Here is a 72,089-nt window from a genome sequence, read left to right on the forward strand (position 1 = left end):
CTACGTCGTCAAGCTCAGTTTGAGTCTGCGCAGTTCGCCTGGCGATCAGGAAGTGAGTGCTTCTAATTGACTTCACTTTTCTCCGTTGAAACCTATGGGGTCGATGTGTCCAGTTTATATACTGTCAGGAGAGTTAGTAGATCAACATGGGAGGATTTGAACTTGAGAAGCGGAGCGTACGTGAGAGCGGCGTAGCTTGTCGGACATAGCGACAGTAACTAAGGGGGGCGGGTCTTTGCGAACGGTCAATTGACCAGTCTCTGTTGTCCCGTTTCCACCGTAACGGCGCTGGATTCTTTCATTTTATGCAAGGCATCAGGCGTTTCCATCACGCGAAAATCGACTCGATACTCGTTTAGGTGAAGTACATCGCACCCCTGTATGTTGCTTTGTATAAAATTAAACAATATACAGCACAACAACGAATGTATATGAAATAAAATGTACACAAACCTGTATTTTACCGAAGACAATTTGACGGAGCTGCACTGCTCTCTCCTGAAGAGGTGGCAAAAAATAAATAACTCAATAACTCATCTGGGTGACACAAGAAAACTACCCAAACACTGGGTTGTTACGTCTGACCCAGGAGCTGGGCAACACAAAAACTACCCAATATACTGAAAAATAACCCCCCAAAAATAGTCAAAAATAACAGAGATGTGCTTGAATCAGAAAGGATTTAAAATAACAAAGTAAAGTCTGAGAAACACAAATTTACCAAAACTCCTCAGAGATAATAAGACTAGAGTTGATAATCAAGTTGACCTTTTAATATGACCTCTCTGGCAATCTGTTTCCCCACAGTGTTTAGCACATCAACGGTCTACACAAAAAGTGAAAAAAGCCCAACAGCCCTGCTGATTTTAGATGAGCCAGACCCAATTCAGTGCATTAACCAGCGGATTAGAGAGTCACATACTGTGAAAGACCTTCACACATCCCAGGACCCGGCAGTTAAGCGTTCCTGAATGGGATGAAGAGAATCTCACACAAAGCTTCGGCGTCACTTTTGGATCGGCGCAGGCGTTGTCTGACGTAACTGACCACAAATCTGTAAATAACTATAATGAACCATATCAAATCTTTACAATAGCCATTCAAGTCTTTCATGTAGCTGTAAATTATTGGATGTCATAGGTTCTGCTAAAATTGTACGTTTTTTTTTTTTTGCGCATTTTTTACTTCATCGGAATGGTACAAAACTTGGTAAAGATTTTGCCACTTTTTAAGTGAACACACACACACACACACACACACACACACACACACACACACACACACGTTAGGTCAAACTAAATCTGACTGAAAGTTGAAATGTATGACTTTGATTTTCTTGCAGTTTTATAGTAATTAAAAAAATATATATATATTTCATAAAAAAAGTAAATAAACAATAAATCTAAAATTCTGTAACTTTTTTAAGTTCACTTTTTTTTATACTTTTTTCACTTCAGCAATTATCTTTTAAGCGTTGTCTTTGAAAAGAGATCAAACTCAAGTCTTTGCTTTAAAGCATTCAAGATTTATGACAGTTTAAGTTGGAAATAAAATTTTCAGGTCTATACTCAAAAAGTAAATAAATGGATTATAAATACAGCGTAAATATAATTCAGTACCATAAAAATAAAAATAAAATATATATATATTTTTTTTTTATCAAACTATAACTACATTTATTTCATAAAAAAAAGAAAGAAAAGATTTCGGTAATTTTTGACCAACCGGCGAAGAGCACCAGAGGGTTAAAACTATTCTTGCGCAGTAACACTGTTTTAAAGTGACACGAACCAATCAATACACCAAAACATCACATAATTCATCAAATGCATCGTTAATGCGTACTGATGTTTTCCAACCATAAATGTGATGTCACTTTCTGGAAGATGATGTCATTAAGGAAGGGGACTTTACAAAAGACTAAAGTGAAAAACTGATTATTTTTAAACAAAACCGAGATAAACATTTCAAACAGACCCATACTTTATTACGGAAAGATTAGACTTTAAAAGAATATACTAAACTGAATTTAATGTTTTCAGACACAAATATCTGCGTGGTAATTGCCATTAAATGAAAATGGATTATAGTTTCAAATTTATAAGTCAATTAGTTGAACTTAAGAGTGCTTATTAGACCCACTTAAGTGCATCATTACATGTGTTTTCATAATTACTTGTCTTTGAAATATGGTTGAGTTATTGCTGAATGACAAGCATTTATAAACCAAAACATAACACTGTAAAAAAATATTTTCATGATTTGTTATCACAACTTTTTATCTTTTGTCAAATCAACTTCGATAATGTGTGAAGAAGATAACATGCTATTTAGAGTTTCTGTTTATTAAACCATTCTTCTTCATTGTATTAACTCAAAATTTTAATTACAACAAACTCAAAATTTGAAAGCAACAAGGTAACTTGCTTTTTTAAGTTAAACCAACATTTTTTTATAGTGTACTTTAATGCAATATCTGTTGAAACGTGTAAGTCATGTCACTGCACGACACATTTAAAATATATTAACTTTAAATGTAAATAACACTAGCATTAAAATCATACATGTGCTTTATATATGTTAGCCGAGACATCAAAATAAGTGCACTTCTTTACTAAAACACAACAACAGATTATTAAAACATAATGATTTAAAAATGCACTGAATTGTGAAGCGTTTAATTTGAAATGTTTCAAAAGTGTGTTAAGAAACAGCGTCTCTCTCTTTAAGTGCACTCCTTTTATTTCATTAACAGCCTATTATATAAACCGCAGGTTTAAAAATATACTTTTAAGATTTGAAGTACACGTCGAAATGCTTCTTTTTCACAAGAGGAGACCAGGAAAAATGAAGAAGCAACTTGAATAATTATGTGTTGGGAAAAAATAGCAATATGGTCATAATTGAAAACGCAAACACAAGAACAGAATGTGATGCATCAGAAACTCTCAGAGTATATGTGTGTGTATATATACGTACAGAAGGTGTCATGCTGAGCCATGCATTTCTCTGCATGGGTGGCCTCGTTTGGTCAAGAGAGACACCACTGTCAGCTCGAGGCGTTTGTTTCCATGGCAAGGCTAGGACTTGGGAAGCTATCTGGCTTACTGGAAGCGTGGTTTATTGTTGACTTTCAGGAAGGGGGTGGAGGAGCGGTGGTGGTGTTTTGGTTTGTGAGGTGTCTGTCTCAGGTGCCTGAGCTGTGTGTGCCATTCAGGTCAAACAAAAGACAGCTGGATGTGTGATACGGACAAACACACGTCACCCCTCACACACCTTTCACCTGATACCCCTGACAGCGCTTCAGAGACCAGCCTATAGTGCGCTTCATCTAAGAGTCAGGCACTATGAACAACAGGCCAACACAAATCAAGTGATGTAATAGTTGTTCAGCTAAAAAATGTGTTCACCCTCATGCTATCCTTTTGGCTGTGGACCATAGAAAGATAACTTTTTCTTAGAAAAAGAGCTCTTTTCAACAAAAGTTTACCTGTAAAGATCCAAAAAGCTTCCGTTTTTTTTATTTTTATATATTATAATTTAAAGGGGTGTTTTTTTGGGGGGACTTTTCTAACTGTAGTTAGTGTGTAATGTTGCTGTTTGAGCATAAACAACATCTGCAAAGTCACAACGCTTAAAGTTTAAAGCAAAGGGAGATATTTGCTTTTAAAGAAATTGCTTTTTAAGGACTACAACAAACGACTGGTAGGAACTACACGACATTCCTCCCGGGTTAGGGATGTCACCAACCCTAAAATTTACATAAACCCCGCCCCCTGAACACGATTTATAGATGATCAAGACAGAATATGCTAATCAATGACTAGAAGATAACTACATAAGCTACATAAATTCACCAACTAACCATTCAGAAATGTTGTCTACATGTTGTCACTTCTTCTTGAGTCTCTCCATCTTTGTCTGACTCCAGTTTGAACATAAAAGGCTAAAAGTTTTTGAAATTTTCAGTGCATGTCTGTGTGAGTGTAAGCTGTTGTGGCTCCGCCCTCTCTCTGTGCCGGGAGCAGCAGCTCATTTGCATTTAAAGGGACAGACACAAAAACTGTGCGTTTTTGCTCACCCTTAAAGGAGAACTCCGGTGCAAAATGAACCTTTGGTCTAATTACACATTGTTACCTAGTCAACCGTTATCTGAGATTTGTTTTCATGATTATCGAATGTAAATAGTTTTATCTCTAAAAACAGTTTAGCCTATAACGCTAGTATAACGCTAGTATATGGGGCGTAGAGTAATGACAAATAAAAATCGCTTGTTAATACCACTAACAAGGCTCAAAATAGCCCCACACTAACACGGTAGCATAATGAAGGTCCCTACCTTCAAACCGAAGCATTGAGAACTTTGACAGTGTCCAGACAGTTTAATAAGAAGATATTTTATACATACAGTCAACTTCACGTATACAAGCAGAATCCATCTTGGAAAAACAGACTCTATCAATCGATCTACGAACCACCGATCCAAATGCGCTGAACTGTGTGGTCCAGCCCATTTGGATCGGTGGTTCGTAGATCGATTGATAGAGTCTGTTTTTCCAAGATGGATTCTGCTTGTATACGTGAAGTTGACTGTATGTATAAAATATCTTCTTATTAAACTGTCTGGACACTGTCAAAGTTCTCAATGCTTCGGTTTGCATGTAGGGACCCTCATTATGCTACCGTGTTAGTGTGGGGCTATTTTGAGCCTTGTTAGTGGTATTAACAAGCGATTTTTATTTGTCATTACTCCATGCCCCATATACTAGCGTTATACTAGCGTTATAGGCTAAACTGTTTTTAGAGATAAAACTATTTACATTCGATAATCATGAAAACAAATCTCAGATAACGGTTGACTAGGTAACAATGTGTAATTAGACCAAAGGTCCATTTTGCACCGGAGTTCTCCTTTAAAAAGTGACGAATTTAACATGCTATATAAAAATATCTGTGGGGTGTTTTGAGCTAAAACTTCACATACACACTCTGGGACATCAAAGACTTATTGTACATCTTGTGAAAAGGGCATTTTACCAGCCCTTTAAAGGAATAGGCCTATACTTAAGTATAATCTGAATGTAAGGTTTTCTTAAACGTAGCTGCATGTTAATTGCAATTAAATGAAAATGGGTTATAGCTTAAATTTACATTAAAGTCAATCAGATGAACTTTAGTGCTTGCCCAGCTAACAGGGAACGCTCTCCAGTTCTTCCAGTAACGTCAACAGAACATTGTTCAAAGTTAGGCTATCTGGTTTTTAATAATGTTCTCTTAGCACTATTTATACATTGTTCATGTAACGTTTTTTTTCTGAAAACATTTTATTTCGTGGATGTTCATGTAACGTTTTTTTTTTTTTTTTAATGTTAGTTCTTTTAACGTTAGTTCTTGTTTCAGAAGAACAATGTTTTAGAGAACATGGAAAAGTAATGTTCCTATGATATTTGCGAAATGCAATGTTCCCTTAACGTTCGCATAATCAAGAAAAAAACGTTTTTAGAACATTAAAAAAACTGGATGTTTTGAATGTTCAGAAAACATTCAGAAACAACGTTTTTATAACCTTAATGGGAACGTTAGCAAAACATACTTAGAACATTTTTTTGTTAGCTGGGTTTTTGAACTGTAGGACTTCAGTGGCCTACTTCTTTATATGTCATTTCATAATTACTTATATTGTCTGTTGAAATATGGTGAAAGTGTTTTGCCGAATGTATTGACAAGCATTTATGATAAACTAAAACCCAATAGGATTTTTTTTTCCATTGGCTTTGCAAAACTTTTCTGATTCTGACATGTTTTGTTCATCGTGGGAATCTTCACAAACGAACACAACTTATGAATTTTGAAGCCTTAAAGTAAAATAAACGAGCCTACATGGTCACATGACTTCAATGTCAGACAACTATTTCACTTTTTAGTCTATATATATAAAAAAAAAAAAACCCTGAGAGTTGAATTAAAATAGTTTGACTATAATCACGAGTCCGTGAAAGTGAATTGTGAGTAGATGAGTTTACCTGTTCAACCTGATGACATTTAACGTCTCTGCAACCTGTAGCCATAGACACTTGTTACCGCCATTTTTAAGACAAGTAAAGAAAATCACAAGAGGGCATTACTGATGTATATAATGTAGTAAAATAAAACATGAACATATCTTGGGCTTGTGTTCACCACAGACCTTAATAGGGCTTGGGCGTCGTGACGTCATACTTGGCGTGGCGGCCATGTTGATGGCCTCGCGAATGTAAACATAACGTTACAGCAAGTGGAACGAGTAGAAGAAGCAGAGATGGAAGAAAGAAAAAAGATGTTAAAATCCCGAAAAGGATGCGGAATTTACCGTGATACACTAAATAAGGAAGCCAGGGACCGGTATGTGGACAAAATCGGTACTATTAACGGTTTGGATCTATATGAAATTGGAAAAAAAGAGTGGAGCACCGACAACGACTTGCTGCCGCCGGTTTGCATAACCGATATCTTCGCCTAACGTTACCTAGTTTGTTTTGTACAAATTTTAACACTCATCTTTCTGTTGCTATCCCTCTGCTGACAAAAAAAAATTTGTACTACAAAACTGTAACGTTATTAAAATACGGGATATTTTACAGGAAAATACTAAAACGGGAAGACAGCGGGAAAAAAGCTCAAATAACGTTCCGTGTATATACTTTTGAAACACATAGTTAAAAGTAGCAGCTACATGTGTGAATGGTTGTTACTAAACTAACATTAGCAGTTAGGTGAAGCACAGCTTACCTTTGTCCGGATTAACGTTACTGTGTTTCCACTGTTTTGCCGGCTTTATGATCTGCAGCTCCTGAACCCACCCATTGGTGAACTGTAAGTTACATGCGACTCCAATGATTTGTAGCTTCGGAACTGTTCTGAGGTGTAGGCGCTCACAAAACAAACTAGGTAGCCGAAGATATCGGTTATGCAAACCGGCGGCAGCAAGTCGTTGTCGGTGCTCCACTCTTTTTTTTCCAATTTCATATGGATTCAAACCGTTAATAGCACCGATTTTGTCCACATACCGGTCCCTGTCTTCCTTATTTAGTGTATCACGGTAAATTCCGCATCCTTTTCGGGATTTTAACATCTTTTTTCTTTCTTCCAACTCTGCTTCTTCTACTCGTTCCACTTGCTGTAACGTTATGTTTACATTCGCGAGGCCATCAACATGGCCGCCACGCCAAGTATGACGTCACGACGCCCAAGCCCTATTCAGGCATTTAACCATCCTTTAAAAAAAAAAACACACACACACACTTAAAATGCAACTCGTTTCCAGATTTTGATCTACGATTATAGCTCTCTAATATGTAATTTAATATGTTAATACTGTACTTTAACCGTCTGTAACTTTCATCTGATTCCTTAACAAAACAAAACAAAACACCACGAACAAAGATGTAGTAGCCTAGTAGGCTATATGTATGTGCTGTGCTGCCATCTATTGGTAAAGGCGCACAATCGCATGTGTAATCTACATTGTAGCCTTTACGCACTAGGACCCCGAAACAACACAGGCAGCAGTAAATATGGCAGACAGAGACACATCCACAGATGCTCACAAACTCAATGTTTATCAGGAGCTGCTCAGGTAACTGTCATCGTTTATTCATTGTAAAAGCCGTTGTTTATTGTTTGTGCCGATATAGTTCATTTATTTGTTCGTGATCTGCAATAACACAAAGTATTGGTTGCCCTCGCGTCAATGTGCTGAAAGCGAAGCACAGAACATGCGCTAGACAGCAGCAAACACAAGCGGAGGGCGCTTTCAACACACACACACACACACACACACACACACACACACACACACACACACACACACACACACACACACACACACACACACACACACACACACACACTTATTCATTTATTTCGAATCAGTGATTCGTAGCACCTGAGTCACGTGATTTCAGTAAACTTAATCATAATAAATGTTTCGAAATGTGTTAAAGTTTCAATTGGCTCTCCATAAAACAAACAAAACAAGCCATACAGTTTAATAAAATGACACAGGCCTAAAATGCCTTTATAATTAATGGTATTTCACGATGAATTGATCATTCATTGTATAGATAACACCTTCAATAAAACATGTTAGTTTGTAAATGTGTTTTTATGCATGTTTGGCCTGAGTTTTCGTTGCATTCACACTGTACTGACCAGCAGGCTCCACCGTGTGGCATTCAGACTTAGGTAAAGTTGGTTTTATATTCGCACATTCGCGGACTTCCGCGTTCAATAACTCGTGAACTAAACGTTGTTGCTACACAAAACACCTATCACATATAACACCAGAAGCTACAACCTATTTTTCCTCAAAACGATCTTTCCTTCGCAGTGGACAAAATACATTGATCTCTATGCGCAGGCTGCTAAGAAGGGACCATCTGCAAAGTGCAAACCTGAAGGAAAGCTCGTTTTGAGGAAGATTAAAATATTGAAACAATGTTATTTGTGCAGGAACAATATTCAGCTCACGAGATATTGAATATCTCGGTGAATATCTGAATATAAAACCAAATTTACCCAAGGTTCAGACTGGATCATGACCTTCAGTGCCACATACGTGGACAGCGCCACGAACATAGTCAAGTTTTCAAAAAAATAGTTGCCAAACAGGGTAAACATAGTTTTAGGTTTGATATTTGATGCGTATTCACCTAGACTGCTTTAGTTTACTTTTGTGTATTCTACATACAGTACGCAAATATTTTTATGTAAAACTTACAGTAATTCACCAAATGGATTTTTTCGTGTTTCAAAGGTTGTAGTACTTTCATAGTGACCAGATTGACTTACTACAGGTCAAATTGTGACAACAACTCCCTTACTGTACGTACAATTGTCAAAATGTCACCTGTAGTAAGTCAGTCGGGTCACTAGGAAAGTACTACAACCTTTGGAACATGAAAAAATACTTACGGTGAATTACAGTAATTCTTTCATAAACATATTTGATAATTGTACGTACAGTAAGCGAGGTATTGTCACAATTTCACCTGTAGTAAGTCAGTCCTTTCACTAGAAAAGTACTACAACCTTTGGAATATTAAAATAAAATCACTATAGGTGAATTACAGTTTATTTCACAAACATATGCAATAAAAATATGTAATAATAATATGTTTATTACATAAACATATTTGATAATTGTACAGTAAGGGAGGTATTGTCAAAATTTCACCTGTAGTAAGTCAGTCTGGTCCGTAGGAAAGCACTACAGCCTTTTGAACACGAAAAAAAACTTACTGTGAGTGTGAATTACTGTAATTTTTAAAAAAACATATTTGTCAACTGTACGTACAGTAAGGGAGTTTTTGTATCTCACCTGTAGTAAGTCAGACTGGTCACTGGGAACATGCTACAACCTTCGGATAGTAAAAAATCCCTTTGGTGAATTAATGTAATTTTATTCTAAAAAGTACTTATGTAAATTATGTACAGTGAGGCAGGTTTCCTAAATACAATCATTATAATGCACTTTTTATTGTTGCTAAAGTACAATCAATAGCATTAGAACACATAATGTGAGAGATATTTGCTGGTACATCTGTAGTTTGCAAAAATGTAGTTGTCGGTTTGCACACAATGAAAAAAAAAGACAACTTTTTAGACGGTCCCTATCTTGTTCACCGCACTACATTGGACATTCAGTGAACATTCGCAAGTTTGTATGCCATTAAAACAATACTTGCCCATTTTGATCGATTGTGGAAAATGTTGTAGTTCACCATCCTTGTCCTAAAGATCATGTAGCTGCTTTTATTTTGCAAAAATATGCTTTATTCTATATGTTATTGAGACACTTTTTAAGCAAAAAAGTGTGAATGTGCGAATATAAAACCAACTTTACCTAAGTGTGGAAATGACATTGCTCACATTTAGGAATGAAGGGAATACAAGTTATCACTCTAGTCAATTAAAAATATTCTGATTGGAAATATTAACCTTATTTGTCTCATATTTCATTTTAAGCATGTTCTGGTGGAAATAAGGGACATGGACATAAATCATGTTCAGATATGAGTATCAAGTATGATCCCTCAGGCTTTTGAGGAACGAATACCTGTTCATCTCTCAATCATCGTTGTATTGCATTGCATTATATGTTTTCAAACTACAGAGCTTTGCCTTTAATCAAATTAAACATTACAATTATAATCTTACTAAGATTAAGAAATATAGAGTGAGTGACAACTGATATTTATATCCATTTTATGTAAGTAGTCACTATACTGTTATAAAAATCTCATTCATTTACATTAAAAGCTATTAGAATTTCATCGTACTTTTTGACCCTATAAATACATTTCAGCAACTGCACCAAACTGCATATTTTTGCTCAGTTTGGGCCTCTGAATAAAAGTGAGTTGTTTTGTCCTTCTTTAAATTTTTTTTGCATTTCTTTATATTTGTGTTGGCTTCGCATGCAGTCCATCAGAGCTGTTTGAGGCGAGGTCCCGGAGCCATAAGATACCAGTGAAGGGTCAGAAAGACTTCCTGCCCGATGGGTCCGAGAAGCAGACGGCCCGTCTGCAGCAGAGTCTGGACGAGCACTGGACGCTCCTGGCCGAGGAGAGGGTGGAGAGACTGTGAGTGATGCCATAAAAACACACGCTCACTTACTGCACAGCAAAGCTAAGCTAAAGCTGATGCGTTTGTGTTTCCGCACAGAGGGAATCTAGTGAAAGCTGTCTGGACCCCTGAGGAAAGACTAGTGGAATTGCAGTCACCAGCAGTGAGTCCATGAACATCAAATTAAACGTCATCTCCATCTGTTCATTGTCAACTGTCAGGCCCCGTGTACGCCTGGTATTAAGATGCGTTTTGGTTGATCGGATCACAAGTGGACGACGCTAAATACATGTGTAAACGGGGTCTAAAACGTTTTGAGCTTGTCCACTTTTGACACTTACAGAGGTAGTCGAAAACGCTTTCGACCGGATTGCTTTCGTAGTGTAGACGCTCATGTGTTCAAACAGCCACAAAAGACGTCTCCGCCTACTGATCTAATGAGTAAACAATATGGGAAGATATTCATGTGTTCCAGCTCAAGCACACCTGGTGCAGTTAATGAAGCCCTTGATTAGTTGCATCAGGTGTGCTTGAGACAACACCAGTTTTGCAGATTTGTGCTTTAGTGAGGGATTATGTTCAGGGGGTTGAATAATTTTTGGACTGCGGAAGTCGTTAAAAAGTTGCATTTTCAGTCGAATTCGGTGAAACCACTTGAAACATTTGTTGTGTTGAGCTACTTCAATTACATTTGTTCTTTGCAAACAGCTAAAAATCTGTACATTTTGCCATTAGGCATTTTGTCCATTAGATCTAAAGATCTGACCCCCCCATATTAACCTGCTCATAGACCCTCACCTCGAAGAAATCAGGACAGAAGTGTTTGAAAGTGGACAAAAGAGACGATTAAAACACTGTGTAAATGGGAATGCGTCTCCCTCGTCTACTTGTGATCCGATCGACCAAAGCGCATCTTAACACCAGCTGTAAACAGGGCCTTAGAAATTATCATGTGTTTTTGCAGGGGAAATTTTGGCAGACGATGGGTTTTTCAGAGAGAGGGAAGCAGTACCTGCGTCCTGAAGAGGCTCTCTACCTCATGGAATGTGTGAGTGGACATTTCCATCCTCAAATTTATATCACGCTATAATCTTTTATTATGGGAACTGTATATTGATGCAGTGAGGCAGTCTTCAGTGTCACATGATCCTTCAGAAATCATTCTAATTTGCTGCCAAAGAAACATTTCAAAAAAACATTTGAGTTTTTTGTGTAAACTGTATCTTTGCAATGTTTTCTTCCTAATTCAGGGCAATGTGCAGGTGTTTTACCGGGACCTTCCGCTGTCCATTCAGGAGGGCTATGAGCGCTTTCTCTCTAGTGAGACTGTGACTCTTCATCAGTATCAGGTTTGTCTCCGGTGTCACCTGATGAGAAAACGCTCTTCTTAAAGCTGCACTCAGTATGTTTTGCTGTTAAAAATATTTTGCACTTTTGACAAATGTTTAAAATAATATATACATAGTCACCGTCAGAAGAAAATTCCAACCCACTGGAACACAGAAGAGCGAAACACACAGTAAACATACACTGATTCATCATAAGTGTAATTTGTCTTCCTTCATTTAGGTTTTTGGACATTTGAAAAGGCTTGGGTATGTCGTGAACAGATTTGACCCCAGGTAACAATCACGCACTTCTCCTCAGTACAATCAATTGCGTTGGCGTGTACCGAAATGATATTCTCAGATATTTCACTACAGTGTCCAATAAAAGTCGTCTTTCACACAGTTTAGTCCCGTCCACGTATGAGAGACAGCTCAATCTGCCGGCATCATCACGCGACAAGCAGAGAAAACAGCTCAAGAGGAAACGCTCTCAAAGTCCTGTATCCAGGTACACGTCATGTCTTCTTCAGCTCCTGGATGCTCGTGTTCATTAACTATTACTTAGTTACAATTTTGGATTATGATTGTTATTTTTAGGTGTGTATAGTAGGAGCGGTAATACAAACTCTATAGGTACTGAAGATCAACATGAGATTGGCAGAAAATGTGTGTTATATGTGGCCTTTAAAGTGAAATCGAACGAATTGGTGTGACGTCAGTTAGAATAAAATCAGGAGTTTGAAACGGCTTTGCCAACACCAAACTACCGATGGTCCGTGGCGATGATGTAATAGGTGGGTGTGGCTCTGAGGGTGTATTCACACCAGGAAAGTCCGATAGTTCACTTGCTTTGGTCCGGACCAAATAATTTTGTTGTTGTTGTTGTTTGGTACGGTTCGCTTTCACACTGCTCTTTTTGCAAGTGAACCAAAATTTGTAAACAAAACCACACGTGTGCTAAGGTCGTCCATTCATTGGACAAGGATTCTCAAGTAGGAAAATTAGGAAGTGCAAAAAAAAGCTATTGTATACTGCTAACAAGTGCTGTCAACGTTAACGCTTGCGATTAAATTTGACCAGTTTAACGTAAATTAACGCAGCAGCCCCCCCCCCCCCCACACACCCACACAACCACCCACCCACCATCCTTGTATTGTAACTATCGTTACATTATATGAACTCGCTCGTATTCATGCAAATGCTTTTAAAGCATTCATGCTCGATTAGACTAAAGAGAACGCTCTGTATGTGAATGTCCTGATGCGCACACACTCATTCATTCATTCCATTCCAATGATGCACTCACGACGCGCAGAAAGACGCGCAACAGTATCGTGTGGCCAGACAGCGCGCCGGAATGAAATTCTCTTTCACACTTGAACGAACAATAACACAAACCATTATGCCAAAATGTAGTAAATCAACAACAGATCTCTTTCCCATAACCCAACTCCGACTACGGAGGCCTGTTAACTCAAAGGCGCAGAGCTTTCTTGCAATTGGGTCGGTTCATGTTCACATCGTAAACGAACCGTACCAGAGTTCGTTTGGAACTGTACCGAGACCACCTCTTCAGCTGGGTCTCGGTTCGATTGTTTGGTCCGCACCCGAGTTCGATTGCTGTATTCACACCTGCCCAAAAGGTCCGCACCAAGGGGGGAAACGAACTAGAGTTCGATTCAATCGAACCAAACAAGGCAGGTGTGAATACACCCTGAGACTCCAATTAGAATTATATTGTGACGTTTAACCCGCGGGGAAAACAATCAAACCTCGGCAACAATTTAAAAGCAGCCCGACTTGGCAACGCTGGCCGCAATCAACACTTTTCATTCATGGTCACGGTTTGCTTTAATCGTGACGGTCGTTATAGATTCTGTTTAATTGTGCAGGAGCATTTTTGTTTATTTTGGTGGCATTTTAATTGCCTCAAGCCCCATGTTAATTTCCCAGCTACTCTACTTAACCTTCTGGTGCTCTTCGCATGTCGGTCAAAAATTGACAGAATTCTTTTTATTTCAAAGAAATGTTTGTACTATATTTTAGTCTGATAATGTTTTTTATTTAATATTTTGTATTTTTAGGGGATTTTATAGTACTAAATTATACTTACGATATATTTATAATCTATTTATTGACTTTTTGAGCATAGACCTGAAAATAAAATGTCCAAACACAAAATGCACAAAAATACTATTTTCAATTTTGATATGAAATATATATTTTCAAAAACACATTTTAGTCTAAAACTGCAAGAAAACCAAAGCCATAAATCTAAACGATTTGTGTTTCAAATTTGAGGTTGATATCTCAATAAATGAGCTTTCAGTCAGATTTTGTTTAGGCCGCAGTACCTAACGTCTCCACTAGTTTATATTCGTCTCCCATTTATTTCCATTGATCATTTCCATTGCCAAGTGTGACAATTTTTTTAAGGACAATTTAACCTTTTCGAATCATGTCTATGATTTTTTGTGTTCACATAGCAGGGGCCAAAACCTTTACCAAGTTTCGTACCATTCCGATAAAGTAAAATATTAAGAAAAAAAAAACAATACGTAAAATTTTTCGGTCAAAGATGACCGAAGAGCATTAAGTTCTAACCATAGACTGTAAAAGAATATGGACGTAGTGTCCTTGACGTCACCCGTATGTTTCTGAAGAGCATTTTTAATGCCTTAAGTGGGCGGAGCCGGCCGTCGCCATCTTGGCAGCGCGTCACCATACGTCACTCCTGGATAAACGAAAATGGGCAAAGAGGCGGATTATCTGAGGTGACGTGACGGCTAACAGACAACAGACAAACGGCTAATGACAGGAGCGGCAATCCACCTGTCACTCAAGTGGCCACGCCCCCTCAATTATACAGAACTTTAAGGCTTAATATAATTTAAACGGATGAGTTATAAAATAATTCACTGCCATCGCAGTCGTCATGAAGGGCAAAACTAGCTATATAGACCAAAACCACTTTTTGTACCAGGCTGTAAACATATTTTTTTATGCTGTAAATTTGGACATTTTAACATGGGGGTCTATGGGATTGACTCTCTTTTGCAGCCTGCCTCTAGTGGCCAGTCGATGAATTGCAGTTTAACTTGCAGCGGAAGGTTGCCGCTTGGTTCTTACTCAATATTCTCATCTCTGTGTTGATCGGCCTCAGAGACAAACAGAACACGTCACCAGTGGAGAAGACGACAGCCGAAGACCAAAGTGACGAGCTAGTTAAGAGCAGCGAATCGCCCCTGGAGTCCGCCGATGCCTCGGACAGGACGTGGTGGATGGAGAGGGATGTCCAGTCTCCACCTCCTCAAGCCCAAAGCGCAGCTCCTCGCTGGGACTTCAGCAGCATCTCTTTCCCAGACCTGGGCTCTCGTAGGAGCCGCTCCGTGTGCCTGGCGTCCCCAGACCGCAGCCTATTACCCGGCGCTCTGGAGCTGGGCGACTGTGACGTGGCTCCATGGCTCAGCAGACTCAACATGAAGCAGGAGAAGCTGTCGCGCCGGGACAGGGAGCGCCAGAGAGAGCGCGATCGCTACCGCAGGGACGTGAACAGCGACCGAGAGGTGCGCCGCTGCAGGAACTGGGCGGAGTATTTCCAGCTGCTGGAGGACCGGAGGAGACGGGGACAGAGAGACAGACCCGCGCATCTGTGGGAGAGGGAGGTGACGCCGCTCACTCAGCCCGGCCAGTGCGCCTCGCACCGTAAGAAAACACTCGTTCAGCAGACATTCAATGAGTCGATTCCTAAACCACGGTGTCAGAACAAACCTTGTCCTCCAATGTTTGGTCAAACAGATATCCTGTCTCAAACTCGCGATTTAATTGCATCCAAAATAAAAGTTTGTGTTTACATATTTATGTGTGTGTACTGTGTATAATTATTTTGTATATATAAATACACACACAATCATGTATTTAAAAAATATTTGCATGCATTTACTGTGTGTATATATATATATATATATGTAATTTCTATGATATATAAATAAATATTGTATATATAAATAAATACAAATCTTAAATATATACATACATGCATGTGTGTGCATTTATATATACAAAATAATTATACACAATACACACACATATATTATTGTAAACACAAATTTTTATTTTGGATGCGATTAATCACGATTAATCGTTCACAGCTCTACTGTTTGGTGCAGAAACTACACGTCACTTTAATTTTTCCGTGACTAACAGCAGTCTGTGCATAATATCTGGTGAAGCTAACATAAGAATAAAGAAGCATTTCGTTATTCTTTCTAATAAGGTTTATTACATGACTGTATAAAAAAAATCTATTTCTTAATATTAGTTAGTCAATATCATGATTTCACAATAAACAGTAATTGTTTTTAGTATTTATTAATCTAGTTTAATAATAAATGTATTATTTTTCTAAATGAAAAAAAGAATAAAGAAATGTAAATATATTTAGCAATAAAATAATAAAATAAATTGGTATTAACAGTTATTTTTGTATTGCTTATACACTATCATATTATTTAATAATACTTTGAATTAGCTTTTATTTTGTTTTTAATTTGTTTCATTTAAGTATTTTAATTATATGCTTTGATTAAAATTATTTATTTTTTAGCCATTTCTATATATCCTTAATGTAATTTTATTTCTGTTTTAGTAATTTTTGTACTTCTTTATGTCAGTTAACTGCAAATTAATTTTTCTTATCTTCGCATACGTTTTTATTTTTTTATTTAATAGCTGTAGTTTTAGATAACAACAACAATAACAACCAAACAAGCAATAAATTGTTAAATGAAGAAATATAATATAATAACAGTGATAATATAATGTTAGTTCATGCTTGTTCATAATACATTGAGTAATAGTAATTTATAGTTTAAATGTTAAAAATGTATTTGTATATAATTTAACCAAGATTGATATTACTTGTTCATTGTAAGTTCATGATACCTAATGCATTAAGCAATCTTATTGTTAATGTTATTTAAAGGGTTATTTTCAATGTATTTATTTTGTATACTATGTATTATAATTTAATTATATGTAAAAAATGAGATATGTGTGAAATATATTTTTAGTAGTTAAAATATGTTTGTAATGATGCTTTGACTGATTCTACAGTGAGCTTTCAGTGTCAAACTAGATGATTAGGTTTGTCTGATATATAATCTTGGTTTTTGTGCTTGTTTGTGAAAGTTGCCTGTTATTGCCTCACTCTCATGTGACATTCATATTTTTTTGGTATTGTTATCGTGCAGGTGAACTGCTGGACCAGATCAACATTGTCAAGTCTTCGAGCTGGTCTGAGGGGGTTTCCAGGTGTATAAACCTTTACTGTCCTGTAGCCATATATCAAATATTGAGGGATGAAATTAAACCGCTGTCAGAGTAAACCTGGTAGCTTTCTCCCGAAATTGACAGAGAAGTCAAATAAGCCTTTGAGATGATTGACCTGCTGTTTTAAACCATCTATTTTGTCAGATTGTCCCCGTCAGACCAGTGGAAGATTAGTTTTGATGTTTACCAACCGGACACGGTGGCGGAGTTTAAAAAGAGCCATCCCGGAAAGCCTTACAGCCGCATGTGTGTCTGCAGGTAAACACACTGACACAATACACTGAAATTAGTCCTGTCATTCATTACGTGCTTTAATGATCGTCTTTTCCCTGCTGTGTTGGCTTTGTTATTTTGCCTTAGTTATACAGTGTCTGGATCACACAGACTGCTGATTCATGCTGGAAAATTGGTTTTATGATTTTGCAATACTTAGCAATAACATGGAAGAAGCATAAAGTCATACAAATGTTTGGAATATGCTATTTGGCCTCATAATGTGACCCGTCTGTGATGTTTTTACACTTTACATTTTTTTTTTAGGAGTAGGCATAACAAATACTGAAGATACTGAAAATATTTTTTTTTACAGCTCAAATAAATACAAAAGTTTTAAAGTCCCTCTGTGGCGAAAATCAAGTTTTTTTTTGTTTGTACGACTATGTGCTGTTTTTTGAATATGCTTTAAGACAAACTATCTGCAAATTCATAAGTCGACAGCATTGCTGAGTATTTTCTCTTTAAAACTGCAGTGAACCAAAGACAGTCTCAAAAACGCGTTTTGAAATCACTGGTGTTTCTGACGTCACACACTACCTTGTAACCAATCAGATCAACGTGTGATCGTCAACCAGTGGATCTCTGAGCTGGTGTGAGTGAGTGGAGGCGGGGCTCATTTGCATGACCAACTTTGGGGTCTCTAAGGCCAACTCTATAGCGCCATCACCAGTTCAAAAATTAACTTTTGAAATGGCTATAACTTTTGAAACCTTTGTCATAGAAACTCTTAGTGTGATTTGTCTTCTCATGCTGATCACATTCAATATCTTACATTAAGATCCCCCCATTACAGTAGTGGTCATTTTGAAATGTACTGTATGCAGTTTTTTTTCAATACTCCACCTTTAAATTTAGTCCAATTCTTACCAAAATTACCAAAATAACAATGATATATCTTAAAAAAAAAAAAAAAAGTTAACGTGCGTAAGTTGGGAATGGTGCCACCTACGGGTCATGAGATACAAAACATCAGAAAATCAAGATCTTTGTGTCTGCAGATTTTTCGTGTCGAATCCCTCAATACCAATTTTGCCAATATCAGACAAATTGCCTGTCCACCATTTAGAAATTTGACATAAATTGCTATATCTTTTAAACGATTTGACATTACCGGCAACAAATTAGGTAGGGATCATTGACAGCATGTCCTAAAGGTACCTAAAGTGTTTAATCACAGCGCCACCTAGTGTTCCGGAGATACAAGGATTTTTGCAAAAACGCTTTACTTTTGAAAACATGTCCAATTTTTTTTTTTTCTGAACCTTGACAGCTGGTTGAAAGCACGTCTTCCTTGTGTCGCCCAGTGATAACTGACAAACACCAAGTAAAATATAACTTTTTCATGTAAAGAATGCACTACTTTTCACAGTGGCATGCTGTGTAAAGCAACAGGCTAGTGGTTTGAAGATTGTTTGATCAAATCCAGTCTATGGCAAGTGTTTAGCCTTGTGAATTTTGCAAGGTTCATAAAGTTACCTAAATAAAGTCCATTAATGCCAATTATGGCCATACAAAGTGCTTGGCCCTGTAATTGACCGTTTGCAAAGACCCGCCCCACTTAGTTACTGTTGCTATGTCCGACAAGCTACGCCGCTCTCACACAGTGAAAATACATCGCGGAGCAGAGAGGACACTGACAACACACTGACAGACAGGACAGACCAGGTTACTTTTCAGTTACTTTTGATATTGAACATATTAAACAAAGTCTCATCTTTCAAATTCATTTGTTAAAAGAAATTTAAACTATATAAATATATAGTTATAAATACCATTTTGTGGCTCTTTAATGTGTCTGTCAGATCGCTGTAGAGCATCAGTTAAAGCTGCTCGTGAACCGATCATCTCTTCCTTCTAGTTAATTTATAGCATCAAATAAACATGAATGAACATAAGAAGGAATGTTGTTTTAACCGCGGAAAGGCGTCAGTACACACGTTTATCAAGTTCAAATCCTCCCATGTTAATCTACTAACTCTCCTGACTGCTTTGTCGGACAAAATGGCGGATGGCGAAGTATGATTGGTCAGATCACCTGTCAATCAAGCTCCCTGCGAAGGGTCAATTTCGGCTTTCGGCTATATTTATTATTATTATCAGAATCAGAACACTGAATCATACAGTAATATATAATGAACTTTGCACATTTTTCACCATGTGACCACATTTAGAAAGGGCCTGTTATAAACTTCTGCCTTCTGAAACACATTTTTATGCTGAAATTTTGTTTTTAACATTTGCTACATGGCTGGTAAAAGGAATTTTATGACTTTGCATATATCTGGTTATGATTGAGATACTAATAAAAGCTCAAATTATCAGGATCTGTCACACGTGACAAGACATTTGTGTAGTCTGTAAAGGTCCTGATCTGAGCATGCCAACTGATTTATGTCTTCGTTCATTGACAGTTTTGACGGTCCCGTGCCGGATCTGCATGCCATGAAGCAGCTGTCCTTCCAAAGTGGAGATGTCCCAGTGACGTTTGCAGTGGTGGATCATGGTGACATCTCTTTTTACTGCTTCAAGGATTTCAAACTTCCAACAGATGTGTATTAAAGGAGCATTTATAAAACTGTACTGAAAAAAATGGGTATTTATCTCAGGGTATTAAAAGTTAGTTCACCCCAAAATTTTAATTCTGTCATCTTTCGCTCACCCTCATGTAATTTCAAGATTACCATTGTTGGTAATCAAACGGTTCCCATTGACTTTCATTGTATTTTTGGATTTCCATTGGACAATGGTAATCCATGGGAACAAAAAAAACTGTATGATTAACAATTTTTTTCCCAAAATATCTTCTTTTGTGTTTCACTAAAGAAAGAAAGTCATACAGGTTTGAACGACATGAGGGTGAGTAAATGGTGGCAGAATTTACATTTTTGGATGCACTAACCCTTTAATTTCATTTTTAATAGAAAACTGTTATGAATTTGTCATGTGCAAGTTATGCCAAAGTCTTTACACCAGCATTTCTGTCATGAAAAATGTCTATTGTTTTGGACAGAAAACATTAAACGCCTACTTTGGTCAGTTAATTATGTATTGTCTTCAGGACCATCTCTATTGGCTGGATGAACATTTCATTAAAAAAGCTTTCAGGGTATCATGTTTAAGTTTGGTTGTTGGCTCTGTTTGTGTACTCCATATTGGAAATACTATATGGATATCTTGGTTCCCATATATTGGTGATGGTGGTTCTTCATCATTCTGTGCTTATTCATTACTGTGCTTCAGTGGAAAGACCGCCACAATACAAATATTGTGTTGAGAATGGGAAAGATAGATGAGCATTTCAAAAGGTCAAAGTTTGGCATTGGAATTAAACGAATAATTCAGTAGAATAATCTGTTTTATCTGATGTTTATCAATAACCGTGTATATCTGGGTGCTGCCATGTTTGTGAATCAGTTTTTTTTTTAAACTGACATAGTAAAGCGTTAATTAGATTAGTGTTGAAGCCCCAGTGAAACTGCACACCACCGCATCTGTCTTTCTCCTCTGACACTTCTACGCTAGTTATTTGCTCCGTCTGCTTTTACATATATGCCTTTGGAAAGCTATACTGAGTCAATAAAGCATAACCCACTACATCAACAGCTGAAGTGGTGATATAGGATAGAGTTAAATTACAGTTGTGTACATTAATCCTGATGTCACTGCATGGGCAGAGTCATACAGGTGAACATGAATCATTTGTTATACTACTATAGATTTTTTTCTATTATAGTATACTATTATAGTGGCAACTAGCTGATATAAGATACGTTTAAGTTTCTTTATATTCTATTTTAAGTAATTTTTTTTTTTAAATGGTTTTAGATATGTTTTAGTCGAGTATTGTGTGTGGATGGCAGGCGTAACCGTAGCAAAAGTTATGAGTTTTAAAACAGAAATGCACTTGTTTGAACATAGGTATTCCTCAGTCTGCTCGGGAACCGATGCTCTCGGGACAAATCTTTACCTATGGCTCGACGGCAGGAAAAAATTAACCAAACAATTTTTTAACTTTTTATAATAATAATAATCCAAGGTAGTGTGTCGATTCAATAAAAAATCAACATGTTTCATATTTTAAAATACGACATAATTCATTGATGCCTGTGTGTCATTTATAATACACCGTCCAATCGTCATCTGGGCACAAGAAGTTCAAATTTCATTGGACAATGTGAAGTGGTGTGGAGTGAAGTGTAATTCTCCAGTCATTCTTAAATCGGTTGAAAATTATATGGACAGACAAATTTACATTTATGAAGCGATCCAAATCTGGGTCGTTAAACAATGGATGTTAATTGACTACAAAGCACTGCACAATACCAGCACCAAAAGTCGCATTAATTGTAAATAGTATTCAAGTCACATGTATTGTATATTGATACACCGTTTCAAACTAAACCAAACTATCACAGTTGGTTAAATGAAGCCCAGGTGTCTACAGGCCTATTATGTAAAGTGTAGGCTGACAAGAACACGCAAAACGGTGATGTGAAAGGATTTTATTATATTAACATTTTTGATAATTATGCAGCAATAGAATATAGTATGTACAGTACCGATATATGTTAATGTCTTTTAAAGAAGTTTCTTAAACTCATCAATCTGCATCTATGCAGTGTTGTGCCCCACCCTGGTGAGTCCATCTGTGGTCCCGTTGGTCCCGCTTGCACGGTGTCTGGGAGCTTGGCTAGCGCTTCCCAGCCCATCTTGCTGGCTCATCCGTACCATCAGACTCGGCTATGCAATTCAGTTCACCCGACGCCCACCCAAGTTCAAGAGGATTCACCTCTTCACATCCATGCGGAGTTGCGATGCCCGTCTTGCGGGTAGAGATCGATATCCTACTGGCGAAGGACTCGATCGAGCCGGTCCCTCCAGCCGATATGAAGACAGGGTTCTCAGCCCCTACTTCATTGTACCCAAGAAAGGTGGTGGGTTACGGCCAATCTTGGACCTGTGAACCTTGAATCGGGCCCTGCACAAGCTCCCGCTCAAGATGTTAACACAGAAATGCATTTTCAAAAGCATCCGTCCCCGAGATTGGTTTCCAGCGATCCAACTGAAGGACACGTACTTTCATGTCTCGATTCTTTCTCGACACAGACAGTATCAGTACAAAGTCCTACCCTTCGGGCTGTCCCTGTTGCCCCGCGTCTTTACTAAGGTCGCGGAGGCTGCCATTGTTCCACATTTAGAGAACACGGCGTCCGTATTCTCAACTATCTCGACGACTGGCTGATTCTGGCTCAGTCTCGAGAGCAGTTGTGCAAACACAGGGACATGGTGCTCCGTCACCTCAGCCTGTTGGGGCTTCGGGTCAACTGGGACAAGAGCAAACTCTCCCCTGTACAGAGGATCTCTTATCTCGGTATGGAGTGGACTCGGTCAACCAGACAGCGCGACTCACAGAGGAGCGCGTCCGGTCAGTGTTGAACTGCTTGAGTACAATCAAGAGCAGGAGAGCTTCCGCTTCCGGGAGAGCGGCGTCTCCATCCCCAGGTGGTCCAGCTGATATAGGACTTCTTCGGAGCCACTCAGATAGATCTGTTTGCCTCTCCGGACTCGACCCATTGCCAGTTTATTCCCTGTCCAAGGGGACCCACGGCACGGATGCACTGGCACACAGCTGGCCCCGGGGCCTATGCAAGTATGCGTTTCCCCCAGTGAGCCTTCTCGCACAGACCAAACCAGACCTGGTTCCTAGAACTCATGCTCCTGACGACAGCACCTCCTTGGCCCATTCCTCTGAGGAAGGACCTGCTTTCTCAGAGACAGGGCACTCTATAGCACCCGCATCCAGACCTCGGGAAACTCCATGTCTGGTCCCTGGACAGGATGCGGAGGTTCTAGGTGACCTACCCCAAGCGGTGGTAGACACCATCACTTCTGCTAGAGCCCCCTCAACGAGGTGCCTCTGTGCTCTGAAGTGGAACCTGTTCGTTGAATGGTGTTCCAACCAGGAAGACCTCCGAAGATGTCCGATCAGAGTCGTGCTTTCTTTCCTGCAAGATGGGTTGGAGCGAAGGCTGTCTCCCACCACCCTCACCGCTATCGCCGCACATCACGATGCAGTTGAAGGTAAGTCATTGGGAAAGCATGACCTGATCGTCAGGACACTGAATCCGCCTCGCCCCTCCTCTATACCATCAAGAGGGTAGGGGACCTGCAAGCATTTTCGGTCAACGAATCGTGCCTAGAAATCGGGCCGGACAACTCTCACATGCCCAAGGTTCCTACCACTCCATTTAGGGACCAGGTATTGAACCTGCAAGCGCTGCCTTCGGAGGAGGCAGACCCAGCCCTGACTTTTCTCTGTCCCGTCTGCTCCTTGCGGTTATACGTGGACAGAACGCAAAGCTTTAGGACCTCAGATCAGCTCTTCGTCTGTTACGGAGGCCAGCAGAAGGGAAAGGCTGTCTCCAAGGAGAGGATGGCCCACTGGATAGTGGATGCCATCGCCTTGGCTTACGAAGCGCAAGGCGTGCTTTGCCCGTTCGGGTTGTGAGCACACTCAATTAGAAGTGTTGCTTCCTCCTGGGCGCTGACTCAAGGCGCTTTGCTGAGAGATATCCGGGGTAAGCTGTTGTTTCTGCAGCATTCCCTTCCCCAAGGGCATGCTTTCCCAGCATTATCCTTTAAATCAAACTTGTGTGGGTCTTGCGGTACAGCAGTGACAGACCTTCTCTGCTTAGAGCTCCTACTTTCTGCCCAACACTGCGGTCAGGCCAGGAGGCTCAAGCGGAGCCCTGGAAGGGCCATCAGCCGTGGCGTTTTGGTAGATATCCCCATTCTGACTTGCGTAGTAGTGAGCTGACGAAGGGGAACGTCTCGGTTATGTAAGTCCCCTCACCACAGTTGCTGAGCTTCCGCTGTAAGGCCGAGTCACTGGTCCGGCTCCTCAGCGGAAAAACAAGGATGTAACGCACCTTCTGCTCATTATATGCTTACACCGCGATGCACAGCAGCTGGTGCTATTATCGCTTGCCAATGTGCATTGGCTCGTTTAGTTTCATTCGAAGATAGGCTCTCGCAAGCGATCCCCATTCGTCAGAATCACTTCTGACTTACTGTACGTCTCCGTTCCCTCCTTGGGGAACGAGGGTTACGATACGTAACCGAGGCGTTTTCTATTTTAATACAAGTTAAAATATTATTTATTTTTTGTGATGCAAAGCTGAATTTTCAATAGCCATTACTCCAGTCTTCATTGTCACATGATCCTTCAGAAATCATTCTAAAGCCCTATTCGGACAGGATTAGTTTAACATGTAAATGTAATTACTTCACCCCACCTCTCCATCTGCATTACTTAGCACATGTTGTTGATGCTCAAACAGCAACATTACACACTAACTAAAGTTAAAAAAGTGAAACCATAATCAATGACCCCTTTAAGATAAATCACTTGGGGTATTCCTCAATTGTAAGTCGCTTTAGATGAAAGCATCTTCTACATGAAGAAATGTAAATAACACTATACAAGGGCTCTTTCCTTTGAATGAAGTGTTGAACAAAGGTCTTGACTCACTCACTGCATAAGGTTTGTTTGCATTTGCACCAGTGGGTTTTGTGGCATCTCCTATCCGTCTGTTTGATGTTACATGCACAGGATAGTCATATAGCGTATCAGTCATGGTAGACAATTAACTAATTTAAATCTGATTAAGTTATGTTCAAGCAGACTTAATAATAAAGGAAAAGAACGGTAGAATAGTGTCAATATTTCTCTGTTTAGAACAAAGATTCCTTATATAAATCCACATCATGAAGTGCTTAGGCAGGAGTTTATAATTAATGGATTCGTTACAGAAAACGTATGCATGTCATGATACATTTATGAATGGATAATCTGAGAACATAATTCATTATGATCATAAAGTCATGCAGCCACCGCAATATGATTATATGTAGTCATTTCATTTTTAAAGCAAATAACACTCAAAAGTTTTATCAACCCATGAGGACATAAACACTTTATACTGTGTAACAAACAAAATGTCAAACAGCGCATCAGACAAAGCATGGATATTAATGACATATAGGTATGACATCAGCAGGTTGAATAGTTTTTTTTTTTTTTTTTTTGGAGTGGAGAGGAGAGGAGGTTGGACATGCTTTTCATTTACACTACACTATATAAATGTGACCAAATGACAGTCACCTGTCCAATACTGCATCTCTATTTGACTATTTGCCATGGATCTACGGTGGCTAATGTTTTATCTTGCCTCAGCCGGTAAGTCTATTCTTAAATGTCTAACGGTTTCTGTTGTTGTGTTGTGCAGTTTCGCCCCTGGTGTTTGAGGATGAGTGTATGTCATGAATTTGCACAAGAATACTGCAGTTTGCTTTGATACACAGCCTTTTGATTTGATGTCTATTTATTTTGCTATCCACACTTGTAGTGTATGTCAGATCTTAAAAGTATATTTTAAAAAATAATATAATATTAATTAAAATAAAAGGCCCCTTAAGTGCACTTAAAGAGAGACTTTCATATGTTTTTTAACACACTTAAGTCGACTTTTAAAAAGTGCACTTTGTAATAATTTCAAATTATGCTTTACTCTAAAGTACATTTTAAATCGTTGTTTTAAGTGTTAAGTTAATATATTTTAAGTGTACTAAATTGCAACTTCATCACAAATGTGTAAGTAAAAATATATTTAAATACATGACATTATTTTAGTTTATCATAGATGCATGTCAGTACATTGAGCAGTGACTTTAATCATATTTCAAAGACAGTAGATGTAATTATGCAATTACATATAAAGATGTACTTAAGTCCTACCAAAATACTCTTAAGTTCTGCTAACTGCTTAAAGTATAATGCATTTTCATTTAATTTCAGTTAGCGTGCTTTTAAGTTTTAAAACATTACTTTCAGTTAGCAAAAATGTACTCATAACCCCATCCCTACCCCTAAACCTAACTCTACCCATAACTTATCCTTAAAACCAGAGGGAAATGATTGTGAATAACACTGATATCGAAGCACCTAACCCTGGCAGTAAACCTACACTTGACATAAACTGTAAACTGATTGTAATCTGATTGGTTGGTTGAATTGTTGTCCCAGAATCAACAAAGATGTTGATGCAGAAACATGTTTTATTGGTGAAACCACGTCCCGAACAGGTCATAATAAGCATAGTTTCATTTTATATCTTCCTTTTTTATATAAAGAAATGTATATAAAGAAGCATATATTTATGGAAGGATGAATGTTGAACAGAGAAAAGGTGTAAATGAAGGACATGAAGTGTCATCTCTGCAGGGTGTGTGTCTGCTGCTGAAAACTGCAGTTATAAGGCACTTATCGAGCATCTCGGCTTGGACAACAGTGACGTTCAGATGACGTCCCTACGGCCCGTGCATAACTGGACAACTCCTACCTTTGTTTTTATGAACCTGCTTGTGACCTCCATCACAGAAGTGGTATAAATCCAACATGATTTACTTGAATGCTAATGACACATGATGTCACACCGTTGTATTATCATCTCTCAACATTTCTTTCTTTCTACAGGATGAAAAAGCCCAGAGCATCTCAACACAAATCACAGTTATAATTGTAAGTGTTTTCAGAACCCTTTTCACACACAGTTTTACCCAACTTATAAAACCATGATATGTCATCAGATGTTTTATCTGGAAAAAATTATGATAATATTTGTTGATACACTGTCAAGCTATAATTAACAGGCCAACTGAACATAATTGTTGGTGTCGTCCAGTAACTATTTGACTGATGAACCAAAGCAAGACATTGAAAGGTCTAATTTATTTTAAGTCACATAATATATGAAGATACTAAAAAATAAAAACAAAGTTAGACTTTAATTACTATTTTTTTAAAGCCACTTATCAAACTTGTTACATTGGACCAAGTCGGTTGACCACTAGTTATAATTACTGTTAATGTTATACCCATAACTTTGCAGGGTTGGTTCAGTGAGTTCACCAAATGGAATCCTGAGGACTTTTGTGGGATGAATTTCTCTTCAATTAAAAAAGATATGGTTTGGATTCCAGACATCAACATAATTGAAAGGTATGAACAATTTTGTGTAATTCAGCATGGTTTGCTAAGTAAGTAAGTCAGTCAGTCATGAAAGAAAGAAAGAAAGAAAGAAAGAGAAAGAAAGAAAGAAAGAAAGAAAGAAAGGACGGAAAGAAGGAAGGAAGGAAGGAAGGAAGGACAGAAGGACGGAAAGAAGGAAATAAATAAAAGGAAGGAAGGAAGGAAGGAAAGAAGGAAGGAAATAAATAAAAGGAAGGAAGGAAGGAAGGAAATAAATAAAAGGAAGGAAGGAAGGACGGAAAGAAAGAAAGAAATAAAAGGAAGGACGGAAAAAAGGAAATAAATAAAAGGAAGGAAGGAAGGACGGAAAGAAGGAAATAAATAAAAGGAAGGAAGGAAGGAAATAAATAAAAGGAAGGAAGGAAATAAATAAAAGGAAGGAAGGAAGGAAGGACGGAAAGAAGGAAGGAAGGAAGGACGGAAAGAAGGAAATAAATAAAAGGAAGAAAGGAAATAAATAAAAGGAAGGAAGGAAGGAAGGAAATAAATAAAAGGAAGGAAATAAATAAAAGGAAGGAAGGAAATAAATAAAAAGGAAGGAAGGAAGGCAGGAAGGAAATAAATAAAAGGAAGGAAGGAAATAAATAAAAGGAAGGAAGGAAGGAAGGCAGGAAGGAAGAAACGAAAGAAAGGAAGGAAGGAAGGAAGGCAGGAAAGAGAGGAAGCAAGCAAGGAAGGAAGGAACCAAGAACGGACGGAAGGAATGAAGGAAATAAATAAAAGGAAGGAATGAAGAAACGATAGAAAGGAAGGAAGGCAAGAAAGAAAGGAAGCAAGGACGGAAGGAAGCAAGAAAGGACGGAAGGAAGGAAATAAATAATAGGAAGGAAGGAAGAAACGAAAGGAAGGAAGGAAGGCAGGAAATAAAGGAAGCAAGAAAGGAAGGAAGGAAGGAAAGAAGGAAGGGTTTTACAAAAAATTTCAGAACTGAAAACTTCCAGCATTTAGTGAAACCAAGCACTTTCTGCATGTAGCACCCACTGCTCTGCAGATCCCAATGTTAGGAAAGAAATATCTCCTAGTCTGTTTCTATTAAGATCCATTATATAACATTATAAGTGAAAAAAAAAAAAAAACTCTCAATCTCCATAGTCTTTAAAGGGTTGGTTAGTTCATCCAAAGATGAAAATTCAGGCATCATTTACTTTCCCACAAGACTTTCATTCCTTTACAGTGAATACATGTGAATAAAAGCCTAATTTAAACCTGTTTATTATTTAAAGTTGTTATATTCCTTCAGAGGACTTAGATTAAACCGCTCGAATCAAATGGGTTAATTTTACAATGTCTTTATGAACTTAATGAAGTTTGAACATTTTGGTAGAATGGACTTTTAATGGATGGACAGAAATCTCTCAAACTTTATAAAAAAAGATTCTTCATTTATCGTTTGAAGATGAATGAAAGTCTTGGGAGCAACATGAGGTTGAGTAATGGATGACAGCATTTTTATTTTTTGGTTGATCTATACCTTTTAAAGTTTGCATTTTATTTTATTGAACTACTTTTCTTCTTTTTCTTTCTATTTAGCATCAAGACAGAGTTTGCAACAATAGAGAATCAACATGTGCAGTTGCGTAATGAAGGCATTGTTCTCACATCTAACACTTTAGCTCTGACCTCGGCCTGCAAGATGGACCTTCACCAGTTTCCCTTTGACGCCCAAAGCTGCAATTTTACCCTTCAGTCTCCAATCCATACAAGTACATCTGAAACTCCCAAATCAATGATGATCAGGGTTGGGCAAAATTCAGAAATTAAGAATTCAGTTAATGAACGTGAAATTGAGTGGAATTGACCCTTCGCAGAGAGCTTGATTGACAGGTGATCTGACCAATCATACTTCGCCATCCGCCATTTTTTCAGACAAAGCAGTCAGGAGAGTTAGTAGATTAACATGGGAGGATTTGAACTTGAGAAGCGGAGTGCACTGACTTCTTTCCGCGGTTAAAACAACATTCCTTCTTATGTTAATTCATGTTTATTTGATGCTATAAATTAACTAGAAGGAAGAGATGATCGGTTCACGAGCAGCTTTAACTGAGGCTCTACAGCAGTGTTTCTCAACCCTGTCCTGAAGGACCCCGAACACTGCACGTTTTCTTTGTCTCCCTAATCAAACACACTTGATTCAACTCATCAGCTCATTAACCCATGTGATAATGAGCTGATGAGTTGAATCAGATGTGTTTGATTAGGGAGACAAAGAAAAAGTGCAGTGTTGGGGGTCCTTCTGGACAGGGTTGAGAAACACTGCTCTACAGCGATCTGTCAGACACATTAAAGGGATAGTTCACTTTGAAATTCAATTTTGGTATGTTTTAGCGTACCTGAAGTGCATCCAAGATGTAGGTGTCTTTGTCTCCGCAGTAGTTTCAATTTTGATATTTTTAGGTCAAACCGTTCTTGTCTGTCAGTCATATAATGCAGGTATATAGGCACTGTCTCCAAAAGCATGAAGAGAAAAGTCCAAATTAAAAAATTCCCCATCGTAAGTGCACATTGATGGCCTGAGACACGAAACAAGCGGTTTGTGTGATGAAACGAACAGTATTTATATCGTTTTTATCTCTTTTACACAACCACGTCCAAGTGATCTGTTTACTTAGTCTGCGCAAGCGCCGTAGAGCGCCGGATATATACCTATATACCTGCATTATATGACTGACAGACAAGAACAGTTTGACCTAAAAATATCAAAATTGAAACTACTGCGGAGACAAAGACATACCAAAATTTAATTTCAAAGTGAACTATCCCTTTAAAGAGCCACAAAACGGTATTTATTGTTTAAATTTCTTTTAACAAATGACCAAATTTGAAAGGTGAGACTTTGTTTAATATGTTTAATCTCAAAATTAACCGAAAAGTAACCTGGTCTGTCCTGTCTGTCGGTGTGTTGTCAGTGTCCTCTCTGCTCCGCAATGTATTTTTCACTGCGTGAGAACATGGTGTGGTGTGAGAGCGGCGTTGCTTGTCGGACATAGCAACAGTAACTAAAGGGGGCGGGTCTTTGCGAACGATCAATTGGCCCCACCCACAGGATGTTGCTATTGGCATTTGAATTGAAATGACAGGAAGAGAAATATAGTAAATTACAATTCAGGAGAAGATAAACAATCAAAAACATCATTAATTTTGACAAAATATGCATATTGGTGAACAACCCTGATGTTAGCAAACATGATTATTAACCCTAGAATGCATGAACCAAAAAAGTAGACAAATGCATAAAGGGGGTCAAAATGACCCGTATTCGAATTAATGGTTTTCTTTGAAAATAGGTGTCCTATTAATTAAATAATTGAAGATACACAAAAGTTTTTACTAAACATGTTTATTTGTCCACTTTCCTTGTAGGCTATATATGTATTACAAAAGCTGAAATTTTTTCTTTATAAAATGCAGTTGTACATTTTCTTAACAAACTCATGTAGATTTAAAGCTACACTATTTGTTTCGCTGCTAGGGGTCGCTAAACTCTTACAATAGCAAAGGCGTAGGTTGATGACGCAGTGATAAGCGGAATTATGGGACTTGTCGTTTAATAATGTTTATGGATGAGTGAATACATTGATGTTTTTAACATGACTGTGGTATGAAGTAGGGCGCGATTGCTAATAAAAGAGACAGATATCAGCGCCACACGCGAGTCCCACGGATATAAAGGAATGAGGACATTTCATTCTACCGAACTAACTTACCCACAAGTGCTGAATTACTACTCGCACAGGTCAGTGTATTTGACGAATTAAACTTATGAGGTAATGTTGAAAGTTATAATGTTGTTCTATGTGTTAGTTTGTTGGCTGTATTTGACTAGCAGTAAGATAGATCAACATTAGAATAACATACTGATCATATTCTAACATTTCATCATGTTGAACTATATAACATTGATTAGTTTTATGTATTTGCTCTCCTGTCTAATAAAGTACATGCAAGAGCTCTAGCTGTCAAGTCCAGGTTTGTCACGGATGTGGAGCTCTCGGCATCTCGAAAACGCCACGCTGATATTGATCTCGTTTTAGTTCTCCTTTTGTCCCAAAGTCTGCTTGTCATGGTCCATAATACTTGAACGAAACAACAACAGCGTAAGCGTGCCGCTAGACGTAACACAATTGTCCACGTCTGTCAACATGGTTACTATGGCAGTACGAGCGGAAACCAGGGATAATGCGAATATTACGTCATTGACAGGCGACAAATGAACAGGGATTCTGTTGATGAGCCATTATTTAAAATTGGAATTTTCTTTGAAAAATCTTTGGGAACTTTTGGGATAATGTAAGTACTGCAGGAAATATATCACACTGTGCAAGTGATTTTTGGATATTTTATTACAAAATTCTTGCATATTGTAGCTTTAACTTTACTAACATTTAAACTTTACTCCCCACGTTTACCACAGACCATGTGAAAATTATATTTTAAGAGAGAGACAGAACATTTTAAATAAATGTTTTACACATTTCTAAGCAAACTTTTGGGAAGAGTTTGCGCCACTTCCTTTCCTTGGGCCTTCTGTGTCCTTTTCTGTAGCATTTCTCTAGTCAACTCATAAACTGTCTGAGTAGGTTCTACATTTGATGAAGAAATGTTACAAAAGTATACATGTGTATAGTATGAATATTATCAAGCATGAATGTGTGTGGTATGAATTCAGTCTGAATGTACTACATCCGCCACCATGTTAGCATTGTCATGTGAGCTAAAGTGATTCATTTCCATGGCTTTCACCACTCCTCTCCCATGATCTATGGATAGTAAAGGGTCCATTGTATGTGACCTTCAGAATCATGGCAGAAATAGAAGGTCATCTGGTGAATACGGGTCAGTTTGACCCCCTTTATGCATTCATGTGGTAGAGACAAACAAAAAAAATCCCTTCCTATACTGTATTTGAAATGAAAGTGATTGTAATGTATGTTGTTGATTTTCTCTCAGGCAAGGAGCTCCTAATTAATCCTTTCTCTGATGCATCATTCCTGACCCTCAGCTCCAAGAAGGCCTTTCAGACTCAGGGAGAGTGGGAACTCGTAAATATAAATATTTCTAAAGGCCAAGTCAATACTCTAGGAGAAGAACAGGATCAGCTGATATATACGGTACAAAGCAGAACAATAATAATCACATAATTATAGATTATTATTAATGTGAATGGTGCACTTCAAGTCACTTCAGTAAGAATAAGACTCATGCTGTCACAATACTGTATGTGGGGCAAGTTGTCACAACAGGAAACTGTCATTAAACAGCCTATAGGGGTTTCAGCTTAATCTCAACAGTAAAACAATTATGTAACTGTGACCATTAGGCTTGGACACAATAGCCCCATTCACACAGCACTTTGAACCCGGCAAATTGCCAGCAAATTGCCGGAACGCCTTCTGTGTGAACGCAAACACGACCCGGGTTTAATGCCGGGATCGATGCCGGGTTGGGGACCTAGTAACATTGCCGTGTTCAGACCCGGAACGCGCGCTGTGTGAACAAAAGCCAGGACAAATGCCGTAAGGGGTGTGTCGTAGTGATGATGCACGAGTCTTCTCTTCGAAACACCCAGTTGCATGAGCCGTGTACAAAGAACTGTAGCTTTTAGCATCCGATGGCGTCTCCGTGCTTTACGTCTCGCGGCTTCATTTTCTTTCATACTCTCCGCCAATTTAACTTCCAGCGTATTCCGTATCGAATTAACACGTTGAAAAGAACTCAAAATCGAAAATAAAATTGTGATTTGACCACGAAACATGTTGTACATAAACAACAAAGTTTGAACAGCAACATCTAATGCCTGATCAGCTGCCATGTTGTTCAAAGCAATGCAAACACTTCCGCTTTTCGACGCGTACCTTATACCTCACATCATAATAACGTCACGCGTCTATCCGGGACATACCCGGGTTGTGTGTGAACGCGCTCTCTGATTCCGGCAAATCACTGGCAGTGTGAATGAACCATTTTCAAACGAACCCGGGTCAAATCCCGGGTCACTTTATCCGTGTATTTTCCGGAATCTCTGTGTGAAAGGGGCTAATGACAGTTGTACACTGGCTTGTACAGCGCTGCTACTCAATAAACCTGTGTTGTCTTCTCACCTGATAACGTACTCGGTTACTAACATAACCTCGGTTTCCTCAGAGTAGGGAAAGAGTATTGTGTAGCTAATACGCAGTGGAGAAACTCCTTTCCTCGAGAAATTTTGAAGCTATTAATTTAAAACGCAGTGCAGCTGCACGGAGAACACAGCAGAGCGTGTAGCTCGCTCATTGGCTGTGCTGCGGCAACTACACATCCTATGGCCAGGCGCCTCTGACGCGCGGCCCAATCAAATTACTTGGCGCCAACTACTCAGAGTGTGCCCGAATGGGCATGGCCTAAGCCTATAAATATCGCCCAAACTGGCCATATAGCAGTTCTAAATCGACTGAAGCGACCCACCGTAACAGACTGCGATTAGGCTATGCACTAATCAGCAACTGGCTATCTAACTGGAGCCTAGGGACACCCCGAGGCCCACAGAAATAATACCATATAAAGTGTTTTAACTTTGGTGACATAACCAGAACTGAGTCAGGGTATCATGTGTAGGGGTTAGTCAGTCATTGAAATAGGCTCATTATGACAGTCCTAGGACAACTAGTGCTTATGGACTCAACATGTTATTCTGGCAGGATCGAACATATCAGGTCCTACCATTACACTGAAAGGACCCAAGCCTGCACGCAAGGTACCTCCATGTTGTAAAATCTGACAAATGTGGAAGGCGTGGACCAACCAGCCGCCTCACAAATGTCCTACAAATGGTACTACACTGAACCAAGCCCACGACGAGGCCATGCCTCTCGTAGAGTGAGCTCTAGTGCCTATGGGACAAACCTGGCCCACAGGAGCATATGCAATGGAAATAGCGCCCACTCATCTGGATAGCCTCTTCTTCGTGATCGGTTACCCTTTGTTACAACCGTTGAAGCAAACAAAGAGGTGGTCTGACTGCCTAAACTTTTAGGGCTCTGACAGGACAGAGCAGATTAACCTTCCCATCGTTCTCTGAGGGTGGAAGCGCCGATAATGTGATAACCTGGGCTCTGAATGGAGTGGAGAGCACCTTAGATACATAACAATGCCTTGGCCTGAGAGTGACTTTGGAGTCACCCATCCCAAATTCCAGGCAGGAAGGGCTCAAAGAGAGCACATGCAAATCTCCCACCCGCTTAACTGATGCCAGGGCTAGCAGCAGAGCAGTTTTCAGCGAAAGTGGTTTTAGGTCATCCATTTGCAGCGGTTCGAACGGAGGGCCCTTTAGGGCCCCGAGAACTGTAGAGAGGTCCCATGCTGGTACAGTAGAGGGCCTGGGAGGGTTCATTCTCCTGGCTTCCTTAAGAAAATTAACGATGAGATTGTTTCTCCCCTATGACTTGCCAGCCACCAGAGCGTGATAAGCTGCCATGTCTGCCACATTCACTTTGAGCGTGGATGGGGAGCGACCCACATCCAGCAACTCAGCAAAAAAGAGAGTATATCCGACACTTTGCATGATTGGGGCTCGAGGTTTCTAGCTGAACACCAGCCAGTGAATATTGACCACTTCAGGGCATAGAGGCATCTGTTAGACGGTGCCCTAGCCTCAGTGATGGTATTCAGGACCTTTTCTGGGAGGTCCCAGGATACCCGTTGAGGAGCCACACATGGAGGGCCCATAAGTCGGGGCGAGGGTGCCAAAGTGTCCCGTTCGCTTGCGTGAGGAAATCTTTCCTCACAGACACTGGCCATGGGACAGTATCCGTCATCTGTACCAGCTCTGGAAGCCACGCTTGGGTCTTCCAGAGGGGGGCTACTAGAAGACTGGGCATCTGCTTTCCTTGATCCGTCTGATGACTTGAGGGATCATAGATACCGGCGGGAACGCATATAAAGGAAGTCTGAGCCACTGATGGACCAGAGCATCTCTGCTCTTCGAAAAGAACGTTGCACAATTTGTTGTTTTCTGAGGCAGAGAGGTCAGACTCCACCCTGCCGAATACACTCCATATCAGATAAACTGTCTGAGGGTTGAGAGACCACTCGCCTGGGGGAGGTTGCCTGATCTGAGGCCACCCTGTCGGTTTATATAAGACACCACTTACATGTTGTCCATACGGACTAGCACATGGTGTCCCCTGAGGTCTGGCAGAAATGCATGCTGGGCTAGCTACACTGCTCTCATTTCCAGGCAGATGTGTAAGCTCTTCTCCGGCCTCGACCCGAGGCAGTTTTGGCCTCGTACAGCACTCCCCAAACTTGGTTCGAGGCGTCTGTGAAAATTACTTTCCTCCTGGCGGCCACACCCATAAGAACGCCCGACTGATACCAGTTTTGGGCTTTCCAGGGAGCCAGAGCTCTGATGCAGCACTGGTTCACCGTAATGTGTAGGCGTCCTGATCGCCACGCATGGGCTGGCACACGGCGTTTCAGCCAGTGTTGAAGGGGGCGCATATGCAGTAATCCTAACTGGAGAACTGACGATGTGGCGGCCATAAGACCGAGAAGCCTCTGAAACTTGAGGGGCGCGTGCACTTGTCCTGAAGGAGCCTGTCAGCTGACAAACAGTGAGAGCGCTTTGTTGTGGAGTCGATAACAATTCCCAGAAAGACTACATTCTGGCTGGGCGTTAGTTTGCTCTTGGAAAGGTTGACTTTTAGTCCCAGACATTCTAAATGGCTGAGGAGCATGGATCTGTGCGTCAATAATTCGGTCTTCGACTGAGACATAACGAGCCAATCGTCGAGTTAGTTCAGCATGCGCACTCCCGGTTGCCTCAGGGGAGAAAGCGCAGCATCCATGCACTTCGTGAAAGTACGAGGTGCTAGGGACAGACCAAACGGCAGGACGGTGTATTGATAAGCCTGCCCCTCGAAGGCGAATCTCAAGAATGGCCTGTGATGGGGCATTATCTGAATGTGAAAGTAAGCATCTAAAAAACAATCCCCTGGGCGAACTTGCACGAGGATTTGTTTGGTATTTATCATCCTGAACGGACGCCTCATAAGAGCTTTGTTCAGATATCTCAGGTCTAGGATGGGGCAGGTGCCGCTGTGGACTCAGCTCGGGGAGGGACTAGCTCTATCGGCCATTTTGCTAATAGATTTTGTACTTCGGTGCGAAGCACGTGAGCTGTGTTGCTTCTCACCGAGGTCTCGACGACTGCCTGAAAACGCGGGGGTCTGTGAGTGAATTGGAGCGAGTAGCCTCGCTTTATAATGTTCAACATAATGTTGGCTTGCCAGGCCTGGGCCCTTGTGGCTAGGGTTTGAGTGTATATCAGGGCTGTGCCAACTAACATAGGGGGACCTAATACCTTCATAACGTGCTTTGAGGTGTTGTGTATATATATATATATATATATATATATATATATATATATATATATATATATATATATATACAGTATTGTAACGTGCTTCATCACGTTTTCCCTTCTGGGCTGTGGCAAACCTGACACAGAGATGGTGTGACAACTGAGGGAGGGCCGCCTATCACGGCGGGGGACCTGACACCTTTATGTTGTGAATTGTGCACATTTTTCCCTCTGGGCCGCCACGGACCTGGTACTGAGGAAGAATGACAACTGAGGGAGGGCCACCTAACACAGGGGGACCTGATACCTTTGTGTTGTGTGTGTGTACATGTGTACATCTTTTGTGCTTTATTTGGGTCGCTGTAAAAACAGCGTTTTTTTGTAGGGGCACGTGCAGTGCAACAGGTCCATTGACTACAGTATGAAAAACCCCAGCTGCTTGAGCTGAACAGGGAGCTGCGAGATTTAAGTGGGTTCTTTTCAAGGGTGGTCAGGCCGAGGCGGGACTCAGATGCTTTCTCTTTCCTCCCGTAGCTAGGAGGGTTTCGGTGGCTCGGGGTCCAACACAACGCGAGGACGTGGGCCTTGGCATCGGGTGGCGATTAGCTGATCTCGAGCAATGACGGGTATCAGCCGCAGAGCGGGGCTAGGAAAGCCAGAGGCACTGGTTTAGCTGGCTGAGAAGGCGGCATGCTCTTATGGCGGCTTGAGGCAGAGCTGGAGCGCTTTGGCAGGAAGTGCTTCATGGCTTGAGAAGATTTCTGTGCCTCAGTGAATCTCTCGGGGAATCCTCTCACAGCCGGGCCGAAGAGAACGGTGCTGGAGATCAGCGCGTCGAGAAAAGCCACTCTGTCAGCCTCCTTAATGTCCGTGAGCCACAGGTGGCGCTCGAGCACGACGAGGTTAGCCATAGCTCTGCCTATCGCCTGGGCGGTAGTTTTAGTAAAACTGGTGGTTCGGCAAGGCTTTGAAGGTTGAGCCGCTCTGGATCTTCAGACGACAACAGTGGCCGGACAAAAATGGGCGGCAACTGCTTCCTCGATCGGTGGCAGCTTCTCCTATCCTTTTTCCGCTGCGCCATCGACAGAGGAGAGCGTAGCGGAAGTTGAAGCACTCGTGCGTGCTGAATACGGCGCACGCCATGATTTTGTGAGTTCATCAGGGACCTCAGTGAAAAACGGTGCAGGTTTGTGACGAGGAGCCTGTTGGCGCCCTTGCAGAAACCATCCGTCAAGCCGACTTCTAGGTGGCTCCTCAGGCAAGGCCCATTCGAGACCGAGGTCTGAAACGGCCACAGTGAGGATGCGCAGTATCTCAGCATCTGAATTAGTTCTGGTAGCAGCAGCACTAGCACCAGACTATGAGAGGCCGGGGTCAGCCGAACCCTACCACTCTTCCTCAGACGCAGCAATGGAGAGGCTGTCGTCTTGTTCATCGTACAATCTGCCGAAGGAGACTAGACCCGCCACTTGAGAGGAGGGGCGTTGATCTGCCTGAAAAAACATATTGGATATAAAGCAGGGGTAGGCAACCTATGGCACGCGTGCCAACATTGGCACGCTGAGGGTAATCGCTAGTACGCGAGCAAAAGTGAGAGAGATGTATGTATTTCATTCAGATAAAGTACCTCGTACTTGCATACAGATCTACATTTTTAAGAAATCATTCATCATAGTAACACAGTTTGTTATATTAAGGTAGGAGTACATACTATTAAAGTGTTAGAATTAGAGCGTGCAGGTCTGACAAACCATTGGTGCGATCACTGCGCATCACATGCACACAACTGACAGCTTGCAGCTTGTTCTGCTGTACATAGTCAATCCCCAATACATTTCTGAGATATTCAGTATAGAGTCCTAATTAAACATTCCACACACATCAAAATGACGGATGAATCGTGGAAACCATGTTCATGTGTACCTGGTCACTTCATGCGTTTTCTCTGATCGGATAGCTATCCAATCATGAAAAGACCGAAAGAGAATTTTGTTTCGCAATCCAGATAAAACTGGACAAATTGCATCTGGTTGTAGCTTGAAGCCACACATGTATATTTTACTCCTCCTAAAATGGTAAAAACGAAGCATGCAAGAGCGTTTTATAACGGCTCCCGGTACCCAGATATGACAGAGCTACCGCAGCACAGCAGAGAAGTGGCTGAACATCTCTTCAGCAAGCCGACGCGCTTTGATTTTGATCTTGCTTTCTTTGACGTGAACGCTGTTAAGTTTGCATATAGTGCAGGAATTAAAGATTAGATTTATATTAGTTTTGCAGACAGTTACGTTGCCCAGTGTAAATGGAACAGTTTTAATAAAACGGATAGCTATATCTGATCATTTAAAACGCATGAATGACCAGGCGTAAACAGACCCATTGGAAATCTGTTCAAAGTCTAATTTAAAACTGAATACAATCAAACTAAAGGAAACTTGCTTCAGAAATAGGCCTATTTAAGGTTCTGCAATAGCCTGGGAAAACCCAGACCACTTCCGGCAAATTTAGATTTGCTCTGCAAGTGGGTCTGGCAAAGAGCCCATTGAAACCCATTTCCAATCCGTCGGAATCGCGGCACCAATCAGAAACGTTGGGGCGGGCTTTACACGATGACGACAGAGCAGAGACGGTGACGCAGATTTTGTACATTACAAAGATGGATGCCGCCGTGGAACATCACAACATCACTCGTTCGAATCAGCTATCGCGTCTGTTTCAAGCGATTTAAAATAGTCATTTTCGTTAACACAAACAGAGAATTGCTGAGAGTCTCGAGATGTTTCTCCGTCGCTCTGCATACGTCACGTCATTCAACGCTCTGATTGGTTTTAGATCTATCCGACGTCCGTTGGTGACACCCCTGTGGAAATGAATTGTCTATGGAGCTTTGCCAGACCCTAACTCAGTTACAACTGAGAGTGGTCTGGGTTTTCCCAGGCTAGTTCTGCACTATTTCTATGTTAGCCATTATGAATATTTAAATGTGTATGTGTATGTGTATTTATACATATTGGGGTGGGGTTATGGCACAGTGATAAACTCAAAAAATGAAACTTAAAAAATGGCACTTCATGACAAAAAGGTTGCCGACCACTGATATAAAGGATATAGCTTATTTCTTGCTGGATGGCCTCAGGAGAGCAGCGACAGAAGAGGAGCGGCTTCGAGGTGATTCGAAGGCGCTGTCCGCTGTTTACATGGCTTGCTCCGGCTTTCAGGAGTCAGAGACGTGAAGGGTCGCTGAAGGAGATTAGATCTGCTATATGGCCAGTTTGGGCGATATTTATAGGCTTAGGCCACACCCATTCGTGCGCACTCTGACGTAGTTGGTGCCAAGTCATCTGATTGGGCCGCGGGTCAGAGGCGCCTGGCCATAGGATGTGACAACGCTATCTCACGACCAATTCGTACGAATTTGTACGAGTGATTAAAAGGTGGCTAATTCGTACGAATTTGTACGACCTCACTCGTACGAATTTGTACGATTTGTCTAAACCCACGTGACAGTTGGGTTTAGGGGCGGGGTCAGGAGTAGGTCATTCGTATGAATTTATACGATTTTGGCAAATCGTAAAATATGTACGATTTAGCAAAAAACGTACAAATTCGTACGAGTGAGGTCGTATGAATTGGTACGAATTAGCCACCTCGTAAAATTCGTACGAATTGCCGTGAGATCGGGTTGGATGTGAAGTTGCCGCAGCACAGCCAATGAGCGAGCTAACACGCTCTGCTGTGTTCTCCGTGCAGCTGCACTGCGTTTTAAATTATTACAGTAGCTTCAATATTTCTTGAGGAAAGGAGTTTCCCCACTGCGTATTAGCTACGCAATACGAAGTGACCGTTCTCGAAAGGGAACTTCCTTTGAGTCTGGTATATTCCCTGACAACATTGTCATTTAACTGTTAAAATAACATGCAGTTAAGTGTCCAAAATCATTACATTCAGATCACACTTAAGTATATTCTTTAAAGTATATTATTTCCATAATATTAACTCTTTTTAAAAGTATGTAAAATAGTATACCTTTTCACCTTTCTGATAAATGTTCCTTCATTATACAGTTCATGTATCTCAGTGTAATGCTACAGCATTCATTTAACAGCTATTACACAATACGAAAACCACTGCTAGAGAAAACAAGTTTTTCAGTAATATAACTTTTGACTTAAAACCTTACAGATAAGATAAAGACCATGTAACAACTAGTCTCCAATGTTAATGTAAAGCTGCTCTGATAAAGCATTTAAAGAAGTTTCTGTTCTTGCAGATCACCATAAAGAGGAGACCTTTACTGTATGTCATTATTTTTATGATGCCAGTATTTTACTTCCTTGTGCTGGATGTGGCCTCCTTCTTCATCGATTCAAGTGGAGGAGAGAAGCTTAGTTTTAAAGTAACTTTGCTTCTGTCTATTTCTGTGTTACTGCTGCTTCTTAAAGACATGCTGCCCTCGACTGCCAGTAATATCCCACTGATCGGTGAGTTCATTTACTCTACTGTATGTGTAGCAAACCAGCAAATTCAAATTATTTCTGAAGGATCATGTGACACTGTAGATTATCGTCTCTGGTTACGTATGTAACCTTAGTTCCCTGAGAGGGAACGAAACGCTGCGTTTACGCAATGGGAACACTTCCAAGTGTCTCGTCATGAAGCACATGTATAATCAGTCCAATGAATGAGCGGGACGTCAGGTGACGTCATAGACCAGGAAACTATAAATCACCCCTGAACGCAGAGCGTGACAGCTTCTGAAAAGCCTGAAGCAAGTCGATCAGGGCATGCAGGAAGTATGGCAGGCGAACGCAGCGTTTCGTTCCCTCTCAGGGAACTAAGGTTACATACGTAACCAGAGACGTTCCCTATCAAGGGAACTCCCGCTGCGTTTACGCAATGGGAACCCCATACCCACTACGCCATAATAACAAGTGCCCGTTCTGTGTGAAGACCTTGCGCACACTAGAAGCATGCAACCTAGCCTCAGGAGTGGAGAGGTCTAAGTCATAAAATTTGACAAATGTATGCGGCGAGGACCAGCCTGCCGCATCACAAATGTCGTGAAGGGAAACTCCCGAAATTAGAGCCATAGAGGCAGCCATATTCCTCGTAGAATGGGCCCGGACAGCCAAGGTGAAGGCTGTCCGGCCGCTTAATAACCAAGTGAGATAGCCTCAACTACTCGCTTGCTCATTATCTGTTTAGATGCAGGGCAACCTAACTAGTTAACCCAAAGCAAACAAATAATTGCTCTTATATACGCCACTCTGTGGACATAAGCATCCAAAGCCCGGACAGGGCATAACAGATTAAGTTTTTCCTGATCTGGGGTATTAGGTGGAGGACAGAAGGCCTGCAGCACAAATGACCCGCAATTTTAAAAGGGACCTAAGAATACAACCCGGCCTGGGGTGAAGAAAGACTATCAACATACCAGGTGCAAATCCAAGTATGTGCAGGCCTCAGCCTCATGTACCACGGAGAAAACGAAATTAAGGATCTCTCCTCAGAGATAACCCAGCAAAGAAATATAAATTGCAGAAATCCAGTATTGTACCATCAGGGCAGATAACACGATTCAGAAGGTGTTCTCCGCACCAGGCAGATAACAGTTTCTATTTCAATGCATATTCAGTATTCTCGTGGAGGGGGCTCTAGACTGGAGTATGGTCTCCACGACCTTGGCCGAGAGACCTGAATCTATGAGCTGGGCCCCCTCAGAGGCCAAGCCCACAGTATCCATAACTCCGGAATAGGGTGAAATATTGTGTCCCTGATTGGGACGCTAAGTCCCTCCTGAATGGAATCTCCATGGGAGAGCCATCTAGAAGGGACAGTAGGTCTGAGAAACACTCTCGGGCCGGCCGGAATGGGGCTACTAATAATAGATGAGCCCCTACCCGGCAAACCCTCTCCAGAACTCCTGGGAGCAAAGATATCGGGAAATGCGTACAGGTGTAGCCTCAACCACACCTAGTACATCGTATCCAGTCCAAGCGGAGCTGGATGCATCAGGGAGAACCACAAAGGGTAATGCGTAGTATAAACGATGCAAAAAGGTAGACTGAGTTTACCGAAGTTCTCCCAAAGGAGCTCCACCACCTCGGGGTGAAGTGTACATTCCCCGGGCCTCAGCCCCTGCCTCAACAGGATATCTGCTCTGATATACGAGACCATCAGTGTGTTGTCCGAAAGGACAGGCACATGGTGACCTCTCGGGTCTGACAGGAAGTATTGAGATAATCGGAATACCGCCATCACTTCTAGCCAATTATGTGCAAAAAGGAAGATGGTCCTGCCAAAGACCCTTCGCCAAGTGACCACTCATGATCACCCCCCACTTGTGAGGGAAGCATCTGTCGATAGCATTATGCGTCGACAAGAAGCCCCCAACACTGGGCCGGGGCGAGGAACCAAGGTTCTTTCACATGGCCGAGGCACGTAGGCATAGCCGCGTGACCTTGATCATGTGAAAACGGATTTCCCCTCAGAGAAAACCCCTTGGTCCTGAGCCACCACTGCAGGGGTCTCATGTACAGAAGGCCAAAAGTAATTACATTGGACGCAGCTGCCATGAGACCCAACAGTCTGAAACTGCTTCACAGTGAGTGACTGGCCTAGTTTTACCCCATTTACGGCGAATCGTTATCGCACACCTAGAAAAGTGGTCCTCTGCGCTGGGAGGAGCACACTCTTCTTGGTGTTGAGTCGCAACCCCAACATCTTTAAATAAAACAGGACGACATCTCGATGCCGAACTGCCATATGCTCAGATTGAGCTAGGATCAACCAATCGTCGATATAATATAATACGTGAATGCCCTGGAGTCTCAGAGGAGCCAGAGCTGCATCCACGCATATTGTAAAGATGCGGGGTGATAAACATAGGCCGAATGGAAGAACCCGATACTGGTATGCTTCGCCCCTGAAAGCAAACCTCAGGAACCTCCTGTGATGAGGATGGATAGATAAGTAAGCGTCCTTCAAGTCTATAGTGACAAACCGGTCCTCGGGCTGAATCTGTGCACAATCATATTAGCGTAAGCATACTTTGAACTTGAGATTCTGAAGCCTGCTGTTTAATTGACACAGATCTAGAATAGGACGCAACCCTTCATCCTCTTTCGGAACAATGAAGTAACGGCCGAAAAACCCTGACTGTCTGCTGGAAGGAGGAACCCCTTCTATAACTCCTTTTGCAGAAGTGTCAGTACTTCCTGCTCCATAACCAGAGCCTGCTCGGGGTCCACCACTGTGGGGAGGACCCCTAGAAATCTGGGCGGACGATAACCAAACTGAATTCTGAAACCCTTCTATAGTGTGCAGGACCCACTGAGAAATATGTGGCAGTAGTAACCACGCTGCCAGAAATTCTGCTAAGGGCACCAGTCTCTGGAGACTGGCCTCTGGATTTGGTTGAACAGTCACTTCGGTGCCCTGAAGCGGCGAATCGGCAGGGAACAACCGAACTGACCGTTCTACGACCCTCCTCGGAGGATCGTATGGGGACGCTGACACCTCGGTGCCCTGAACGGCGAACCGGCAGGGAACAACCGAACTGGTAGCGCTGCGACCCTCCTCAAAGAGTCGCACCCCAGTGGTCGCCGAGGAGAAACGATTTCTCAAAACCGTCCCTGCCCCGGAGGAACCTTCAGAAGCCTGATAGCCTCAGCGTCAGGACTTCTTGTCTAAGTTTTATTAGAGATAACGACAGTCCTCAGATCTTGCCTACCTCTAACTCCTAGTTCCAACGACCCTCCTCGGAGGATCGTTGGAAAAAGCAGGCACCTCGGTACCCTGAAACGGCGAACGGCAGGGAAACCGAACTGGCAGCGCTGCGACCCTCCTCAGAGAGTCGCACCCCAGAGGGCGCTGAGGAGAAACGATTTCTCAAAACCGTCCTACCCCGGAGGGGACCACCCTCAGAAGCCTGCAGCCTCGGCGTCAGGCTTCTTTTCTTTCTTTTTGCAGCACTTTATGCTGCGAGGAGCTTTAGTAGGTTGAGACTGCTCCCGCCCAGCAGTCTCAGGAACATTAGATCGGTGAGGAAGAAACCTCTGGAACGCCGCTGAATAGTTTATTCCTTCGTTTATTTGAAAGCGCAGAGTTCAGAAGAACAGACATGTTTTGTATTATTTTTCTTTACATCAGAAAACTTAATATATATCACTCCGTGGCAACCAGCAGGAAAGAACCGAACTGGCAGTGCTGCGACCCTCCTCAGAGAGTCAGCCTCCAGAGGACGCCGAGGAAAAACGATCTCTCGAAACCGCCCCTCCCCGGTATAGTTTGTCTGTTGCGCGACGCAATTCTGGAATAGCGTCAGCGCTGACATCCTCACATTCATCCATGTCCTTATATATAAATATATATATATACTTTACCGACCAGCGCTGCCTAATAATATTGATCTATTATTTATGATGGCTGGTGGGTAGCGTTGGGGTTATAATGACGCCGACTCAGGAGAGAGATAGCTTGCAAGAGCTTGCTCTTTAACCCGAGGCTCTGTCATACCATGATACTAAATACCCATAACATTACTATAGTAAAAGTTTGGGGATTTAAAACACAGAAACCGGTTTATTCCACGATCTCGACACCTCAGTGTGCAGATAGGGGGGGAAAAAACGGCAATCCCCGACGAGGAGGCTGAGATATAGAGTTTATATATATATTCATTATATTCTCACTCTCAGAATCATTATATTCTCACTCTCATAATGTTGGCTGGCCAGTAAATATTTAACTTAGCAACAGCACTAGATAAAACCTCCTTTTATAAGCTCCTCTTTATTCAACAGAGTTATGAGCTAACTTAATTATTTATTATAGAAACTCATAAACATCTGCCTTATTATATATATATATATATATATATATATATATATATATATATATATATATATATATATATATATATATATATATATATTATTTTTATTGTTTTGTTCTCTCTTTCTTAACAAAACATAAACGATACCAGTTCCTCGGAACTGGAAAATCGCAGCATAAGTGCCTCATCGCGGGGAGGAGAAACGCAGCGCGTGCTTCTCCCCGAGAAAAGCCACTGGATCTGGCAGATGAGAGCCGAGATAGGGCGCGCCCGTCTCAACCCCCGCTGTCAGATCCGTTTGCGAACCCCAAGAAACGAGTCCCCGCCGCGTCATAAGTCAGAAAGATTCACACAGAGAGAAACAGAAGCTGTCACGCTCTGCGTTCAGGGGTGATTTATAGTTTCCTGGTCTATGACGTCACCTGACGTCCCGCTCATTCATTGGACTGATTATACATGTGCTTCATGACGAGACACTTGGAAGTGTTCCCATTGCATAAACGCAGCGGGAGTTCCCTTGATAGGGAACTACTTCAGAATAAATTACATTGAACATTTAAAAAATAAAATAGAAAACAGTTCTTTTAAATTGTAATATTTCACAATATTACTGCTTTTTATTGTAAATGCATTCTTGATGAGCATAAGATACTGCCTTCAAAAACATATATTTTTTCCTCCCAAAACTTTTGACTTTGTATTTTTATTACAATTTTTATTTTATTTTTTAATGTTTTTAATGCGTTTACAGGGATGTATTGTGTTGTCATCTTCGCTCTCATGGGCATCAGTCTTCTGGAGACTATTTTTGTGAATTTTCTGATGGCTAAAGGAAATCAGACAGTTTCAGTAGCAGCAATGGAAAGCACATCTGCTCTTTCTGGTAAATATTTACCCAACATCTAATAATGAGGGGCATTTTATTAGTTACTTATCCATGCACATTCCCATACTTTTCCCAACTTTTTTCAGCAGGCAGGGACATTTTTAATTCATTTCACTCTTTTATGAATTCTTTAAAAATAAATTTATCCTTGATAAAACATCTTATGTTTCAATATATGCATGTATAATTCCTCACAGAGACCGTAAAGGACACAAAGGGCCCTTCAGACTCAGTTGCAGACAGCAATGAAGAGCGGCCGTACACTCTTGACGTTCTGAAGCAGATCCTCATGGAGTTTCAGGCTTTTGCTCATCAAAACCAACAAGAGAGGAAACCCCTGTGCTGGACCAGAGTGGCTACAATAATAGATGTTACCTTCTTTTTTCTGTACGTAACCACTGTTATTGTGTTTCTGATATCACTGTTCAAGGGTTGGTTCCCATGAGTAAAAAATCCTTGTATCTTTCATTACTTCTGAATGATTCATTAAAAACATGTTAAATATAGATAAGCAAATAGTTTAAATGTTTTAGTTACTGTACTGTACATTCTACTGAATAAACTCTTGAAAATAAAGGCTCCAAAAGGGGATTTTTGCAGCAATGCCATTTTCTTAGTATGAAGAACATTTTAATAATCTAAAGGAAATATTCCATGGATGTTAAATGTTCTTCATGGTATTACAGGTGCAAGAGTGTATATGTAATTTGTGAAAAGTAAGATTAAAATTAAACTTAAATATATTGCAATCTATTGCTAAATGTACATTTTATCGTGACAAAATTATAGTAATATAATATCTTTGTTTTCACATTTTCTGTAATTTTTTTGACCTTTATTTATATTTCCTTTTGATGATTTCTATTTGCTTTTTCTGATGTCACTAAACTATTTTGACATAAAAAATAGAAAAAGGATGAAAATATTATATTCTTTATTACTAAGTTTAAAAAAAAAAAAAAAAAACTTTTTGTAGGGTTGGGCAACAGTCAATCACATCCAAAATAAAAGTTTGTGTTTACGTGTGTGTATTGTGTATAATTATTTTGTATAGATAAATACACACATATGCATGTGTATATTTAAGAAATATTTGCATGTACTGTAGATTTATACATAATTTATTTTATAAATAAATATTTTATATTAACACATTGATCGTAAATATATGCATGTGTGTATATGTATTACTGTTCTTGTTTCTCTGTTCTTCAGTGATTCTGCTTATCAGGAGTTCATCAGTGTCTCAATTCACTCACTTCTTTTCAGTCAAGTGGACTATATTAGTGAACTAGTGTAGGGAATAGTGAATGAGGGTATAGGGTGTGATTTGGAAAACAGCCTCTGAGTGTCGTCTTTGAACGCTGTTAATTCACAGTATATTCCTGTAGGCTACTTTCTCAAAAACGACAAATATAACCCAGAATGCATTGTTTTCTACGGTATGTTACTGTTTTAATGGAAAATGGTATGATACTGTCAGAATTTGGCCCTTTTTTTTACAGCAAGGGTTAACAGTGCACATAAACACAGCAGTAAAGTGACTCTCTTCACCAGGAATGAGGAAGCTGCTTTACAGACACTCCTGTTTTACACACGTCACTCAAACACAGAAGCAGGAACTATTTCAACTCCTCAGTTCAGAGAAAACGAAACTGAAGTATTGTTGAGCTGTTGTGTGTTCGTGTCTCTGTATAAAATGGCAGAAGCCAGAATTTCTCAGGATGAGTTCATGTGTCCAGTGTGTCTGGATCTCCTGAAGGATCCAGTGACTCTCCACTGTGGACACAGTTACTGTAAGATCTGTATTACAGACTGCTGGGATCAGGAGGATGAGAAGAGAGTCTACAGCTGCCCTCAGTGCAGACAGACCTTCAGTCCAAGACCTGCTTTAGCTAAAAACACCATTCTGGCTGAACTGGTGGAGAAACTGAAGAAGACTAAACTTCCTGCTGACTGTTACGCTGGAGCTGGAGACGTGGAGTGTGACGTCTGTACTGGAAGAAAACACAAAGCCGTCAAGTCCTGTCTGGTGTGTCAGGAATCTTACTGTCAAACTCATTTTGACCGTCATGAGGAATATCACTCTCGTAAACCACACAAAGTGATCGATGCCACTGGACGACTGCAGGACATGATCTGCCGTAAACATGATAAAGAGCTAGAAATGTTCTGTATTACTGATCAACAGTGCATCTGTGTGTGGTGTAAAGAGAGTGAACATAAAAACCACAACACAGTATCAACTGCAGCACAGAGGACAGAGACACAGGTATGAACTGAGAGCGATTGATCACAGAGAAATGAAAGTGTCTTTATTTACTTCCTCATTTACTCATGCTGGTCCAAACCGGTTTGACTGAGTTTCTTCTGTGGAATATAAAAGATGATACTTTGAAGAATGTCTCATATATTTTAGTTTATACATTGAAAGTCAATGAGGTACAAACGTTTCAAGCTCCAAAAAGGAGAAAAAGCATAAAAGTAATCTAAACAATTAGTGGTTAAAGAAAGAAGTATGCTTAAGTGTATTGATGTGCACATGTAGAGTACTTCAAATTAAAAGTATATTTTAAAAAAAGTGTACTTGCAGATAATATAATATTAAATTAAATGAAAGGCCACTTAAGTGCACTTAAAGATAGTAAACTTTCATGACTGTTTCATAAGTACACTTTATAAAGTACACCTTTTTATAATGTAAAATGAAATGTTTTACTTAAGTTTTATTTTAAAGTACATTTTAATAATATTTAAATTCAATAGAATTATGAAATTACATTGTATACATAAATACTATTTAAGTGGGTCAAAATGTCACTCTTAAGTTTAGTTAATTACTTTAAATTTAAACTATAATCATTTTTTTATTTAATGGCAATTAACATGCAATTATTTGTCTGAAAGCATTACGTTCAATTCACACTTATTTCACAATTATATTAGTATATTATTTCCAAAATATGCTACTTTTAAAAGAGCTAAGTTGTGATTCACAAATCGTCACCATATTGTATCTGGCGTCTGTAAACAGCGAGACATTCTTCTAAATATCTTCTGTTGAGTCTCACAATAGACAGAAAGTCATACAGGTTTGGAGAGACTTGAGGAAGAGTAAATGATGAAACTAATGATATAAAACTACTGATGAAATAATGCTGACATTTCAGGAAACCATGAATCTGTGGTTTGAACCAGACAGTAAAAACTTACCATGCAAGATCTTTAACCACTTCACCAACTCTGGATTCATGTAACTTTAATGTGTGTGACAGTAGTTTTATGTGTGATTCCCGGTCACTGGTTTGTCCTCCAGAAACAGCTGAAGGAGACGCAGATGAAGATCCGGCAGAGGATCCAGCAGAGACAGAAAGATCTTCAGCATCTGAGAGAGGCTGTGAAGTCTCATAAGGTGAGTCTGGAGAAGAAGAGAAGTGTGAGACGTCTCAGTTTGGACTCTGTCAGTCCTGCTGAAGCCACTGTGTGATTGTGATGTGTGTGTAACAGCGCTCTGCACAGACAGCAGTGGAGGACAGTGAGAGGATCTTCACTGAGATCATCCGCTCCATTGAGAGAAGCCGCTCTGAGGTCACACAGCGGATCAGAGATCAGGAAAAGACTGCAGTGAGTCGAGCTGAAGGACGACTGGAGCGACTGGAGCAGAAGATCAATGATCTGAGGAGGAGAGACGCTGAGCTGGAGCAGCTTTCACACACACAAGATCACATCCAGTTCCTGCAGGTAACAGAGATCTAGAAGAACAGGATCATAGTGGACTTGAGCAAGATCCAGTTATGACAGAGAAACATTTCATGAGAGCAGAATGAGCCGTTGACTGAGATGTTGTCAGGAGTTCAGTCAGATTCAGTCGAGTGTTGTGTTATCATATAATCATCAGTCAGACTCTCATCATTGTGTGAAAGTGCTGGACTGAAGCGAGTCACTGAAGAGAAGTCGAGTCCACAAGAGCCGCTCAGATCTGATATAGTGCAGGTTATTGGCTGAAGTGTGGAGATGATGAGTTTTGATTTCTGTTTTCTGTAGAGTTTCCAGTCTCTCTCAGCACCTCCTGAATCTACAGACGTACCCGACGTTTCCTTCAGTTCTCTCTCCTCTTTTGATGGCGTGAGAGAATCTGTCCGTCAGCTGAGAGACAAACTGGAGGATTTCTGCAAAGAGGAGATCAAGAAGATCTCAGACGGAGGTAAAGTCCTGCGCCTCGTTTATACAGACGTGTGTAGAAACATCCTAAATCTGAACGTACAGCAGTTTATGAAACGTTTCTTCAATTGCTAAAATGCTAAATGCTAAAACGTCTTTCCAGAAGAAAATGTGAATGGTGCTTGCAGTGGCAAAACTCGCCACTCGATTGCTAGGGTGCGGTTAGCTAGATTTTATCAAGCTGATAACAAAATTAGCATGTTGTTAGCATGATTAGCATGTTAATAGCATGATGCTAGCATGCTTTTAACAAGATGATAACATGATTAGCATGTTGTTAACATTATGCTAGCATGATTAGCATGTTGCTTGCATGATGGAAGGATGCTTTTATCAAGATGTTAGCATGATAAGCATTTTCCTAGCATAATTAGTATGTGGCTAACATGTTTTTAGCTAAATGTTAGCATGATTAACATGTTTTTAGCAAGATACTAGAATGATTAGCATGTTTTAACAAGATGCTAGCATGATTATTAACATGTTGCTAGCATAATGCTAGCATGATTAGCATGTTGCTAGCATAATGTTAGCATGATTAGCATGTCACTAACATAATACTAGCATGATTAGCATCTTGCTAGCATGGTTAACATCTTGCTAGCATTATGCTAGCATTATTAACATCTTGCTAGCATGTTTTTTGTGTTGCTAGGCGGTTGCTAAGGTATTCTTGGCGGTTCATAGGGTGTTGCTATGGTGTTCTGAATGGTTGCTAGGCGGTTGCTAGGGTATTTTTTTGGTTTCTATGGAGTTTATAGGGAGTTGCTAGGGTGTTTAGGGTGGTTGCTAGTGAGTGGCTTGGCAGCTGCCAATCATGAAACTCCAAAGGCTGCTTGTAAGTATGAATGATACAAACCGACTCCCATGCCTCTGTGAAATTCAGAATGGAAGATATCCCTCTATGGATTTTGGTTGCTGGGGCGTGGCTAGGAAGTGTTGAGGTGATTTGGGATTGGCTGGTTTTTTTTTGTGAATTTTTTTTCACATTTGGTTCATTAAAATAAATAATATGCCTCTACAATATTTTACAATTAACAAAATGTACAAACTTGTCCTTCCATGTTTCTTATGTGTATAACTTTTTACATTTTGTATTTTGTAAAAAAAAAGACATTTCAAAACGCATCGAAAAGTTTCAAAATTCTACTATTTGAAAGAATATTTATTTTTAATGTCTTTTATAATTTTTATACATATATAAATTCACAAAATGTATTACACAAATGATGATATGAGCAGTCGGCCACATCCAGTAAATGAATGGATCTCTATCGCCCTCTGCTGAGTGTTTATGCACAAAACTATTTCTTTATTAAATTATAATTCCTTTAACCGACAGACGGCAGAATTATACACCCAACACCCAGATCCATATCCAGACACTTATATTTCATTTAGATCATCATTTAAGCATTTCTTTCATAAAAATGTAATATTTTGCATGCAAGCTAATGGTATAGTTGAGGAATTGTGTGGTAAATAGGTACAAAAGTACTTTATTACTAAACACAGCATTACTGTATAGATGAGAAGTAAACAAAAAATAGATATTATGCATATTATTAAAAATGTATTTTTTATATATTTGCAATCACTCTATAAATGTTGGGGTCACACTGAGTGTAAACAGGAAACTAAGAGCATATGAAGGTTAAATGCGTCTCAGTTTATTAATAACTGGTCGTCTTTTATATAAACATGATGGAGGAGATTATTCAGAAATGAGTCCATCATCTAATATCATAGAGCATCATATTATAAATATCTCAGAAATTAATGTATTTTATCTTGTCATTTCTCTTCACATGTTCATGTTTATTTCCACAGTCACTTTCCCCAACATGAATCCCAAGACCAGGAACGACTTCCTACAATGTGAGTCTCTAGAAAACCAGAAAAACTCCTGAATGTGTTCATGTTCTTCCTGTAGAAGGAGAAATAAATCCTGATAGAAGAGTTTATAATTGATCATGTAAATGATGATTTGCACAGGATATTTGGTCCGCTGCACTGAGACACTGATGATACACTGAACATGATTCATGAAGAGTTCAGATACATTAAAAGATCAGACAGATTCATAATTCCTGTTTCTGATGTGTTTTCTCTCCATCAGATTCTCATCCGCTCACTCTGGATCTGAACACAGTGAATACACACCTCAGTCTGTCTGAGAGGAACAGAGTTATTACTCACACTGACACACAGCAGTCGTATCCTGATCATCCAGACAGATTTGATCAGTGGTGTCAGGTGTTGTGTAGAGAGAGTGTGTGTGGACGCTGTTACTGGGAGATTGAGTGGACTGGGAGTGTGTATATATCAGTGTCATATAAGAGCATCAGCAGGAAGGGATTGGGTATTGAGTGTGTGTTTGGAGGTAATGATCAGTCCTGGAGTTTGTTCTGCTCTTCCTCCAGTTACACATTCTGGCACAATAACATACACACTGATCTCCCTGTAAAGCCCACCAGCAGAAGAATAGGAGTGTGTGTGGATGACAGAAGAATAGGAGTGTGTGTGGATCACAGTGCAGGAACTCTGTCCTTCTACAGCGTCTCTGACACAATGAGCCTCATCCACACAGTCCAGACCACATTCACTCAGCCGCTCTATCCTGGGTTTCTGGTTGGTTCTGGATCATCAGTGAAACTGTGTTGATGAACAGATTGTAGAGATTTTACCCAGAATACTTTGAGCTGCTCGATAAACCAGTAACAGTGAGATACAGACACTCTTATTTTAATTTCTTTAATATAGCGTAACTTCTGCCACAGAAATAACAGAATAAATGTGTGTATTAAATCCTTCAGTAAGAATGGCGTGTGTGTTTGTGTTTATTAAGCTATAATTGTATTGATGGAAATCATATTAATTTAGTTTTTATTGTAGTGACACATAATAATTGTAATATTACTATTAAAAGTACCTTTCATTTGAAATTAATCACAAATCGCTCAGCTCCGCCTCGCCCTGGTTTCATCCGCTCCCTCTCTCCGGAATTCTAGGACTGCAATTCCCATTTCTCCCCCCCGGTCATTATCTATTCCCAGCCGTGCCTGGTTTGTCTTATCATTCTCATCACCGTCACCTGTTGATTATTATCTTCCCTTTATCTGGACTGTCTCCCCCGTTGTTGCTTTGCGAAGTCTTGTTTTGCCCTGCCGACATTACCGAGCGTTATTCCCTGTCTCTAGTTATTATCTGTCCCTTTGCTGCCTGCCTGGACTCTGTTCTGTGATCCTTTGCTGCCTGCCTCGACCTTCGCCTGTGTTTCGTTACGAGCTCTGGATTATCCCTTTAACTGTGTCTGCACCAGTACATGTCTGCTTCTCTTTGCTTTATTACTTGTGTGAATAAAATACTGCAATGGATCTTCAAGCCTCTGACTCACCATTACAGTACTGTATTTGTACTGTATTTTATTTTATTTTATTCTAAAATGTTTTAATTATTCTTATTTCTTTTTATTATTTAAATGTATTCTATGTATAGCACTTAGAATTACCATTGCATATGAATATAAACAAACTTGCCTTGCCAAACAAAAATAACAGATTAAGGATAGTGTGGTTTTGAACAATGCCTAATAATTAAGTAACAAAATGTTTTTACAGAGACTCTTATTTAAATTTTCTTTAAGTGTGTGTGTGTGTTTGTGTGTATATAATTGTGTGTGTGTGTGTGTGTGTGTGTGTGTGTGTGTGTGTTGTAGGTTGGAAATAATCAAAGCAACAAAGACATTTGTTTTTCTCTTCAGCACAGCAGTTATCTGGGCCTATAGGCCAGATGTGTGGGACAATAGGGAGGTTGGGATCATCTGATTGGTCAGTTTGAATGTCTCACCTGGTTGTTGGTCACATGGTCGGGAGAGATGACAAAACAGGATTGCAAATGTTCTTCGCTCTTTTCTGGGGATGCTGAGCTGGTCTTGAGACAGAGGCTCTGCCTTTCTCTCTCTCTCCCTCTCTCTCTCTCTCTCTCTCTCTCTCTCTCTCTCTCTCCCTCTCTCTCCCCCCCCCCCCCCCCCCCTCTCTCTCTCTCTCTCTCTCTCTCTGGTGCATGCTGGGAGTGTGTGAGGAGCTTGAGTGTTTGTTGGGAGCGAGTGGTTTTCTCGTTTTCGTACTTTTTGTTTGTTTTATATGTTTTTCCCCTCGGTAGTTCTTTTTCTAGTTTAGGTAGAGGACAGAGAAGGGAAAGGCGCGCGGTTTTCTAACCGCTTGCGTCAGACAGACGCCGGTATGGAGTCTGTTCCCGGGTCAGCTCTGTGGAAGATCTGCTCGTAGTTATTGGGGAGCAGATCGGTTTTGATAAAATATTATCGGCATCTCGTATGAATAAAGCGATTGTGGTATTTTTGAAATCTGAACCGCTGGTAAATCAGTTGACTGTGAGCGGGTTATGGGTTAAAGAAACGTTTGTTGCTGTTGGCCCATTATCCGCTCCGGCAACTAAAATTACTATATCAAATGTGCCTCCGTTTGTGTCGAATGACGCGATTACGAAAGAGTTGCAGAGATTCGGCAAGATTGCGAGCCCCGTAAAAATGATTCCCCTCGGGTGTAAAAATGCGGCGCTCAAACATGTACTATCCTTTAGACGTCAGATCTATATGTTTCTTACTTCACCTACGCGCACTCTTGAAGTTTCCTTCCGTGTGAATCACGGAGAAAACTCGTTTATGGTTTATGCGAGCACTGAGAGCTTGAAGTGTTTCGAGTGCGGTGATTTGGGTCATAAACGCTTCGCGTGTCCACATCGAGATGAGCAAAGGCCGTCCACATCTAGAGCTGATACTGGAGTTATTGTGGAACATCATAATGCTGTAGCAGAGCAGAGGAGTGTGGAACAAGATGAAGTGACAGAGGAGGTGATAAGACAAGAGGAGGTGAGTGTTAATGCTGAAGGTGTGGATGATATTGATGCTATTGTACAGATTGGCTCGCAGAATGCTGCTGTTTCTGATGTTACTGAGATGAATGATGGAAGAAAAGGAGTTTTAGAGGAGATAGTGGATGATGGAGCTCATGCAGGAGGCTCAAAGGAGAATATTGCTGATGAGGTAGATGAGTGTTCACAGTCTACTGATGATGGGATGAGAGAGGGTGAGCAGTGGCAAGGTGGAGAGGCTGATAATGATCTATACACTGTGGAAGAGATTAATGCTTTCTTAGATGAGACAAAAGGAAAATCTGGGGTTGAAGTTGATGATTATTTCCCTGACATTGAAAAGTTTGTTAATTCTGTGATGAAGGCAAGAAAAATGAGTAGCTATCAAGAAATCTCACAACAAAAGAGGTTCCGTCTTAAAAAACATTTAACTGTTATAAGACAGAGTAAAAAAATGGGAAGAGAAAGATTAACGAGGGGAACAGCAAAACTTTTATGATGGCTTTTAACTTCGTTTCTCTTTTCTGTCTTTTTCTCCTCCTCTCTTTTATGGAATTCTTGCGGGTGGGATCCCTTAATATTAATGGGATGAGGGATGGGAGGAAGAATTTGATATTATCAGAAATGATTAACTTGAAGGATTTAAGTGTAACTTTCCTGCAAGAGACCCATAGTACTTGTAGCAATGAAGTTGACTGGGGATTATGGTGGAAAGGAGACTATGTCTTGAGTCATGGGACTAATTTGAGTGCCGGTGTAGCTGTCCTTTTTTCCCCTTCTGTTAAAGCCAAAATTCTATCAAAAAATGAAGTGGAGCCAGGAAGGTGTTTAATAGTAAAGGCTGAAATTTGTAATTTTATTTTTTTGTTTGTGAATATCTATGCTCCTAATGTTGGAGCGGAACGTTTAACACTTTTCAACAGGTTAGAAAATATATTAAAGGAAGAAAAAGATGATGTTTTTTTTGTGGTGGGAGGAGACTGGAATTGTACTACTGATTTTACACTAGATAGAAATGGAGAGGAGCCTCATGCAATGTCAGCCACCGTTTTAGCTGGTGTTGTAAAAAAGCTAAGTTTATCAGATGTGTGGAGAGAACATAATCCCCTTACAAAGCAATATACGTGGGTGAAAGTTTGTAATGAACATATTTCTGCTGCTCGTTTGGATCGATTTTATTTGTCATACAATATGAGAAATAGAGTTGTTAATGTAAATATTATTCCCAATGCTATTTCTGATCATAAATTCATTACTGTTGCAGTTACTTTGGCTATAAACACTCATAAAAGTTGTTACTGGCATTTTAATACAAAACTCTTGGAAGATACTTTTAAATAGTTTTGGGAGACCTGGAAAGCAGAAAAGAGTCTTTTTGATAATATTACACAGTGGTGGGAAGTTGGGAAAGTGCATATAAGAGATTTGTGCCAAAAATATGCATCTCATTCCTCTTCTCAATTAAGAAAAACTTTGGAGTGGCTGGAAAGAGAGATTTGTGACATTGAAAAAAAAATGACTGATAACGATGATGATAATCTAAAAAATCTATGGACTGAGAAAAAAAATCAACTAAGCTCATTTTTAAATGAAAGAGTTAAAGGAGCTCTCATAAGAAGCCGTTTTCTGACTGTAAAAGACATGGATGCTCCTACTACCTACTTCTTTAATCTGGAGCGTAAAAAGGGCCAACAAAAGCAGATGTACTCGTTGAAGGATGACAATGGACATGTCACTTCAGATCCGATGGAGATGCGTAGACTTGCTGTGGCTTTTTATTCAAGATTGTACTCTGCTGAAAGCTCAGATGAACATTGCAGGAATGAGCTGCTTAAGGATCTTCCGGTTCTAACTGAAGAACAGAAGGCTTCTTTAGAGACTGAGCTGACTTTCGATGAAGTTACCTTGGCCGTAAAGGGTCTCACTTCAGGTCGTACTCCAGGATTCGATGGACTTCCTGGTGAATTCTATAAGGTTTTTTGGGAAACTATTGGTGAGGACTATTTTGAAATACTTAAAAAATGCTTTCTTGATGGAATTCTCCCAACAAGTTGTCAACGCGCTGTCCTATCGTTGCTCCCAAAAAAGGGCGATTTGACACTTTTAAAGAACTGGAGGCCAGTAGCGATTTTATGCACTGAATATAAGATATTTTCTAAATGTTTGGCCAATAGACTGAATTTGGTGTTACAAGAAATTGTTCATAAGGATCAATCTTATTGTATAAAGAATAGATCCATTACAGATAATCTTCATCTAATAAGGGATGTCTTTGATTTTACTCACTGTAATGATGTTAATTTGGGGTTGCTATCTTTAGACTAAGAAAAGGCTTTCGACAGGGTTGACCATGTTTTCCTTTTTGATACTTTGAAGGCTTTTGGTTTTGGAGATATTTTTATTTCAAAAATTAAACTTTTATATACTGAGGCAAAATGTATGATTAAAATGGCTGGTGGATTGAGTATCCCGATAAGTGTAAAAAGAGGTATCAGACAGGGCTGTCCTCTCTCAGGTCAACTGTACAGTGTTGTAATTGAACCTTTTCTGTGTAAGTTGAGGAAAGAGTTAATGGGTCTAAAGGTTAATACGATATCTTCTAGTATTAAACTTTCTGCATACGCTGATGATGTCACAGTCATAATTCGAGAGCAAAATGACATTCAGATGCTTAAGGGGGCCTTAGAGTGTTATGGCAAAGCCTCCTCAGCGGCTGTTAATTGGGGTAAATGTGATGCTTTGTGGTGTGGAAAAGATTTTAAAGGTCCAGTACTTCCCGGTGGTTTACAGTGGGGAAGAGTAGGTTTTAAATACTTAGGGGTATTTATAGGGACAGAAGAGTACAAAAGGAAAAACTGGGAGGGCCTTGTGGAGAAAGTGTGTGCTCGGTTGTCTAATTGGAAATGGTTGCTACCCCAGTTATCCTACAGGGGGAGGGTACTGGTTTGTAACAATTTGGTTGCATCTTCATTATGGCACAAAATGGCAATACTTGAACCTCCGGAAGAGCTGGTTAGAGAAATCCAGCAGCGACTGGTGGATTTCTTCTGGACAGGACATCATTGGTTGAAGGCGGCGGTTCTCTATCTGCCGACACATGAAGGAGGCCAGGGGCTGATCGACGTCATGTCAAGAGTAAAGGCCTTCAGAATCCAGACGGCACAGAGACTGCTGTATGGAGAAGAGGTGAGCTGGGCGGGAGTTGCCTGTGCCCTTCTGAGGAGAGCGGGAAACATGGGTCTAGACCGGCATCTCTTCCTTATGGAAATTAATAAACTGGATCTTTCTGGACTGAGCTCTTTTTATAGATCCATTTTGAGATCATGGACACTTTTTAAGTTCTCAAGGAGTGGAAATGGGACACAGACATCATGGCTGAAAGAGGAACCGCTACTGTTTAATCTTGAATTTGATTTGGATATTTCTAAATCAGACACCCTCAGAAAAGCCATGTGGAAAGCGAAAATTGTAAAGATTGGACATTTAATGGAAGCAAAAGAATGGATAACTGCTGAAAGTTTGGCTTTTAAATTGGGACTAAGATCAATCAGATTGGCACAAAAAGTGTTGAATCAGATTTTAGAGTCCCTGCCACAGGACTATAGACTGGCACTAGAAACTTTTGAAGAAGAGGTGGATGAATGTGCGTTTCCAGAGCTGAGTGTCTCCGCTGAGACTGGGACATGGCAAGAAAAGGAGGGCTGCTTGTTATCTTTTAAGACACCACAGCTGGTTTTGTTTCAAGATGCTGGAAAGAAAGACTTGTATACTCTGTGTGTTAAAACATGGCACCTTAAAACACTAGAGAGTGTCAAAGAGTCAAAATGGCAGGAGATGTTTGGGCTGGGCGCTTCCCCTAAAGGTAGCTGGCGGTCCGTGTACAAACCACCCCTGGAGAAGAGATCTGGAGATCTTCAGTGGAGAATTGTACACGGGATTATAGCTACAAACAGATACAGAGCACACGTTGATCCACAGGCAGGGGTGGGTTGTCCTTTATGTGGAGAGCAGGAAACCGTTTTTCATTTGTTTTTAGAATGTGAAAGGCTTCAACCACTTTTTTATAGATTGGAAGAGTGGTGTAATACTCTGGGGGAAGTTTTTACACCGATATTGTTCATTTATGGACCAAAATATAGAAGTACAAGGAAGGAAGTTCATGTTTTAATAAATTTTCTATTTGGGCAGGCAAAATTGGCCATATGGTTGTCACGGAAAAAACTGTTGAGTGGTGATGTATCAACTGATGTGGTGTCCATTTTTTTAAATTTACTAAAAGCTCGCATTAAAATTGAATTCACTTTCTATAAATTGGTCAGAGACGTGGAAATGTTTAAATATAGATGGGGAATAAATCAATGTATTTGTAATGTTGACAATGATGGTTGCTTGGAAATGTATATTTAAGTGTATCTGGGTTTTAAAAAATATTTTTTTCTTTTTTCTTTTCTTTTTTCCCTACCTGGAAACATTGAAAATGTGACAGTTTTTTAACTTTTTGTAAATAAATAGACCCTTAAAAGTCAAAGTCTCTCTCTCTCTCTCTCTCTCTGGGAGTTTGGGGTGTGTGAGTTTTCTCACGGGTGAGAGGAGCGATTTAAATGGGGTTTTTATTCCTCTTTTCTTGTTTCTTTTCTAGTTTTTGGTTCAAAACTTTTCTGATATAAGTTTTTCCCTTTCTGTTCGCAAGTGTAAGATAGTAAGATAGCATCAGGTGAGCGGTTTTTCTTTGTTTGACCTGTTGGCGGGTGTTTGAGATGGAGCCTCACCCGAGAGGGTGTGACTCCTCTCTCTCACTCCGCCATGGAGTTAGATGCGTACCTGAGGCCGGCGTTTCAGTGGAAGAAGTGCTCGTGGCGATAGGCGAACAGGTGGGGTATGATAACGTGGTTTCGGCTTCACGGATGAATAAGGCCGTTGTGGTCTTTCTGAAGGAATGGAACTTAACCAGTCGGTTAGTTGAGAGCGGCATTTGGGTAAGTGGCGTTTATACAGTCATTTCTCCGCTGGTGTCTCAATCGAGCCGTATAACAATCTCGAATTGTCCCCCTTTCATACCAAATCATGACATAGAAAAGGAATTGTTGAGATTTGGGAAAATAGCTAGTGGAATTAAAACGGTTCCACTAGGATGTAAAAACGAGTCGCTGAAACATGTCACGTCTTTTAGACGACAAGTGTTTATGTTTTTAGATTCAACGGCGCTTGACATTTCCTTTCGAGTCCTGTGTGAAGGCAAGTCCTACATGCTTTATGCAAGTACTGGGAGTTTAAAATGTTTTGAATGCGGTGAATTAGGACACAAAAAAATGCGTGCCCCCATAGAACGAACACTGAAAATAATGAGTTGGACAATGAAAAAGCAGGACCGAGTGGGTTAACTGAAAAAGCTGGACCAAGTGGGTCAAAAGAGAAAGCAAGACCGAGTTGGTTAACTGAAAAAGCTGGACCGAGTGGGTCAAAAGAGAATGATGGTGAGAAGGATAGTGTAGGAAGGAATTTAGATGACACTGGAAAGAAGGGAGATGAATTGGAAAGGAACGAAACACAGATTAATCAGGAAGTAAGCTGTGAAGAAATAGTTGCAAACAATTGTGGTACTGGTGGTGAGAGAGTTGAGGAGACTGAGGTGAATGTTTCTCAATGGGAAGATGAAACTGTGTCACGGGGTGACAAATAATCCCCGGAACTAATCCCATCAGAGAAGTGTTCCCGCCGGGACACTTTTAGTGTAACACTGTCCCCGGGCTTGTGTGTGTGTCTGTCGTCATGACAACTAAACGGCAGATTGACAACAGGTGCCGGGACTTCACTTTGATTACCTGATTGAGGTGGCACCAGTGTTTGGAGAGGATAAAACACAAGAGAAAGAGAAGGCTGGGTGTTCTCCCTCCGCGTTGTGTGGTTGTTTCTTTGTCTTCCCCCGGCGATCTGGTGTGGTTCTCTCCCGTTGGGAAATGTTTGTGGAGTGTTGCAGCTGAAGGACCATCGTGAAAGAAGAGGAGTGTTGCTTGTGGGATCCGAGGGCAGTTTTGAAGAGTGGAATTCGTCGTCTGGACTGGGAAAGAGTGAGATGAGCGATTGACAAATTGAATCTCATAACCGCATGTTTTCTACACTAAATTGGATACTGGTTTGAAGTGCTTGGATCACGTTGTATACATCGCACTGAGTGAAATATACTGATTCCTTGTCGATCTCTAGCCTCCCCCTCGGCCATTGAAACCAGCGAAGTGAAGCCGCTTGTAGTGGTGAGGAAATTATTCACCGCATCTGTCCCAACTCTGACTATCATCGGCTCTTCAGATCGAGACCTCTGGGTGAGTGTTGGCCTTACTTTGCACTTGAAGAGTGGATTTGTAGTGCTGAAATTGACGTTTCCCATCACGTTGCATGTTTGGAATTGGACAGTCGTGTGTGTGTGGAAGATTTACCTTTTATCGCCGTGCACTCCCCATGTGTTATGCTGGTCTACCGTCCATCATAAGAGTCTAGCAAGATCGATTGCAGTCACCTGTTGGATGTCAGAAGGAAAAGCCCCCGTGTGCACACTACACGTGAGAACTGGTTACCTCTGCTTGAAGTTTGTATGCTGTCTGTCCCAGTGAAAGCCCGGCTCAGCTTGTGACTCTGTCCCCTGCAACACACGTGAGAACTGCTTACCTCTGCTTGAAGTTTATGCTGTCTGTCCCAGTGAGAGCCCTGCTCAGCTTATGACTTTGTCTCCTGCCACCCCTGTGAGAGCTGTTCACCTCTATTCGAAGTGTTGATTCCGTCTGTTCCAGTGAACGTCGCTCAGCTTGTGACTTTGTCCCCTGCAACACACGTGAGAACTGTTTACCTCTGCTTGAAGTTTGTGTGCTGTCTGCTCCAGTGAAAGCCCTGCTCAGCTTATGACTCTGTCTCCTACCACCAATGTGAGAGCTGTTCACCTCTATTTGAAGTGTTGATTCCGTCTGTTCCAGCGAACGTCGCTCAGCTTGTGACTTTGTCCCCTGCAACACACGTGAGAACTGTTTACCTCTGCTTGAAGTTTGTGTGCTGTCTGCCCCAGTGAAAGCCCTGCTCAGCTTATGACTCTGTCTCCTACCACCAACGTGAGGGCTGTTCACCTCTATTTGAAGCGTTGACTCCGTCTGTTCCAGTGAACGCCCGCTCAGCTTGTGACTTTGTCCCCTGCAACACACGTGAGAACTGTTTACCTCTGCTTGAAGTTTGAATGCTGTCTGTCCCAGTGAAAGCCCTGTTCAGCTATTGACTCTGTCTCCTGCCACCCATGTGAGAGCTATTCACCTCTATTTGAAGTGTTGATTCTGTCTGTGCCAGCCCAAGCCCCGCTCCGCTTGCGACTTGAGTCTGCTGTAGCCCTGAAACCCACCTGTATGGTGCGAAGTGCCCACCCTTTACAACTCCTGTGAGCCCTGATCCACCTACTCCCCTGCGATACTCACCTGTTCAGTGAGTTGGCACCAGAGCCAGAATGAAGTAAGCCTGACTCATTTACTTACCTGCGATACCCACCTGTTTAGTATCTACCACTGGGAGTTGGCACCAGTGCCAGAAGGAAGGAAGCCTGACCCCCCACTCACCTGTGATACCCACCTGTTCAGTATCTACCACTGTGAGTTGGCACCAGCGCCAGAAGGAAGTAAGCTTGACTCAATTACTCACCTGCGATACCCACCTGTTCAGTACCTACCACTGCGAGTTGGCACCAGCGCCAGAAGGTAGTGAGCCTGACCCCCCACTTGCCTTGGATTCCTGGGAAGAGGAAGGAAGAGGAATTTTAGATTAGGATTTTCAAATTGTTTTTATATTTAATAAAGCCTGTCATTCTTTTTATCCCTGTCTCCTGCCTCCTCCTTTGACACGCTCCTCAGGGTGATCCTGGTCTAGGGGTGGGTGCAGTCTGGCTTGGCCCACCTCGACCTGTGACATATTTTGGCGTAGTCGGCAGGGTTCACCTTAAGTTGAGCGATCAGAGGTTGAGATGGCGGAGGAGGAAGAGCCTGGGGCTCGGCAACCTGTCATGCCGATTTTCATGGGTTCCCCGTGGGCTCCGAAGTATGGAGGCCCGGGATCTGAAATGAGCTTGTCGATGTGGAAGATCCAGGTGGAGTACTTGGCAGGGCTCCAAGGTCTGAGTGCCCTGCAGAAGGTTCAGTTTGTTTTAAACTCCTTGGAAGGGGAAGCGGGAAGAGAAGTTCAGGCAGCACCGGAAGCAACTCGAGCGACTGTCCAGGCCATTTTTGACTTTCTCACGGGACAATATGGAGACACCACCCCGGTAGCTGTTCTGAGGACGCAGTTCTTCAATTCTCGGCAAGGCCCTCGCCAATCTGTTCGAGCATTTACCTTGCAACTACGAGAGCAGTTTTCTAGACTTTCGGGGAGACAGGATCATGGCCTGGAGGAAGGAGAGGTTCTACTACGAGATCAATTCTTATTGGGGCTACGGGAAGGCCCTGTGCGTCAGAGTCTGCGGGTGCAATTTCGACGAACTCCGAATCTGACCTTTGAAGAGCTTCGACGAGAAGCACTGGCCCTTGAGCATGATCTCACGGAGAGTGTGGATCCTCCCAGCTGTTTAGCCACGAATGTTGTTGGCACCCCTTCGGCTACTACGGCACCCGATTGGAAGGAGGCCCTCCGGGAAGAGCTGAAGAGAGATGTGCGGGAACAAATGTCTGACCTGTCGAAATCTTTTATGGAGGAGCTTCGTCGAGAACGCCTCCAGCTGTCCTCTTTACCCCGGGAGCGGGCTTACTCCGATGGGAATCGTCCCCCCGACCGCCGCCCATCCCGACCTTCGGGCTCTCGATTCCAGTGGGATGAGCATGGGCGTCCCATCTGCAACGGCTGTGGAGAGCCGGGACATTACTTCCGTCAGTGTCCTGCTCGACGTGCATCGCAAGGGGGTTTTTAGAGTTTCCGGCCACTGTGGGTCAAGTGGTCGGGACCCCCTTGTCAGACCCCTCCCTGCTTACATCTTCTAGGAGCCGCCTGGTGGGCTGTTGCCCGGTGGTGGTGGTTCAGGTCAATGAACAGGAAGTGCAGTGCCTTTTGGATACAGGCTCCCAAGTGACCCTATTTTCCGAAAGCTTGGCCCATGAGTTGTTTGGCGCCGAAGGTCGACCGCCTGCGGAAGCCCCCTGGTTGACGCTACGTGGGGCGAATGGTCTCGACATCCCGTATGTGGGATATCTGGTGACCGATCTCAAGATTCATGGAGTCGTAGTGCCTCAGAAAGGAGTGGTGGTCGTACGAGATACATGCCTGGGGTCTCATCGTGCCCTGCTTGGGATGAATGTCATTTCGGACTGTTGGGAAGAGCTATTCCGGGGTAGACCGGCTCGAGCAGCTGCAACCTCGGCCGGACAGGAGTGGGATCGCATCAGGGCCGATTGCCGCCGGGTATGTCTGGCTGAACAACAGGGGGACCGGGAAAGCACGGGAAGAGTAGTCTGCCGTTACGCCTTGTCCATCCCAGCTCAGAGCGAGGCGGTGGTCTGGGTCAGGTTGCCTCCTCGACTTTATAGTCCGGAAGATTGGGTCATGGTGGAACCCCATGAGGATGGTCCCAAGGTGGAAGTCGCACGGGGATTGGCGACTGCTCAGGGAGGCCGGGTATTAGTGCGAGTCAGGAACACGAACCCCTTCCCTGTTCCCTTGTACCGTCATCAGCGTTTGGCCCGAGTGACCTCAGTGAGGCCCCAACAGATTCGTGAACAGGGTGAAGTTAACTTCAATCAAGTGAGCCCAACAGTGGTCGAGGTGGCCCTGGCACGAGCGAGCCCGGGGGTAGGAGAGGCAGGAAGAGGATTGCCTGCCCACCTGACGGGGGAGTCATTACGGGGTGAAGGACTGGGGGAAGAGCAATTGGGACAACTCCAAGAGTTCCTGAGGGAATGGCAGCACTTGTTTTCCACTCACGATGAGGACTACGGCCGCACGGATGTAGTACGACATCAAATCCCAACTGGGGACGCTGCACCCAGCCGAGAGCGCTATCGACCCGTGCCCCCGACCCTGTACTCGGAGGTCCGCACCCTTTTGCGAGGGATGCTTGACAAGGGAATTATTCGAGAGAGCAGTAGCCCTTGGGCCGCCCCGATAGTACTGGTTCGAAAGAAAACGGGTTCCTGGAGGTTTTGTGTGGATTACCGAAGGCTGAACCAAGTAACCAAAAGAGATGCTTTCCCGTTGCCTCGAGTTGAAGACTCCCTCACGAGCCTCACACAAGCCACCTGGTATTCCACTCTTGACTTGGCCAGCGGCTACTGGCAGGTGCAGATGGATGAGCATGACCGGGAGAAGACAGCATTCACTACCCCCTTCGGCCTATATGAATGGGACCGGATGCCGTTCGGCCTCTGCAACGCTCCAGCCACGTTCCAACGGCTGATGCAGCGTTGTTTAGGCAACCAACTGATGGACACCACCCTCGTCTATCTAGACGACGTCATCGTCTACTCTCCAGATTTCAAGTCCCATCTCGAGCACCTAGAGCAAGTCTTCCGCTCCCTGGAGCGCTATGGGTTGAAGCTCCAGCCAGACAAGTGCCAGCTCTTCTGCAAAGAGGTTAAATTCTTGGGGCATGTGGTGAGTGCGGCGGGGATTTCAGTTGATCCAGAGAAGGTGGTGGCAGTGCAGGAATGGGCTGCGCCCAAGACGGTGCGTCAGGTTCGTTCGTTCCTGGGCTTCGTGGGGTACTATAGGCGATTTATTAAAGACTTCTCTAAAATCGCCAAACCGATCAACCAGTTGCTGGGAGGTACGGGACGAGTCCGGGGCCGAGGGTCCCCTTCAATCCAATGGGATCCGGCCTGTGAAGCCGCCTTCCAGAGGCTCAAGCAGGAACTACTACAGGCCCCGATCCTGGCCTACGCCGACTTCACACAACCCTTCATCCTGTACACCGACGCTAGCCACCTGGGCTTGGGGGCCGTTTTGGCACAGAAGCAGCAGGGAGAGGAAAAGGTAATTGCCTATGCAAGCCGAAGTCTACATCCAACGGAGAAGAACGACGGCAACTACAGTTCTTTTAAGCTTGAGTTGCTGGCTGTGAAGTGGGCGTTGTGTGAAAAATTCAAGGACTATTTGTGGGGAGCCAAGGTACGGGTCGTCACGGACAATAACCCGTTGGTACATTTGCAGACTGCTAAACTGGGGGCGGTGGAACAGCGCTGGGCAGCACAAATGGCCAATTTTGACTACCAGCTCCAGTACCGGCCAGGAAGAGAACACACTAATGCCGATGTACTCTCCAGGCTACCCGGTGAAGGATCGGCAGGCCAGGTACCGGCACCAGAAGCGGGGTCCGACGAGGGACTGATGGTGGGAGTGGTAGAGGCACCGGGGCAAACGCCGGAGGAACCCCCCCCTTGTTGGGGGTGGGACCCACAACGATGGAGGCTGTGGCAGGGCGAGGATGCAGATGTAGCGTTGGTCCGAACGTGGCTAGAACAGAAGGCTTGGCCTGAGGGTGCGGGACGCCGAGCTCAGACTCGGATTGTGCGGGGCCTGCTGGGACAGAGGGGGAGACTCCATTTGAAGGAAGGCGTGCTCTGTAGGGCCCTCCAGGACCCAGGTCGGGGCGATGGGGTCTGCCAAATCGTGGTCCCTGAAGGGCGTTGTCAGGCTTTACTGGAGGCATATCACGCCAGGATGGGACATCAGGGACAGGAGAGGACATTGGCACTGGTGAGGCGACATTTCTACTGGCCCGGAATGGAGGGTAGCACAAGGACTTACCTTCGGAGGTGCCCACGCTGCATGTTGTTTAAAACCAAGAAGGAGGCACGGGCACCGCTGGTTCCGATTCAGGCCAAGGCACCGCTGCATATGGTGGCCATGGATTATCTGACTTTGGGACGGCCAGCGGATCAGATCCAGAATATCCTTGTGGTAACCGATCTGTTTACCAAGTATGCTTGGGCCATCCCAACTGTGGACCAAACCGCCATCACGACTGCCAACGCCCTCTGGAGGTATGTGATCCAACCATTTGGATGCCCAGAAATTTTCCACTCGGACCAAGGGACCAACTTTGAGTCCAGGGTGATCCATGAGCTGTGCCAACTGTACGGATGCAAGAAGACCCATACGACTCCCTACCACCCCCAAGGGAACGGGGGGTGTGAAAGATTTAATCAGACCTTGCTGAGTTTATTAGGAACCTTAGAGGAGGAACAGCAAGGCCATTGGGTCGACAGACTCCCGGCGATGATACAGGCCTACAATAATAGTGTGCACAGTATCACTGGTTACGCCCCCACTTACCTGATGTTCGGCAGACATGTGAGACTTCCGATGGATATGCTTCTGGGGACCACTGCAGGGGAAGAGGGGAGTAGTTTGACAGATTGGGTGACGGGACACCATCAACGCCTCCAGTCGGCGTACGAACGAGTCTCTGGCCAGATTAACCGAGCAGCGTTAAAGAACAAGAGGTTGTATGACCGGACGGCTCGAGAGGCACCGCTACTGCCAGGGGAGAGGGTGCTGGTACGGGACAATCGCCGACAAGGGAAGGGAAAATTGAGCAACCGATGGGAGGCCCAGCCATATGTCGTTCAGCGACAACCCCATCCGGACCAACCGGTATGTGCCCTACGGCCCGAAGGGAAGACGGGCCCCGAACGGGTGTTACATCGTAACCTGATCCGCCCTTGCCCGAATTACCCAAAGCCAGTGGTAGAGGACCCACCGGCCGAGACACCTTGGATGCCCCCGCTGGTAGGATGGGCAGTGATCCCGAGGGGCCTAGGCCTAGGACCACGACCTGAAGCACCCATCTCTCCACCCCGGCGTTCGCAACGAGAGAATCGGGGTCAGCCTCCAGCCAGGTATGGAGACTGGGTGTCTGGAGACCGTTCTCGGGACTAGAACGGTTTGGCAGGGGGGTATGTCACGGGGTGACAAATAATCCCCGGAACTAATCCCATCAGAGAAGTGTTCCCGCCGGGACACTTTTAGTGTAACACTGTCCCCGGGCTTGTGTGTGTGTCTGTCGTCATGACAACTAAACGGCAGATTGACAACAGGTGCGGGGACTTCACTTTGATTACCTGATTGAGGTGGCACCAGTGTTTGGAGAGGATAAAACACAAGAGAAAGAGAAGGCTGGGTGTTCTCCCTCCGCGTTGTGTGGTTGTTTCTTTGTCTTCCCCCGGCGATCTGGTGTGGTTCTCTCCCGTTGGGAAATGTTTGTGGAGTGTTGCAGCTGAAGGACCATCGTGAAAGAAGAGGAGTGTTGCTTGTGGGATCCGAGGGCAGTTTTGAAGAGTGGAATTCGTCGTCTGGACTGGGAAAGAGTGAGATGAGCGATTGACAAATTGAATCTCATAACCGCATGTTTTCTACACTAAATTGGATACTGGTTTGAAGTGCTTGGATCACGTTGTATACATCGCACTGAGTGAAATATACTGATTCCTTGTCGATCTCTAGCCTCCCCCTCGGCCATTGAAACCAGCGAAGTGAAGCCGCTTGTAGTGGTGAGGAAATTATTCACCGCATCTGTCCCAACTCTGACTATCATCGGCTCTTCAGATCGAGACCTCTGGGTGAGTGTTGGCCTTACTTTGCACTTGAAGAGTGGATTTGTAGTGCTGAAATTGACGTTTCCCATCACGTTGCATGTTTGGAATTGGACTGTCGTGTGTGTGTGGAAGATTTACCTTTTATCGCCGTGCACTCCCCATGTGTTATGCTGGTCTACCGTCCATCATAAGAGTCTAGCAAGATCGATTGCAGTCACCTGTTGGATGTCAGAAGGAAAAGCCCCCGTGAGCACACTACACGTGAGAACTGGTTACCTCTGCTTGAAGTTTGTATGCTGTCTGTCCCAGTGAAAGCCCGGCTCAGCTTGTGACTCTGTCCCCTGCAACACACGTGAGAACTGCTTACCTCTGCTTGAAGTTTATGCTGTCTGTCCCAGTGAGAGCCCTGCTCAGCTTATGACTTTGTCTCCTGCCACCCCTGTGAGAGCTGTTCACCTCTATTCGAAGTGTTGATTCCGTCTGTTCCAGTGAACGTCGCTCAGCTTGTGACTTTGTCCCCTGCAACACACGTGAGAACTGTTTACCTCTGCTTGAAGTTTGTGTGCTGTCTGCTCCAGTGAAAGCCCTGCTCAGCTTATGACTCTGTCTCCTACCACCAATGTGAGAGCTGTTCACCTCTATTTGAAGTGTTGATTCCGTCTGTTCCAGCGAACGTCGCTCAGCTTGTGACTTTGTCCCCTGCAACACACGTGAGAACTGTTTACCTCTGCTTGAAGTTTGTGTGCTGTCTGCCCCAGTGAAAGCCCTGCTCAGCTTATGACTCTGTCTCCTACCACCAACGTGAGGGCTGTTCACCTCTATTTGAAGCGTTGACTCCGTCTGTTCCAGTGAACGCCCGCTCAGCTTGTGACTTTGTCCCCTGCAACACACGTGAGAACTGTTTACCTCTGCTTGAAGTTTGAATGCTGTCTGTCCCAGTGAAAGCCCTGTTCAGCTATTGACTCTGTCTCCTGCCACCCATGTGAGAGCTATTCACCTCTATTTGAAGTGTTGATTCTGTCTGTGCCAGCCAAAGCCCCGCTCCGCTTGCGACTTGAGTCTGCTGTAGCCCTGAAACCCACCTGTATGGTGCGAAGTGCCCACCCTTTACAACTCCTGTGAGCCCTGATCCACCTACTCCCCTGCGATACTCACCTGTTCAGTGAGTTGGCACCAGAGCCAGAATGAAGTAAGCCTGACTCATTTACTTACCTGCGATACCCACCTGTTTAGTATCTACCACTGGGAGTTGGCACCAGTGCCAGAAGGAAGGAAGCCTGACCCCCCACTCACCTGTGATACCCACCTGTTCAGTATCTACCACTGTGAGTTGGCACCAGCGCCAGAAGGAAGTAAGCTTGACTCAATTACTCACCTGCGATACCCACCTGTTCAGTACCTACCACTGCGAGTTGGCACCAGCGCCAGAAGGAAGTGAGCCTGACCCCCCACTTGCCTTGGATTCCTGGGAAGAGGAAGGAAGAGGAATTTTAGATTAGGATTTTCAAATTGTTTTTATATTTAATAAAGCCTGTCATTCTTTTTATCCCTGTCTCCTGCCTCCTCCTTTGACACGCTCCTCAGGGTGATCCTGGTCTAGGGGTGGGTGCAGTCTGGCTTGGCCCACCTCGACCTGTGACAACTGGACACAGGAATGATCATGAAGGTGCTGGTGAAGTTGAAGACAGGGATGACGAAACGGAGGAGATGGGGGATGAAGATAGTTTTTCAGAAATGTCTGACATCACTTCTCAGTGTGGTGATGATCAGTTATATACAGTGAAAGAAATTAATGACTTCTTGGATGAAACTTTTGGAAAGACTTTTGATGTCAAGAGTTTTTTTCCTGATGTTGAAAGATTTGTGAGATCGGTGGTTAAAATACAGAAGAGTGTAGGATTTGAAGAATTGAGCCGAAGGAAAAGATTTAGACTGAAAAAAATTGTGACAAATATACGGAAAAGGAAAGAATTGGTTAAAAAGCAATATACGTAATGGTTAGGTCACAAAGGGTGCTTTTTTCTTTTTGTTTCCTTCTGATTGTTTGTCTTTGTCTTTTTTCTCTTTTCGTGGAGAGCATAAAAATAGGGACAATTAATATTAATGGAGGAAGGAATTATAGTAAGAGAGCCGCTTTGTATGAATTGATTCAAAACAAACATATGGATATAATTTTTTTGCAAGAAACCCATAGCGATTTAGGTGATGAAGTAGAATGGAAAATGTGGTGGGAGGGCAAGATTTTTTTAAGTCATGGCTCTAATCTAAGTGGTGGTGTTGCAATTCTGTTTTCAAAGAAGCTTAATATGACTAATATATCTTCTTATGAGATAGATACGGGCAGAATTTTGATTGTACAGGTGGAGTTAATGGGATTTCCTTTTCTTTTCATTAATGTTTACTCGCCAAATAATGGAGCAGAAAGGGTAGAGTTTTTTAAAAAATTATCTAGTGAATTAAAAAATTTTGATAACTCGTAAATGGTTCTTGGGGGTGACTGGAATTGCACCTTAGATTTTACACTAGACCGAAATGGTGAGGAACCGTATCCTCAGTCTGCTAATTCATTAAGCAGTATTATGAGAAAATATGACTTATCTGATGTATGGAGGGAGAAACACCCAACAGTAAAACAATATACATGGGTTAAAGCTTCTCACGATCATATTAGTGCTGCGAGGTTGGATAGGTTTTATCTAAGTAAAAATAATTCCAATAGAGTTTTAAAAGCTAACATCTTTC

At 42.0% G+C, this 72,089-nt stretch overlaps 2 protein-coding genes across 6 annotated transcripts; both read left to right on the top strand.

The window, feature by feature from the left end:
• Positions 1 to 7,533: 7,533 nt before the first annotated feature.
• Positions 7,534 to 47,509, top strand: LOC307007028 (tRNA-splicing endonuclease subunit Sen54-like). Of its 4 annotated transcripts, XM_079628631.1 has the most exons (19): positions 7,534 to 7,615; positions 10,464 to 10,622; positions 10,705 to 10,768; positions 11,570 to 11,653; positions 11,856 to 11,954; positions 12,175 to 12,227; positions 12,337 to 12,441; positions 15,097 to 15,638; positions 17,186 to 17,246; positions 17,409 to 17,522; positions 19,952 to 20,043; positions 26,824 to 26,984; positions 27,076 to 27,120; positions 27,491 to 27,600; positions 29,161 to 29,333; positions 32,578 to 32,738; positions 41,238 to 41,448; positions 46,555 to 46,686; positions 46,887 to 47,509. In XM_079628631.1, exons 1-19 carry the CDS (start codon positions 7,554 to 7,556, stop codon positions 47,132 to 47,134), a joined length of 2,676 nt encoding a protein of 891 aa, XP_079484757.1. In that variant the 5' UTR covers positions 7,534 to 7,553; the 3' UTR covers positions 47,135 to 47,509. The 4 variants fall into 4 exon arrangements, 3 of the variants coding, with proteins under 3 accessions (XP_079484757.1, XP_079484758.1, XP_079484759.1); XR_013799560.1 differs by lacking the exons at positions 46,555 to 46,686; positions 46,887 to 47,509 and having other exon boundaries at positions 32,630 to 32,738; positions 41,238 to 41,374; XM_079628632.1 differs by lacking the exons at positions 41,238 to 41,448; positions 46,555 to 46,686; positions 46,887 to 47,509 and having other exon boundaries at positions 29,161 to 29,202; positions 32,578 to 32,732.
• A 787-nt stretch (positions 47,510 to 48,296) lies between these two features.
• Positions 48,297 to 54,292, top strand: LOC307006430 (tripartite motif-containing protein 16-like). Of its 2 annotated transcripts, none has more exons than XM_079627405.1 (6): positions 48,297 to 48,961; positions 50,006 to 50,101; positions 50,197 to 50,430; positions 50,734 to 50,893; positions 52,741 to 52,788; positions 53,030 to 54,292. In XM_079627405.1, exons 1-6 carry the CDS (start codon positions 48,389 to 48,391, stop codon positions 53,572 to 53,574), a joined length of 1,656 nt encoding a protein of 551 aa, XP_079483531.1. In that variant the 5' UTR covers positions 48,297 to 48,388; the 3' UTR covers positions 53,575 to 54,292. The 2 variants fall into 2 exon arrangements, with proteins under 2 accessions (XP_079483531.1, XP_079483532.1); XM_079627406.1 differs by having other exon boundaries at positions 50,209 to 50,430.
• Positions 54,293 to 72,089: the final 17,797 nt, after the last annotated feature.

The sequence above is a fragment of the Phoxinus phoxinus genome, assembly GCF_949152265.1.
Source record: "Phoxinus phoxinus genome assembly, chromosome: 1".
Classification (NCBI taxonomy): domain Eukaryota; kingdom Metazoa; phylum Chordata; class Actinopteri; order Cypriniformes; family Leuciscidae; genus Phoxinus; species Phoxinus phoxinus.

Excerpts from the sequence above, each read along its gene's own strand:
- LOC307007028 (XM_079628631.1), top strand. The coding sequence starts at position 7,554 with ATGGCAGACAGAGACACATCCACAGATGCTCACAAACTCAATGTTTAT. Across the intron at positions 12,442-15,096 it reads TCTCAAAGTCCTGTATCCAG|AGACAAACAGAACACGTCAC; the intron begins GTACACGTCATG and ends GATCGGCCTCAG. Across the intron at positions 17,247-17,408 it reads TGGTCTGAGGGGGTTTCCAG|ATTGTCCCCGTCAGACCAGT; the intron begins GTGTATAAACCT and ends CTATTTTGTCAG.
- LOC307006430 (XM_079627405.1), top strand. The coding sequence starts at position 48,389 with ATGGCAGAAGCCAGAATTTCTCAGGATGAGTTCATGTGTCCAGTGTGT. Across the intron at positions 48,962-50,005 it reads CACAGAGGACAGAGACACAG|AAACAGCTGAAGGAGACGCA; the intron begins GTATGAACTGAG and ends TTTGTCCTCCAG. Across the intron at positions 52,789-53,029 it reads CAGGAACGACTTCCTACAAT|ATTCTCATCCGCTCACTCTG; the intron begins GTGAGTCTCTAG and ends TCTCTCCATCAG.